General features: G+C 51.4%; 1 protein-coding gene across 2 annotated transcripts; it reads right to left on the reverse strand.

Annotated features, from left to right (window-relative positions):
* Positions 1–3,660: 3,660 nt before the first annotated feature.
* EFNA3 (ephrin A3) lies at positions 3,661–59,498 on the reverse strand. 2 transcript variants are annotated; one of them, XM_033174516.1, is made up of 5 exons: positions 59,030–59,493; positions 11,202–11,491; positions 7,288–7,353; positions 5,345–5,422; positions 3,663–4,049 (listed from the first exon to the last, which is right to left on the reverse strand). In XM_033174516.1, the coding sequence occupies exons 1-5, from the start codon at positions 59,452–59,454 to the stop codon at positions 3,928–3,930; spliced, it is 981 nt and encodes a 326-aa protein (XP_033030407.1). In that variant the 5' UTR covers positions 59,455–59,493; the 3' UTR covers positions 3,663–3,927. The 2 variants fall into 2 exon arrangements, with proteins under 2 accessions (XP_033030408.1, XP_033030407.1); XM_033174517.1 differs by lacking the exon at positions 5,345–5,422 and having other exon boundaries at positions 3,661–4,049; positions 59,030–59,498.
* Between the last annotated feature and the right edge of the window lie 1,450 nt (positions 59,499–60,948).

Consider the following 60,948-nt stretch of genomic DNA (forward strand, 5'->3'; position numbering starts at 1 on the left):
GCTCTGACTTGGCAGCGCCCCTGTGCATAACCCAACAGTGTCACCTGGCGAGGCAGAAAGAGAACACAATGGCGCAGCTTTGCAGCTTAAGTGCATGTGCGGCAAAGTCCCTGGTTCGAATCTCGGTCCTCCTGCGACCTCAAGGTGGGATAAAGCATTTAGTGTAGCATCCTGCAGTCAACAGTGGCCAGCAGGGCAAACAAGCAGGATTCGAACACAGCAGCAACTTCCCCTCTTGCAATTCCCAGAAAACTGGCACTCAAGAGGCGTACTGCCTCCAGCAGTGGAGGGAGAACTTAGCCATCGCGGCCGGCAGCCCTCTCCTTCATGTATTTGCCTAATTCTCAGCAGTGCTTCCGAATACCAGTTACAGGAGGAGAAAGGGCTATTGTGCTTATGTCCTGCTTGCAGGTTTCCCATAGGCATCTGGGTGGCCACTGTGAGAGCAGCATGCTGGACCAAATGGGCCTCTGGCCTGATCCAGCAAGCTCTGTTGTTCTTACGTATTGTTGTGTGTGCAGTCAAACCAGCACCCCACACACAGCGGTAGGGATTTAAGGAGCCAGACATTTCCATCACAGCCAGTCCTGCTTCTCTTCTGCCTCGGCCAAATCCTACGCTGTCCGTCTTGCTGCCTGTTGGGGCCAAAGCTGATGCAGTTAATTTTGTAGTGAGTTAATAAATTGACTTGGGTGCCTGGAAGGGAAACATCAAAAGCAACGCAGGCAGTAACACGATTATTTACGTAAGGTTTGCGTTGTAAAGAAGCAGCAGCAGCAATGGTAAGTGAATACTGGCTTATGCAGTTTCTGCTCCTGACCTCGGACGAATGTGTGGGTCACAGCAATTTCAATTCCTGTTTCTGATGGAGCTCTCCAACATCCCTGCTTGCAAGGGACCCCAAAGGTGGCAGAAATAGGAAGTCTTTATGTGGGGGGCGGGGGGGCGGGACAGGACAAAAAGCGTGTGGGATTGGGAATACACCCCAAATTTTCTATGAGGACTAAGTGTTCAGGGGAAAAAAAACATGGGTGCATGTGGATAATGGTTGGAGAGGGGGAACAGAACAAAGTGTCTGGAATCCTGAACACTGCAACATTTTGTTACAGCTCCGCTTCTAAGCATCTTTATGATATTTGCAAGGAACGAGCAGGATATGTCTCTGCCACAAGGAACTTACAATCTAGAAACTGCTTCAAAGTCAGACAGAATGGCTGGGGAGGGAGTGTGTGTTTGTAAAGATCAGAGACTGCGTTTAGGGGTGACTGGCGTATGGCTGCGGATGGTAACAGTTGCCATTGTTTGTGTGGGGGAGTGACTTCACCCCCTAAAGTCTGAGCGAGGATCGTGCAATTAGGTGATTCAAGATGGGCACCTGAGGACTTTCCAGGTTCTCCCCGGCTGTCTAGGCAGCCAGAATCCTTCCAGACTGTGACTCACTCAAGGGGAGGCGGACGGCTGAGGTGTCACTCTGCCCTTTGTCTCAAGCCTCCGAGGAGCAACACCCCGGCACCCTGACCTCCGGCTGAGTCCCAGAAGAAAAGAACTCAGTCCTCTCATGGGAGCAGCAGTGAGCTGTTGGAAGGAGAGAGCGCTGGGGGGGGTCCTCTGCAGCTGCGCAGGAGGCTTGGAGCAAGGAAGGGGGACCCCCTTTCTCTTCTGCGCCTCCTGCAGGGTGAAATCACGCAGGGTCCACGGAAAACTGGGAAAGTGGGCAGAGCTTGTCCGATCTCTGTCCCCCTCCTCTGCAGGGCCGCATGAAATCGGGGCGTATGGAATTATTCCAAGCAAAAAAGAATAATTCAGCCTGATTTGGGGGGGCATAATTTCTTGGGGTTGGAAGGGTACAGCATCATTACAAAGAAGGCTTTCTGTCTTCTTCTCTCCCGCCCCTCCCTGCCCTGCCTCCCAAACTTGGATGGCTTTAAGAGGATTATACAAATTTGTGGCAAAGGCTAACGATGGCTACTAGACAAGGGTGGCCAGGCTCCCCACTCTCAGAGGCATCGCACACCTCCAAATACCAGTTGCCGAGAACCAAAGGTCTCCAGCGAGTTGCTGGGGCGCTCAGGACCTGCCCAATGGAAGCCAGTGGGCTTTCTCGTTGCCCATTTCAATAAACTGCAGTGGATCGATGGCTACTAGCTAAAATAGCTATGCTTTACCTCTGCTACTGATCACCTCTTGCTGACAATCAAGAAAGAAGAGAGCCACTGCGGTGCTCAGGTCTTCCTGCTTTCAGGTTTCCTGCAGGCACCTGCAGGGCACTGAGAAAACAGGATTTTGGACTAGCCAGGCTGTTCTTACAGGATCAGACAAATTCATGGAGGACAGAGTTATATTCTGCCTTCTTGGTCAGAGGCAGTGATGCTTCTGAATACCAGTTGCTGGAAGCCACAGGAACGGGGAGGTTCTGCTTGCAGGTTCCCCACCATCGTCTGGTTGGGAGAACAAGACGCTGAGCTAGAGGGGCCACTGGCCTGATCCAGCTGGGCTTTTATGTTCAATGGGTCTCCTCTGAATAGGAGCGGGAGTAACAGCCCTTGCAAACCACCGCAAGGTGACGGCGCAGGGAAAAGACAACTATCTTTATATGTTTGGTTTTTTTTTCTCCACCTTTTATTTAATTTTTTTTAATAGACTAAGAGCAAGTATATGAAAATCACCAGCCAAAGCTCTCGTGGGGTGGGGGAGGAAGGGGGCACCAAAAAAAAAAGGAAGGAGAACCCCCCCACCTCGCCACCCCCCAAAGTTCCTTTGCTTGTTTTTTTCTGTCTGTGTAGTTGGTTGGTTGGTTGTTTTTTTTGCCCCCGGGAACGAAAAAAAGTGTCCGTGCATTTTGCATAGGTTCGGTCTTCACAGAAGACAAAGGGAAGAATCGCGCCCCCACCCCACCCACAAAAAACTAAAAAAACAAAACCCCAAAAGACTCTGGCTTAGACAGGCGGGCCGGTGCCCGCCCCGTGCCCACCCCACTACATGATCAGTTTTTTATATATATAATCTATAGACACAGATAATAGAGCCTCTCTCTCTGTACAGGACACATAAAGAGATATGTACAGGAACCCCCCCCCTCGGGTTGAGGGCTAGGCGATCACGTCCCCCCCACCCTACACGCACCCTCCAGCTTGAGAGTCACCAGGAAGACAGAGTATTTCGCTGCCGCCGCCACCTATCTCTGGGGTGGGCATTCCTGGGGCACGGTGCCCTTCCCCACTACGCAGGGCGCACAACTCTCCTTCGCAAAAGTTTTCTCAGGCTGTGCAAAACACTCGCCGTGTCCTGACCTGAGCCATTTTTTAAAAGTTCCTGAAGGTGGTTCTGTCTCTCCAGGTGCCTTTTTCTTTTTTCTTTTTTTTGCCCTTCTTTTTTTTTTTGCAGTGGGGCATTGGAAAAGGCGGGCAGGTTGCCTATTGCTGCGGTCTTCAAAAGAGACTGGGAGCCCGGCAGGAGGAGGGAAATGCCATATTCTGTTTTTCTTCTTCTCCGGGACACCAAAACAAAACCCCGGCCGCCCCTCCGAAGTCCGCAGGAGATGGAGGGCCTGGTCTGAAATACCCGCCATTCCCCTCACACACATGAGCAGCCCCAGCGAGCGGCAGATGGGGGGAAAGAGAAAAATCGGAAGCGGAGGAAACTCCCCCCCCCCCAAAGCTGGCGGGGAGGAGCAGCAGCAGCAGGAAGAAGGAGCAGCACAGCCAGGAAGGTCAGTCGTCCTCCATCTTGGGGCCTTTCCTCCTCACTCTGCATCACCTCAAGCTGCCTCCCTTTGGAATTGTATTTCTTTTGATATATAGATTTTAAAAAGGTCTGGTGTTTTCTCTGTTTTTCTTGTCCTCAGAAGCAAACCGGGGAGGGCCACTGGCACAGGCTGGGTCGGTGAGCTTGAGTCGGGGCCCCTCTCCTGCGGCGACTCGCGGGCGGCTAGGAGGCCAGCAGGGTCATGAGGAAGAGGGCAGCAGCCACCGCCAAGGGTAAGTGTTCCCGCTTCGGACTCGTCCCGCTGATGCTTTTCTCCAGCTTAGGCATCTCGGGGTTAAAATTATCTGCAAGGGGGGAGAAAAAGAGAGAGAAAGAGAAAAGGGGAAGATTGGACTCTAGCAAGGAGTTGGGCACCCTCTCCCCTCCCCTGGCAAGTGCCTCCTGCTCAAAGCGCCTTCAAGATGGCGGGCAGCAAAGGATTCTGGGTATCAGGGAGGAAGACGGCTGCTACCCTACAGCTCAAGGGTCAGGGACCCTCTTCCTGCAGCAAGTGTCTCCTGCTCAAAGCGCCTTCAAGATGGCGGGCAGCAAAGGATTCTGGGTACCAGGGAGGAAGATGGCTGCTACCCCACAGCTCAAGGGTCAGGGACCCTCTTCCTGCAGCACGTGCCTCCTGCTCAAAGCGCCTTCAAGATGGCGGGCAGCAAAGGATTCTGGGTATCAGGGGGGAAGATGGCTGCTACCCCACAGCTCAAGGGTCAGGGACCCTCTTCCTGCAGCAAGTGTCTCCTGCTCAAAGCGCCTTCAAGATGGCGGGCAGCAAAGGATTCTGGGTATCAGGGAGGAAGACGGCTGCTACCCCACAGCTCAAGGGTCAGGGACCCTCTTCCTGCAGCAAGTGTCTCCTGCTCAAAGCGCCTTCAAGATGGCGGGCAGCAAAGGATTCTGGGTATCAGGGAGGAAGACGGCTGCTACCCCACAGCTCAAGGGTCAGGGACCCTCTTCCTGCAGCAAGTGTCTCCTGCTCAAAGCGCCTTCAAGATGGCGGGCAGCAAAGGATTCTGGGTACCAGGGAGGAAGATGGCTGCTACCCCACAGCTCAAGGGTCAGGGACCCTCTTCCTGCAGCAAGTGTCTCCTGCTCAAAGCTCCTTCAAGATGGCGGGCAGCAAAGGATTCTGGGTATCAGGGAGGAAGACGGCTGCTACCCCAGCAGCTCAAGGGTCAGGGACCCTCCTCCTGCAGCAAGTGTCTCCTGCTCAAAGCTCCTTCAAGATGGCGGGCAGCAAAGGATTCTGGGTATCAGGGAGGAAGACGGCTGCTACCCCAGCAGCTCAAGGGTCAGGGACCCTCCTCCTGCAGCAAGTGTCTCCTGCTCAAAGCTCCTTCAAGATGGCGGGCAGCAAAGGATTCTGGGTGTATTGGGGAAGGGGACGGCACCTACGCCACAGCTAGAGGGCTTTATTACCCAGTCCAGGACAGGCAGAATTCTGGAGAAGTTCTTGCCCTCTTTCCAGCAAGTGGACGGGGGCACTGCCAATAGGGAGGGGCTGGTGTTTTGCTGAGTCTCCAGGAGAAAAACCAGCGCCCCCTGCCGCCCCCCACCCCAGCAGAGAGAGAGCACTGTGGGCATCACTCACCCAAGTCCTCGATCTTCACCTCGGGCCCTATAGTGAACTGCGGGAGGGTCGGAACCGCTTTCTCCCCAGAATGCGACGCTGTGGGCAGGAGAGGGTGGGGGGGAAGAGGGTTATGCCCAGGGGGGAGAGAGGACGGTGACCAGGTCCCAAACCCCACCGCCCCTAACAGCCCTCCGTTGTGGTTTTCACCAACCCCACCCCAATGAAGCTTGCTGCCCCCCCCAACCCTGGGTGCCCCTTGTATGGTTTTTTTTTTGGAGGGGGGGTTTGAGATGCCAGTGGGTCACGTGACACACAACGTAGGTTTTTTCTGGGAGAAAGTGGTGCATGCACCAGGAGGGCTGTGGGTGCGTCAGAAATGATGAACAGCACCTTATAGGGGGCGGAGTATTATGGGGTGCACGCAGAGCACAAATCTTTCACTGCATTTCTTTATACTAAGCCTTAGTGTGGGTTATCGTTAGCGGGCTGTTTAGCCTTAGTGTCCTTTCCAAATCGACGCCATCAGAACATAGGCAGCGGCCCTATTGAGAGTCAGACCAATTGGTCCACCTGGCTCAATACAGTCTACACTGGCTGGCAGCAGCTCTGCAGCATTTCAGACGGGGCATTGCCAGCCCTTCCTGGAGATGCTGGATCATCTGCATGCAAAGCAGGTGGTTTACTGCTGACCTTCTCTTAAATATAATAGAATTGTTCTAGTCCTCATGGTTTTGACAAAGAAGCTGCTGTAGGAATGTAAAGCACTGCCTTATTCCAATTCTGGGTCCCTCTAGCTCAGGGATCTCTGCACTGACTGGGGCTGATGGGAGTTGCAGTCCAAAAATAGCTGGAAGGCCCCAGATTATGGGATGGAGACACAGAGGCACGGCTGGTGCTGAGTGCCCTCTGTTGCTCACTGCGCCTCTTCCCCCCCCCCCCACGGAAATTCTTCATGCTGCTCTGTGTCGGAAACGCTTTGGGTATTTTGATAGATAAGCCAGTTTGGAAATACGTAATACGGCAACCGTATCATTGCACAGAAGTATTGGGTAAATGGCACAGGCTGTGTAGAACGTGATTAATAAATTAACGGCGGCGGTAAATGTTGTGAAATATTCAGCGGATTTATGCACTTATATAAACAGCCGGAGGTCAGTCTCACAGGGCACAGGCGAGGAGGGGCTGTTTGTCACTGGAAAGTGAAGAGAAAAACTGCCTTCGGGGTTTGTCTGCTCTCTCTGAATGCGCCCCGTGCGCCGAATGAAAGAAACGTAAACATTACGAAATCCCCTTTTCATGTGGGAATGCCGGAGACCTTTCCTTCTGTTGCACCTCCATTTCACCACACAGAGGCGCATTAGAGAGAGAGCTAACCATGAGGACTAGCACCTTGCTTTTGAAGGAGGGAAAAAGCAGGAGGTAAAATTTCTAAGAAGTATCTACACAGCACCCTGTCCATGAGGGCTCACAATTCGCTTTGGAAAATAAAAACAGCGCAATGATAATGAAGATTGTCAGCATGCTTTGCTTAGCACCAGAGTCTGTGGCGCAATTGCAGAAAGCATGGAAACAGAAACAGAGAAAGGATGCCTGCAGAGAGAGAACAAAAAGCCGGCTGCTTAGAACCTCTGTGGGCTTTTGCACCCCAGATAATCCTTGCTCCCTTTGGTCAGGCACAGATATCTAGAGCAGGACAGAAGAAGAAAAATGAGGGGCTTGTATCCACCTCTCAGAGTAGACCCATTAACTTGAATGAGCATGACCATTTTCCCTAACAGGTCTACACTGAGTCGAACTTAGCTGGATGCAACGCAGCGTGTGTTTGCGTGGGATGAACGTGCTCAGAGCGCTTGGGACAAGGGATGTGTCTCGCGCACACCGGGGGTGACGGGTGTGCCCCAGGGAGGTGGGGGGGGGGTGCCAGGTGGGGGTTCAAAAGAGAAAAGGAGCCAGGCACTCACGGGAGGCGCAGCAGACAAAGACCTTCATTCGGAGGCAGGCCCGGCGGTGGTTGTGCGTCGGAGTCGCTGGAAAGGAACAGAAAGCAACGTCAGAAGAGGCTGCTGGATCAGGCCAAAGGCCCATCCAGTCGAGGATCCTGTTCTCCCATTGGCCAGCTGGATGCCCCAATGGGAAGCCTGCAATCTACTGTTCAGTGGTAGACTGCCGTAGGACATGCAGGTTCTGCTCTGAACTGCTGTGGCCATTGACATCAGAAGAGCCCTGCTGGATCAGGCCCAGTGGTCCATCCAGTCAGCATCCTATTCCCCTGGTGGCCAGTCAGTTGGCGGGGGGGGGGTTTCTACCTGCTTTCTTAAGAAAGAAAGGAAGAGGTATATTTGCAGAATAGGCACCCACACACCCCAAAAATTCATAGGGCGGGAGTTCCATTAGCTAAGGCCAAAGGAACCTCCTTGGGCAAAGGCAGTCTATCTGAGCCATATGCTAAGTTCCTCCCCAGCACCTGGGATCCCCTGAGCTGCAAATGCCAATGATTGCACCTGGGGGCCCTTTTGCACCGAAGGTGCTATGTTTCAGCAGCAGGAGACCGACCCTGCAGGCAGAAATCTCCATGCCCCTGTCCAGGGCAGACAATACCGAGCTGGACAGGCCAACAGTCCAACAGCTTGGTGTAGAAGGCCCTTCGTCCAGAATCTTGAGGACTAGCACCTCGCTTTTATTTCAAGGGGAAGGGCACACAGCTCAGCGACAGAGCCCTTGCTTTGCATCCAGAAGGTGGGATCCCCAATGGCATCTCCAGTAGGGCTGGAGAGACACTGCAAGACAACGACTGAACTTAGCTGGAGCAATGTTTTGACTCTGTGTCAGCCGGCAGCTCCATGCTGCCCCCACCCCTTGGGGGGCCTCGGCTGTTGCCCAACAGCCTGGATTTCTGGCGCTGGTCCCAGAAACGCACCTTCCACCTGCTGGCATCCTGCAGATGAGAATCAGGGCAGCCAGCCTTGTTTACTTGATCCCTATCTGTTTGCACCCCGGAAGGATCACGGCCTGAACTAACCAACCCCCACCTTTGCCCGTTCCTCAAGGCTCCCCCCCCCCCACACCAGCTCCTCAGCCGCCTTCGGGATCCGGGCCCTTGGCAAGGGACTCCCCTGCCTTTCAATGCAAGGAGGAAGCATTAGCAAATTGATCAACACGGTCCTCCATCTCTCCTTCCCTTTAAAGAAGGCAAGGAGCGTAATCTCTAGTAAAAGGTTTAATCTCGCACTCGGATCTGGCTGTACTCATTATAGACGTGTTCAGCAACATTTGCTGGCTGGAGAGGCGGGGGGATTTTTTGAGGGGTGGGGTGGGAGGAGAAGGGAAAGAGCCACTGGCAAACTTGGGTCTTCTAAATGGCCCACTGGCTACAGCTACAAACGCCAGTGTGTCGTAGAGGATGAGTAAAACGATTGCACATGTGCACGTTGTACACATATAAACTGGGATGGCTCTGCTGGTAGAGCACGAGACTCAATGTCAGAGTTGCAGGTTCGAGCCCCACGGTGGGCAAACGATTCCTGCATTGCAGGCGTTGGATCCTTGTGGTCCCGTCCAGCTCTACAATTCTAATGATTCTTGCCTTTTTCCATTTCATCCTCATTTCCATTTCAACTCTCTGCGGTAGGTTAGCCCAAGAGAGAGAGAGGGAGTGACTGGCCCCAAGTCACCCAGTGGGCTTCATAGCTGAGTGGGGATTTGAACCCTGGTCTCTCAGGTCCTATTCCAGCACTCTAACCGGTACTGTTGGCTTCCAGCTCCCAGCAGCCAGCCCAACCAATCATCAGGGATAATGGGAGTTATAGCCCACAGCATTCCCATCTCTGTACCAGACACACATCCCAACCAATCAGGGATCACTTATTTAATGAACTTAAGAGAGGTGTAACACAGGGGTGGGGAACCTTTGGCCCTCCAGATGCGGCTGGACTCCAATGCCCATCAACCCCAGTCAATGTGCCCAATGGTCAGGGACGATGGGAGCTGTCGCTCAACAATGTTCTTGGGCTCCAGCTCCCATTAGCCAGCTAACAGATCCTTCCCTCCACCCATTCACGCTGGAGTCACCCTGTCCCGTATCATGTGATTCTTCCCAAGGTGTAGATTGGGCCTGAGCAAAGCTGCACCAAATTTTAACCAGGGCTGCCCCCTGGTGGACCCTAGAAGTACAGCCCTGCCAGGTGAAACAAGGAGTAGAGGTGTGGAGGGCAGAGGAAATGTGTGCGCACGCATCTGAAAGGAAGAATTTCCTTTAAAAATTGGTCAGGCGGGGCTGAATCAGCACCCTTAACTAGCTGGACCTTTCTGCAGCCTTAATGGGAGATAGAGGCTTCATCCGCCCCACACATTTATAGCACTATGATGCCACTTTAGATAGTCATGGCTTCCTTCAAGGACTCCTGGGAACCAAACCTTATTCAAGGTGCTAAGAGTCCTTAGGAGTGCTTTAATTTTAAGGTAAGCATTTAAGATTGTTGGATGAGGACTGAGGAGACCCAGGTTTAAATCTCCACTCAGCCACCGAGCTCATTGGGTGACCTTGGGCCAGCCACTCTCTCTCAGTCTCAATCCTAACATCCCTTGCTGGTTACAGGTAGGTAGCCGTGTTGGTCTGCCATAGTAAAAAAAAAAAAAAAATCCTTCCAGTAGCACCGTAGAGACCAACTGAGTTTGTTCTTGGTATGAGCTTTCGTGTGCATGCACACTTCTTGTTGTGAGGCTGGGGAAAAAAATGCAGGGTTGGAAAACTCTGTGCGTCCTCAAGTTCCTCAGAGGAATGGTGAGATATAAACACAAATCAGTCAATCAGAACTCTACTGTCTACTCAAATCAGGAGCGGGAGATTGGACCCAAGACCTTCTTTCATGCAAAGCAGGTGCTCTGCTACCAAATTTTCCTTTGAGTAAGATTCTAGTCCCCATCGTTCTGGATAAAAGTTTCACTTAAACAGGGACATAGGAAGCTGCCTCATCCTGAGTCGGACCACTGGTGCAATCTAGCTCAGAAGACGAAGGGGATTGAACCCAAATCCTTTACCATTGAGTTTATGGGCCCTTTTCCAAAGACTTCCCCTGAGCTCACAACATGTTTCCCTCTACTGAATAAGCCCGCTGCACCATCAAGCTCATTCCTGTCTAATAATAATAATAATAATAATAATAATAATATTTATTATTTGTACCCCACCCATCTGGCTGGATTTCCCCGGCCACTCTGGGCGGCCTCCAACAAAAATCAAATACATTAAAATATCACACATTAAAAGCTTCCCTAAACAGGGCTGCCTTCAGATGTCCTCTAAATGTCTGGTAGTTGTCTATCTCTTTGACATCTGAAGGGAGGGCGTTCCACAGGGCGGGCGCCACTACCGAGAAGGCCCTCTGCCTGGTTCCCTGTAGCTTTGCTTCTCGCAGTGAGGGAACCGCCAGAAGGCCCTCGGTGCTGGACCTCAGTGTCCGGGCTGAATGATGGGGGTGGAGACGCTCCTTCAGGTATACAGGACCGAGGCCGTTTAGGGCTTTAAAGGTCAGCACCAACACTTTGAATTGTGCTCAGAAACTACTCTAGTCTTCCTGAACCTTGGGCCCCCTGGCCGATGTTTTGGACCTCAGCTGGCACTGGTGGGAGTTGCAATCCAAAACCTCAGCCAGGCCCCAGTGCAAGAAGACTACTTTGGTTTTGACTAGCTGGGAGCTCTCCCAAATCCTTCAAGCCTCAGAAACGGGGGTCCTTCCAATCACTTGCTAACAGAGACCCCTTTCTCAACTCAACGGATGGTGTCAGGGATGGAAATCAGCCCCACACCTGCACCCCGGGAGCTACAAACACCGCTTGCGTTTAAGGAATACCGGACGGTTGTGTCTCAGAGACTCACAGATGTAGTAATACTCGTGCCCAGCGTGGAACTCGTATCCCAGCGAGAAGGCGCTGTAGCGCTGGAACTTCTCCGAGAACTTGATGGGGCTGTGGGGAGCGTGGGGCCGGTTGCACTCCCAGCGCTTGAAGCCCTGGCTGATGTTGCACGTTCGGTAGCCCTCGTGGTTCACCATGTAGAGGATGTACTGCTCCATGCGCCCCTCGGGGACAGAGGCATTGTAGTGCGGGCAGTAGATGTCCAGGTAGTCGTTGACGTTCACCTGGACCGTGTAGCCCTCGCGGCGCAAGCTGGGAAGGAGAAGGAGAAAGGGGGGGGGAGAGTCAGGATTGGTCCCAAGCAAGCAAGCAAACAAACTGCAACTCCCCAGTTTGCGGAAAGGAGCATTCATGCACATGTGTCATTTTCAGAACTTGCACACAGGCGGAAATATTATTATTATTATTATTATTATTATTATTATTATTATTATTATTATTATTACTACTACTACTACTACTACCCCAAAATGCAGATATCCAGCAAAATGCAGCCATATTAGAATTACAGAATTGTAGAGTTGGGAGGGTCCCCGGGGGTCATCTAGTCCAACCCCCTGCAATGCAGGAATCTTTTGCCCCAACATGGGGCTCAAACCCACAACTCTGAGATTAAGTCTCACAGCACTACCTACTGAGCTGTCTTGAATAGATGTGGCTAATTTAGATTTGTTAATTTTGACAGGTCTACGCTGAGTAGTTGGATACAACCCATGGTTATTATTATTATTGGCAATAATAACCTATTAATTATTATTAATAGTTAATAATGTTAATTTTTCCATTACCTCTCGAGACAGACGCCAACAACACAAACAGTGACTAATTATTTATTCAATTTATCTCCTCCTTCCACCCAAAGGAGCCCAGCCCTTGGATAGCTCAGTTGCTACAGTATGAGACTCTTAGTCTCAGGGTTGCAGGTTCAAACCCCACATTGGGCGAAAGATTCCTGCATTTGCAGGGGGTTGGACTGGATGACCCTCATGGTCCCTTCCAACTCTACAATTCTACGATACATTAAACGACAAAGCAGCAAATAAACCCAATTTAAAATAAGCACACCCTACAAAAACATGTAAAAATGATTAGGGGGGGATGGAAGAACATCAGATTTGGTTTGCGCTTTTTTGTGGGGGGAGGTGGAGAGGAGAGAGAAAACGCAAGGCTGCTACATGCAAGTTGTGGCTCCCTCCTGAAAGGTAACTGCTGTCTTGGATAACAAAGCACAGTCACAGCCCAAGTTTAAATGAATATAAAAACTGATCAATGTATTAAAAGTATTAATAGATTTGCACAGAGAGTCTGCCTCAATACCTTTGTATGTAAAAGCAAGGAAATGGGGATAAATGCCAGTATTTGACAACCACACCCCCAGCCCAGAGGACCCCCCATCAACAACAAGGAGTTTGGGGTTCTCCCAACGCCCAAGCTTGTCAAAGCCCCATTAGTCGGATGAAGTTCCAAGAGGCGACCACTAGAGGCCGCAGAACGCAACCTGGCACCTCCACCACCAGTCCACTAAATGCACTCTGTTCGGGATGAGCTTGCCATTCATTTCAATGAAATGGGTCCGCTGGGCCCTCCCAATGCAAACAGCACCCCCAGAATCAGGGCTGTGTCTGCCCCAAGTCCCTGCAGGAGCAGAGAATACAGTACTGGGGGTGGAGTACTCTGAAACCCCTCAACATGTTTGAGGTTGGAAGGAAGAAGGAGAAGAAGAGGAGGGGTTTGGATTTGATATCCCGCTTTATCACTACCCGAAGGAGTCTCAAAGCGGCTCACGTTCTCCTTCCCCTTCCTCCCCCACAACAAACTCTCTGTGAGGTGAGTGGGGCTGAGAGACTTCAGAGAAGTGGGACTAGCCCATGGTCACCCAGCAGCTGCATGTGGAGGAGCGGGGAAGCGAACCCGGTTCACCAGATTACGAGTCCGCCGCTCTTAACCACTACACCACACTGGCTCCTCCCAGCCCTGTCTAGTCCACCCCTCTGCACTGCAGGGACCACAGCTAAGGAATCCCTGACCCACGGCCACCCAACCTCTGGCTATGAAGGAGCACTTTCCGAGGGAGTCCAGTGTTATATAGTCCCACTCAGACCCGCTGCAATTAATCCGTGTGATGAACCTGGGCCCCTCGGTTGCAACAGGTCTACTCTTAAATAGTTGCACGTCACCTTGAATGCCCTCAATTATTTCCCACCTCTCTTCCATCACGGAACCAAAGGCGGCATTTAGATGGTCTGCAAATGAATAGTAGCCAGACCAGAGGGGTGGAATCTCAAGCCCAGAGCTGGAATGTGGCCCCCAGGCCTCTCTGTGTGTCCCTTGAATGAGGGGAGTGGAGACGCTCCTTCAGGTATACTGGGCCAGGCCGTTTAGGCGCAGGCAAAGGCAAACTCCGGCCCTCCAGATGTTTGGGACTACAATTCCCACCATCCCTAGCTAACAGGACCAGTGGTCAGGGATGATGGGAATTGTAGTCCCAAACATCTGGAGGGCTGGAGTTTGCATATGCCTGGTTTAGGGCTTTAAAGGTCAGCACCAACACTTTGAATTGTGCTCAGAAACGTACTGGGAGCCAATGCAAGTCTTGAAGGACTGGTGTTACGTGGTCTCAATGGCCGCTCCCAGTCACCAGTCTAGCTGCCGCTTTCTGGATTAGTTGTAGTTTCTGGGTCACCTTCAAAGGCAGCCCCAAGTAGAGTGCATTGCAGTAGTCCAAGTGGGAGATAACTAGAGCATGCACCACTCTGGTGAGACAGTTTGTGGGCAGGAAGGGTCTCAGCCTGTGTACCAGATGGAGCTGGTAGACAGCTGCCCTGGACACAGAATTGACCTCCCTGGACAGCTGTAAGTCCAAAATGAACCCTAGACTGAACACCTGGGAGGTAACAACAGCAGCAGCAAGCCATTGGAGGTAAAATTGAAATCTGTTGCTCCACCCGCTTTTCCCTCTGTCTCTGCCCAACACCGGCATGTGGCCCTCAGGTGAATGTGGCCCTCAGGAAGGAAAAGGCCTCCTTTGCTTTCAGACCCTCAGTACTAAAGAGTGTGTGGACGTCACCTGACAAAACACCCTGTGCGCTTGCAGGGTGGAGATTTCTCTCCCGCACAGCTGGCAAAACCAGAATAAAGAATAATGCAACGGTAGGAATTATGTAAATGCACTCTCATTTGCATGACTGATACAGGTGAAAGAATTCAGTGCTGTCCTGCTGGGGGAGGGGGGGCGAGGAAAGACCTGGGTTCAAATCACCACTCAGGTGGGTTTTCCTTCTAGCATTTGCTCTCTCTCTCTCTCTCTCTCTCTCTCAGCCTGTCCTACCTCGGAGCGTTATTGGGAAGCCGGAAAGTGAGAAGGGTTGGGAGACAGAATCATAGAACCATAGAGATGGAAGGGATCCAAGGGTCATCTAGTCCAACCCCCTGCTATGCAGGAATGAAGTTATGTCGCCCTAGCTTCTCGTTTCAAACCGTTACCAGAATAAAAATAAAAGTTTTCACACCCACACCGTAGAATGCAAAGCACCATTTATACACTTTAAACAGTCACAACTCCTCCCCTGAATCATGGGAACTGTAGTTTGCACCCTCACAGAGTTGCAGCCCCCTTAACAAACAGCGCTTCCCACGATTCCTGGGGAAAGCCCTGTGTGCTTTAAATGAGTGGTGCAAACAGCAGAGTGGCATCAGGGATGCTTTCCGCTGCGAGTTCTGCATTTCAGGGGGTTGGACCAGATGACCCTTGGGGGTCCCTTCCAACTCTAGGATGCTACAAATGCGGCCTTAGTTGGACGCTAACTGAACTGAAAGTCTTCCAAATTTTGCTTGAGGCCAAGGGGATGAGCAGTGCTGGGCGGTCATCTTGCAGGATGGCTTTGTATCCGTTTTATAATGGATATATTTTTTAATCAAGCCAGACCTTGCACCTACCATCCGACCCCCTCCCCGTCCCCCACTCCGCCCGCTCCTAGCTCTGCAGGTTGCCTGTGTATAAATGACAGGAGTCAGCCTAACGCTATCGGGCGTCTGGGGCCGCGTTGATTGACACCTTGCGAGATCGGTCTGGACAGCAACAGTCATCTCGATGCGCCCGGAACGGACACGACCTGCGGATGCTGGGCTGGGAAGATTCTGGTGGCCGTATCTGAGCCACGAGGTCGTCCGTGTCCCCCCCTCCACCCCTCTGCTTCCCCCAGACCCTTCCAATCCTCTCGCTCGAACCCGTGCAAGGCACCCTCCCCATGCTCTCCTTTTCCAAGCTCGTGTCAAACGGAGGACGCTGAACATCAATTGGCCACAGACACACATGCTGTGCAGATGCGCTCTGCAAATTATTTATGTATTTCTAATTTGCAAAACGCAACTTATGTCAAGACTCCTGATGTGGTGCTGGAGGCGCTAGGGGACTGAGGATGGAGGGCCGGTAGGGTGTAGTGTTGGAATAGAACCTGGGAGAGAGCTGGGTTCGAATCCCCATGCAAAAGTGAAGCATGCTGAGTGACAGCTGCTTGGGCTGGAAGTCCAGATTTTAGGGCAGGAGCCAGTAAACTGAACTGCCGCTTTCATTTAGAAAGAAAGCAAAACTTCTCGTCTATATGAATTGGCATGTTTGTGGCCTCAGGCCAGTCACTGTCTCTTAGCCTAGCCTACCTGACAAGGTTGTTGTGGGGAAGGAGGAACCATGTATGCCACCTTGAGTTCCTTAGGGTGGGGTGGGGGGGGAAGGGGGTGCAATAAATGCAATAAATGCAATATAAATAAAAATGGAGAGCAATGCAATTTTCTTGGCTCACCAAACACATTGGGGGAAATGTTTTCCTGCAATGTAGGGGGTTCAACTAGAAGACCCTTGTGGTCCCTTCCAACTCTATGATTCGATGTGTGCAAAGACGTTGTGCATACAATGATAATAAAAAGCTGCTTGGAAAAACGCATTAGCCAAAACTGCATGCATAAATGTGTTTATCAGGAGAAAGTTGCGCAAGAGAAATGAATTGCCGAAAAGAAAAGAAAAATCATTTATTTTGCAGAAAAATAAATGAATTGCAAATTGCTGTGGAGAACTGCATTTAAGATTGGGAAAATTAAGAAAACGAAGCTAAACTGAAATGGACAGATTCATCCATCCCGCTGGGGGAAGGACTCTCTTTATTTTGCCACCAGTAAAAATGGTGCCAACATATCCACATATAGTCAGTCAATGTGGACCACAGCTCCCATTATCCCTGCCCATTGGAGATGCTGGCTGAGGCTCATGGGAGGTGTAGTCTGAGAACGTTGCTGTTTGTTGTTGTTGTTGTTGATTCAATTTATATACTGCCCTTTATCCAAAGATCTCAGGGCGGTGTACACAAGTGTTAGAAACTCCCATTGTTCTAGGCGCATTTTGCAACAGGGAACTTCATTAGCGGGATGAGTTTTTGAGCTCTGGGCGCAGTACTGCGCCTAATATTTCAGATTAAAACTGCAAAGTGGAAGGAAAAGAGGACCTTTTTCTGCCTCCCCCACTTCCAGCCACTCTCTGAAGACTGGAGAAAAGACCCTCTTAAGAATATTAGGGGCGGGCAGGGGAAGGACTAGACCATGTGAAAGTTCATTCATTTTCAGCTTTGTACAGTATTCTTGTTATTTTAAAAGACGCGTCTAGAGATTCTGTTGTGGTGCCCATAACCTGGGTTTGTGGTGCCATCTAACACTGCGTGTACACCATTAAGAACGTAATATACACTGCATTGTTGAACTACAACTCCCATCATCCCTGCTTTACACCTCTGCAGGTGCATTTAATATGTGTTCCCTGATTGGTTGGGACATGTGTCAAGTACAGTCGTGAGGAACCTGCAGGCCTCTGGGTGTTGCTGGACTACAACTGCCATCGCCCGTGGCCACAGGCCACACTAGCTGGGGCCGACGGGGGCAGGAACCCAACAACACCCTGTCTTTCAGGGTTATCACAGGCTGGTTTCTTGGGGCCACTGAGTGAAGAGAACATGGGGGGAACCGCATGTCCAGGACCACCTTTTGTGTTGTGATGGTGCACAAAACCAGACTGAAGTATGAACCAGGCCACCCGCTAAAAATCAGCTACTGGGGATCCTTCTGTGTGTCCCATCCCTCCTTCAGGAGGAGGGTGGCAATCAAGTACGGGGCCTTTGTGGTGGTGACCCCCCCAAAACCCCTCTGCTGCATCCCCTCCAGAAAGAGTCACTCATTTCCCCCTTTCCAATCCCCTTGTGCTATTTAAATGCTGCCGAGTGTTCTGTTTATAGCCCCGTGTGTGTGATTTTAAAGATGGGTTTTATTTTTAATTTTTTTAAAAAATCCCGTATCTAAATTTTACCACAAATTCTATAAGTTGTGCAGCTGCCTGAAAGCCTCGCAAAACAGGAGGAGGAAAGTGGGATGTGGGGTGGTATTTGGTGGATTCATTATTTACATAAAACGCACTGCCGACTCTTGTGATTTGAAGGCAATCCCAGGAAATTTTTTTTTAAGGGGAAAAAAACACACCCACACACTTTCTGCCGAAAGAGAAAATTCCAGCAGCCAGAAGGAAGATGTGCCAAAAAGAAAGAAGTGGGGGGGGGGGGAGAGAGAGTTATAAAGAACTTGAAAAGAGATGTTGAGGAGCAGGGAGGGGAAAAGCCCTATAAGCAGCTCTCCAAGCTGTTGAAAGAGACAGAGGGAACGGTTGCAGTCTAGCTCTCAGAAAGCTTTCTTGCAGTGATAATGGTACTACCCACCCAGAGGGCTAGACTGCTGATGGGGACAGACTAACTGCAAGCAGCTCACTCTGTTGCAGGATGAATCCCAAGCTCAGCTGGTAGAGCACGAGTCTCTTAATCTCATGGTTGTGGGTTCGAGCCCCACGTAGGGTAAAATATTCCTGCACTGCAGGGGGTTGGACTAGATGACCCTCGGGGGTCCCTTCCAACTCTACGGTTCTGTGAAGCTTGGTTCAAACACTCTAAAGCAGGGCTCAGCAAACTTTTTCAGCAGGGGGCCGGACCACTGTCCCTCAGACCTTGTGGGGGGCCGGACTATATTTTGGAAAAAAAAAATGAACGAATTCCTATGCCCCACAAATAACCCAGAGATGCATTTTAAATAAAAGCACACATTCTACTCATGTAAAAACACCAGGAAAGGCCCCACAAATAACCCAGAGGTGCATTTTAAATAAAAGGACACATTCTACTCATGTAAAAACACGCTGATTCCTGGACCATCCATGGGCCGGATTGAGAAGGCGATTGGGCCGCATCCAGCCCCCAGGCCTTAGTTTGGGGACCCCTGATCTAAAGTGTGGTTAGGGGCTCTTCCGAGGGAGAAGAAAGGCCATCTCTCCCAGCTCACAAGCGCCACTTAAGGTAGCCCCAGAAAGGCTGGAAGGAGAACCTTAATACATTTGTGTGGAAAGAGGAATTATTATGCTCAAGACAATCCATCTTCTACACAATTATTAAGCTTAATAGGTAATTTTATTTATTAGATTGAGGCTTCCTCCAAAGGAAGGAGTTGTATCCATGCTAACACAATTAAAACATATCAATCCTGATTCAATTAAAATGTCCAAAAGGCAGTTTAGAACCATGTTCAAAACTTCTAAGAGCGATCACCTAGGCTGCATTCGTGTCATACCTGTACATTTAAAGTGCTGCGATACCACTTTAAACAGCCATGGCTTCCCCCAAAGAATCCTGGGAGCTGTAGTTTGTGCAGAGTTGCTAGGAGACACCCCCCCCCCCCATTCCTCTCACAGAGCTACAACCTCCAGAGTGGTTTAACAATTGATTCCTCCTCCCAGGGGGAACCTGAGAATTATGGCACTGTTGTGCTATAGGGGCCTCCTAACGACTCTAACACCCATAGCAAACTACAGTTCCCAGAATTCTTTGGTAGGGGGAGCCATGTTGGTTTAAAGTGGTATCGTGGTGCTTTCGAGGTACGATGTGAATGTCGCCTCGCTCTCCAGCGAAGAATTTCAGGACTGGCAGGGACAGGATGTTCAGTCATCAAACGCCTTGGCAAACAGGAATGTTTTTGCATTTCTCCTCAAAGAAAACAGCGAGGGAGACTGACGCACCTCACCAGGGCAGGTGTTCGTTCCACAAACGGGGCACGGCCACCGAGGAGGCCCTGTCATGGGTCACTGCCAACCGGGACAAATCCTTTCAATAGCAAACTCATGTGTAAAGTGTCAGTTTGCCTGGAAGCTAAAGGGGGCCGGGGGGGGGGGAGTAGGTCCCATCATGTTTAGGGGGTCCCCAAGATTTGCAGAATCATAGAATTGTAGAGTTGGAAGGGACCACGAGTGTCATCTTGTCCAACCTCCTGCAATGCAGGAATAAGCAGATGTCCCATACGGGGATTGATCCTGCAACCTCAGCGTGACCAGCACCAAGCTCTAACTCACTGAGCTATCCAGGCTGACCAAGTACAATTAAAAATAAATAAATCCAAGGGGAAAATCCTCCCCTAGGGAAGAAAAAAACCACAATGAGAACTGACAGCTGTGGGCTGTTGCAAAAATTTCCCCATATGCAAAACTGGGGCAGAGTAGGGATGTAATGGAGTACCCTGGCGGAAGGGCATGGCTGGCACCCTTAGGAGCAGAGATCGGGCCTCCCCTCTGCTTGATCTTGTTTATTGTCCAGGGCAGGAGTTGCAACTTCCAGCCTGGTTGCGAACCCAGCCGTTTGCTCAATTTGTAAAGCCGCAGTTGACAAGGGGAAGGCCCAGGAATGCCGGCAGTGGCCCATCGTCTGCCCCCCCCCCGAAATAAATAAATAAATCCCGGCAGCTTGTTTTGCCAGAGCTGGCTGGCAAGGGGGCAGCCGAGTCTCCCCGCACGAGCCTCCTCCTGCCAGTGCCCAAATCTCAGGGGATCGTGTCGGAGAACGCTCTGCTTCAATTCCCCCCCCCCCAATCTGTTTTCCCCCTCCTGGGTACCAGCTCCTAACAGGGCAAGAGGGATTTCAGCCTTTGGGCGGGCGCCAGGGAGTGCCCAAGGGAGTTGTGCCGTGCCAACGCTTCCCATCAGGGGCTGCTGTTGCTGCTGCCACCCAACAAGGGGTGAGTGTGTGTGTGGGGGGGGGAACCTCACACAAGGGCCACTGATGCTAATTGCATCCCACTGAGCAATTAAGATAACTTTGCTGACGAGCAAGGGCAGGCAAGAGCAGAGGTGGAGGTGAAGGGTGGGGTCCCTTGCAAAGAGACAAGCAGGAAAGTGCTGCTCTACCCTCCTCCTCTCATTTTCCTCTATTGAGGTGTGCTGAGAGAAAGAGAGAGAGAGAGAAACACACACACACACATCTGTACAGAAAATGGCCACGTTAACACACACACACCATATATTGAAAGTACAGTATGTTTTCACCTACAAAGAATCCTGGGAGCTACAAATCCCAGCGTTCCCTGTGAAGAGGGACTGACTGTTAAACCAACTCTGGAAATTGCAGCCCTGTGAGGTTCTCTACCTCCAATAGCCAAGGCATCAAACCAGAGCAATATTTTAGTCACCCTGCCACCGTTGAGATGGTAATACCCAAAAACATTTGGGACACAGAAGGATAGAGAACACAATTGTGTTCAGGATCAGTCTAAGACTAAGTAACAGTGCAAGAAACTCAGATGTATGAGCTAATCACCAAATGGCCCCTTAAAACTCGGTTACCATGACCACAACAGAATGTTTTCTCAGTAAGATGTATTATTATTATTATTATTATTATTATTATTATTATTATTATTATTATCTGCATTTCTATACCCCGGATGCGGGTGGCGCTGTGGGTTAAACCACAGAGTCTAGGGCTTGCCGATCAGAAGGTCAGCGGTTCGAATCCCCGCGACGGGGTGAGCTCCCGTTGCTCGGTCCCAGCTCCTGCCAACCTAGCAGTTTGAAAGCGCGTCAAAGTGCAAGTAGATAAATAGGTACCACTCCAGCGGGAAGGTAAACGGCGTTTCCGTGCGCTGCTCTGGCTCGCCAGAAGCGGCTTAGTTATGCGGGCAACATGACCTGGAAGCTGTACGCCGGCTCCATTGGCCAGTAAAACAAGATGAGCACCGCAACCAGAGTCGTCCGCGACTGGACGTAATGGTCAGGGGTCCCTTTACCTTTACCACTTTACATTTTAAAGGCAGTTTAAAACATCAGATAAAACAATCCAGAATAAAACAAATGCAAACTTCCAGGAAAATATTTCAGATCTAAGGGACATTTTGCTTTCCCCATATTTATTTACCTCCTTAATTTATAGAGCTGCCCAATAGCAGAAGCACTCTAGGAAGGAAGTGTGGTGTAGTGGCTAGAGTGCCAAGGAGGGGGTGTGGCCTAGGGACTGCCTGCAGCGAGTTCAAATCCCCTCCGGTTTTTATGCATCTGGGGAGGCACAAACTCTGACCATTGCCTTCTCTGCCTCAAGGAAGCTGCCCAAAGATGGGGGCAACTTGCAGAACGTGCGTGTGCAAGAGAGAGCCTTCAAAAAAGGGGGGAAGCTTGTTTTCCGTGTGTAGAGTGCAGAGCAAAGGCAGCCAGATGCTCGGCAGAGGGAGGCAACCTGCCCGTGCCGCCCACCCCTTCTTCCCCACTTTCTCCACCGCTGCTGGCACTAATCCTGTTACCCGTTAATGCTCTAAAAGGGCGCCCCTGGGGAGCTTCCATTACGCTGATCCTGCACCGCAAGTCCCCTCTGATGTGCTCAGGGGAGGCCCCAGCACTGCCTAATCCTGCCTGATTGGGAGCCCGGCTTTGATAATCCTGACAGGCTGACACCAGCACGCATGCACGGCTCCGCCAATTAATTAGCCACGGTCTCCGCGCAGTACTGAACCGGCGGCACGGAGGGACGTAACCCTTTGCGCCACCAACAGGAGAGCGAGAAGCAAGGCGCCAAACACTGCTAAAGACCAGGCGCTGGGGACAGATTCATGAGACACACACACACCAATGTGTGTCTCATGCCATGGGGGAACTGGCTACGGGCTGCAATGGGGAAGCAGAACCTCCACATCCAGTGGCAGCATATCTTTGACGGTCAGGGGAAATGCAACATGGGAAAGGCTGTCGCCTCTGCAGGAGGGAGGCGTCCACCCGGCTGGCTGCCTTTGCATGAAAGAAGAGGCTGGATTAGAAGAAGCTCGTCTGGCCAACCCAGCAAAGCAATCCTTATAATGAGGGCCGAGATTCGAATTCATAAGCTGCTGAAAAGAGGTGTCTGCCGTGCATGCTGAGAATTGAGCTTCCTCGTGCAGTGGCAGTCTACCTCCAAATGCCAGCTGCCAAGGCTTGGCTGCTGTCTGTGTGCCTGTTTTGTGAAGTTCTTGAGCGCTGGAGGCCTGGGACCGGGAGTCCAAAAGAACAAGGCTCTTATATACTTCTGGCATGTCTCCTATTCCACATTCTCAGACCCCAAATCTGATGCTCTTATCATGCAATGTAGTTCTGCTCTTGAGAACTTGCACACTGTAGCGGTGAAGAGAGTAAGCAGTGAACCTGAAACTCAAGCGATCACATCTCTGCTCTGCTACTGCCTCAGATCAGCTCAGAGGCCAGGCCTCCTTACTAGGAACCCTTGGTATTAATAGCACTCAGAAAGGAGGAAAAGCACTCATCACATGCTCAGGGGGCTCTCCCTCTCTTCTTACTTAAGTAGCCGTGTTTGTCCACTGCCCTGCACCCCAGGAACTGAGACCGATGTAGAAGGCTGCTAATACCAACTGACCTTACAGCATCATTGTAAGGATTATCAAGATCGAGAACACAAAGCACAGTGGAAGCTCAAAATGACTGCAAGCTAAATATTAAGCTTGGTGGGATATTCTGCACTGTTGAACTACAACTCCCAACACCCCTGACCATTGGCCCTGCTGGGGTTTAGAGTCTATAGAGCCATGGGCTCTGGCGCCCCTTCTTCGCACCTCTGTGAGTTCATTTAATATGTGATCCCTGATAGGTTGGGACATGGGTCCAGTATGCAGTGTGGAGCCTTTGGCCCTCCAGGTATTGCTGGGCCCCCATCACCTCTAACCATTGACCATGCTGGCTGGGGGCTGATAGGAGTTGCAGCATCTGGAGGCCCACAGGCTGCTGTCTGACAACAATTGTTCTGCATGACGTTCGTACATGCACAGTTCACGTCACCATTCTTTACCCATGCTAGGAAGCTATGGGCAAGTTCACACACACACAAACACACACACACACCCTCCAGCAACTCCCTGCTGGCCCATCGCTTTGCCACTGTCATCTCCTCCAGATTTCCAGCCCAACGAGCAAAAGCGCCTTGTGTGCACATCTTGAAATCGGAGGCCTTGACGAGAGTGACAGGCAGCCTCTCTCTCCACCTTCCTTTGATGCACAAGGAGGGACCGCCATGCTGTGGCTGCAGGTGCTGCCATCCTCGCCTCTCCAACAAGTCCAGTGCCCAGGAGCAGGACAGCAAAGGACCCTCTTCTGCTGTTTAGAGGAACAGGGGTTTGCAGCCGATGCAAACTGCATCTCTTTTCAGCTGTTCAAAAACGGTCCTCCACAAGCTTCGAAAGCAGCTCCTTTGGCCAGGGATGTGAAGTCCCTGGGGCCCTTCAGATGTGCTCAGACTCCATCTCCCATCAGCCCCCAGCCAGCATGGCCCATGGTCGGGGATGATGGGAGCTGGAGTCCAACAACAACAGCTGGCGAGCTATCCCTGAGCTGAGGAGCCTGAAAAGTCCCAGGTTCAAATTTTGCCTCTGTCACAACCTCTCTGGCTGAATAAGCCACTGTCCGACACACACTCTGTCACACACACTATTAACACCTGGAGAACTGCAGGTTCCTCAGCCCTGCTCCAAGAAGCAGCATGGCTCAGTCGGTAGAGCGTGAGACTCTTAATCTCAGGGCCATGGGTTCGAGCCCCACGTTTGGCAAAAGATTCCTGCATTGCAGGGGGTTGGACTAGATGCCCCTTGGGGTCCCTTCTAGCTCTAAAATTCTGTGATTCTGTGCTGCACAGGAGAGGTGCAAGAATGCCTCTCTTTGGAAGAGGCATTCGCCTGCGAGATAGGTGGATACCTCTTAAGGGCTGAGAAGGGAGACCTGCAGCTCTCTGGAAGTGCTGGACTCAAACTTCCAGCAGAGCTAATGGTCACGGGTGCTGGAAACTGTAGTCCAGCGACATTTGGAGGGCTGCAAGTTTCCCCACACCTGTCCCTGGCACACCTCCCAACCAGTCAGGGATCACACATTCAGCTGCACCTACAGAGGTATAAAGCAACCATGTCTTAAGACTGCCAGGGTACTTGTACAGAATTCTTTTAAAAGCACACAGTTCCAGCACATTTTCAACAGGCCCCAGATTCAGGAGGCACCTAATGTTTTCGCCAGGGTACAGAGAATCCGCAACAATAATATACATGTTCAATATGCATCTCCCCCTCTTTCCTGGTTGCCCCCCCCCCCAGGAACCTGCAACGCGGCTTCCATGTTAAGATTCGTTTAAATAATACAGAACGGTGCCCACACAGCTCCCTCTTAAAATTTGGCAACGGGAGCTTTTTTCAATCAATGGCCTATTCTGTAGGCGTTTAAAAATCGATGGACGCTTACCCCCAAAACCCAAGAGGTAGAAGAGGATGAAGGGGAGGCAGAAGAGGGTTTGCATCTGGAACAAATCCAGCCTCGCAAGTCCATTTGCACAGGCTGGAGAAACACCGGCGATCGGGGTGCAAGTGGGGCTGCTTAGAGCGGCAGGTCTTCAACCTGTACAGAACCTTCAGCCCAGATGTGCACAGAATCATAGAACTGTAGAGTCGGAAGGGACCCCCGAGGGTCATCTAGCCCAACCCCCGGCAGTGCAGGAATCTCAGCCAGATCATCCCTGACAGATGGCCACCCAACCCCTGCTTAAAAACCTCCAAGGAAGTTCTCTCGCACTCTGTGCTTCTCCCCCCACCGTCACTTTCAGCTCCCCAGATTTCCCCTGCATTAACGCAGACCTGATCAGTTGCAGAAGACCAGGCCTCATGCCATGCACGGCCCACAGCTTTCACTACCCCAGGCTCACAGCCTAGGAGAAAGGCACTCTGCTCGTGTTCAGAGGCACCATCCCTGGTTGCTAGGCCTGAGGTGGGGCAGCAAAGACGCAGCTTCCTTGGTCTGCCTGCCCTTTCTCAGGGCTGTGCCAGTTTGGCCCCTTGGGAGTGTGGGCAGCACCACACAGCAGGCAACGCGTTCTCTCCCCCCCCCCCACATCAAGGTGCAACGATCCGCCCCAGAGCAAAACGTTCAGCCTTCCATCACCGGCTGCCTTTGAAGTGGTGTGAAAGCGGCGTCTTGTGAAAAGGGAAGAGGCCAAGGTGGGTCGAGGGAGGGGTCAGAGGAGCAGAAAGCGGCTGGCAGAAGGCCGCAAATAAAGTCAGGCAACCCCGCCCCGGACTAGCCCCTCACCGCCACTGCCGCACCCGACCAAGCGAAATTCCTAAGCCAGCACCTCAAAGGGCAGTGCCCGGATTTCGGCAAAAAGCCTTGGCCGGGCTTCCAGACCTGCCTGCGGCGCACGGCCGGGAATAATCCCAGGCATTCAAGATCCCTGACAGGTCGGGACCTGCCTGTGTTCGTCAGAGAAGCGTACGAAGGTGCTGTCTGTTGGGTCCGGCAGCTCGCCCTGTCAAGGCCAGCGTTGTCTTGTCTGGGCTGGCAGGGACTCCCCAGCTTCTCCAGCAGAGGGCAGGCTTTCCCTTCACCTCCTGCCCAAGTTCCCACATCAGGGGCAGGGACACTCTGGTCCGCAGGCCTCGCTCTCTGGCCCGCAGAATTTCCCCATCAGGCCCCGCCCCTTGCTGGCCAGTGCCCCGCCCCCTGCTTAGAACCATAGGAAGCTGCCTTTTGCCACCAGTGGTCATTGAGCTCAGTGCTGTTTGCACTGGCTGGCAGCACCCAGTGAGGCAGGTTAGGCTGAGAGGCCCAGTGAGAGGGGGAATTTGCACCTGGGTCTCCTCAAAGAAAGTACCAGGCATATGATGCAGAAGGCCCAGCTTGGCTGCAGTCAGTGTGGGAAAAGGACCCGGGTACTTCCTTGAAACTTGGATTTAGTTTTATTTTGGATTGCTTTATTTGATCTTTTTAAAGGTCCGTATAGTTAAAGCTATGGTTTTCTACTAACATGAGTTTGGCCAAACTGCGGGAGGCAGTGAAGGATAGGCGTGCCTGGCGTGCTCTGGTCCATGGGGTCACGAAGAGTCGGACACGACTGAACGACTGAACAACAACAATGGTTTTCCCAGTAGTAATGTATGGAAGTGAGAGCTGGACCATAAAGAAGGCCGATCACCGAAGAATTGATGCTTTTGAGTTATGGTGCTGGAGGAGACTCTTGAGAGTCCCATGGACTGCAAAAAGTTCAAACCTATCCATTCTCAAAGAAATCAGCCCTGAGTGCTCACTAGAAGGACAGATCCTGAAGTTGAGGCTCCAGTACTTTGGCCACCTCATGAGAAGAGAAGACTCCCTAGAAAAGACCCTGATGTTGGGAAAGATGGAGGGCACAAGGAGAAGGGGACGACAGAGGATGAGATGGTTGGACAGTGTTCTCGAAGCTACTAACATGAGTTTGGCCAAACTGCGAGAGGCAGTGAAGGATAGGCGTGCCTGGCGTGCTCCGGTCCATGGGGTCACGAAGAGTCGGACACGACTGAACGACTGAACAACAACAATGTGTTGTAAACTGCTTTGAGTTTTTTTTTCCTTTAGGATATAAAGCGGTATAGAAATGAAATCAACAACAACAACAGATTTCGGGGAGGGAGGGGATGGCACCTAGACATTCTGTTGTGGCAAACGTAACCTAGGCTAAAGGTGCCATTTGGCGATTAGCTTATATACCTGAGTATCTAACACTGCTTGGGCTATGCACCCTTTGCTGGGAATAAAGTCTCACTGAGCTCCCTTCTGGATAGGCATGCACAGGATTGCACTTTGTAGCTGATCCAAAGCTGAACGTAAGACTGTGTTTGGAGAGGGGGGGGGGACAGCATCCCTTGTGCTCGATGGAAATTATATTGTGTGAGCTCAGATCACTGCTCTCTATCCTCTCGCCAGGGAAAGATCCTGTGCCTTTTTGCGCAGGGAAGACGCAGGCAGTAACTCAAGCTCAAACACTGCCTTCCTTACAAAAAAGGGAGCTGCAGGCAAAATTCAACAGGGACAGCAACCTTCCCTGAGTGACGGAAAACATCCCCTGTTGAACTTCTGCCTGCATTCTTACCCCGGTAAGCAAGTGGGTTCCGACCCAGCCGCAAACTTCTACTTAGATGCAAAACAACAGTCCCAACCCTCGCCTCTCCCCATGGTTCAGGAGAAAGAGAGAGAGAGAGAGAGAGTGCCGCTGAGAGTGCAAAGCGCCCCCCCCCCACAGGGATTGCTTCCTGCAGTGGGACCTATTAGAACTATCGGCAGCCCTGGTAAACAGTCTCAGGAATAAACTGAAGGGCTGGAGAGGAGACGAATTTTTTTCTCATGGTTAAAAATCGGAGGCTGAGCAGTGATTTGTCTAAACCAAGGGTGGAGGGGAAACCTGCGGCCCTCTGGATGTTGTTGGCACTCCAGATCCCATCGTTCCCAGCCTGCATGGCTGGCGGTCAGGGATGATGGGAGTTGTAGTCCAGCAAAAATATCGGCAGGTCCCACACCACGCTTCACCCCATTTCCAGAATTTAAAGGAATCCAAATAGTGCCAAACCGGGGGGGGGGGGGATCCAATGGTTTATGTAAATGAGTCCATTCACACCCATGTGGACTAGAAACTGCCCTTTTCTGTTTTTGAGTGAAAGCTGCAGTTCGCCTGCACTTCCTGTTAGGGCGACTGCTGAGTAGGGGAATTGAACGCTGGGCTCCAAAGTCCTCAAGTCCACTATTCTACCACACTGAATATCCGTCTGTTGCCGTTCATTCTCCCCTTGCAATCTACCTCTGGGTAGTTGCTCTGCTCCACATGCCACCTCCAAGGGAGGTCCGGAAGGTGGAGAGCACCCCAAAAATACCCTAGTCAATGCTCTCCCCAGGAAGGCTCACCTGGCATCAACTTTCTCATCACTTCCGGACCACGCAATGGCGTTTTTATTTTCCCAAGCGTTCAGATAGCACGGATCGGTTGATGTTATAGTCCTGCGTTTTGAACATGCTAATGCACGTCAGGGGGAAGGGCTCAGGGGCAGAAAGCCCCGGGTTCAATCCCTCAGCATTGCCAGGGAGGGCTGCCTGAAACCCTGGAGAGCTGCTGCCAGTCAGTGCAGACCAGCGGTTCCCAAAAGGGGGTGGCCAGTGGCTATTAGCCATAACGTCTATGTTCTCCCTCCACGGTCGGGGTCAGTGATGTGCCTCCGTTGCTGGGAACAGTGAGTGGGGAGAGTTGCTCAGCTCCTCTTGCAGGGTGTTGGAGACGGACCTTTGGCCTGATCCAGCAGGCCTCTTAAGTTATTATGACTCCTCTACACACACACACTGCAGTGTGGTTCCTTGCGCTTCCAAAAGGACTTCGGAGATGCTGGAGCCACACCTCGACTTCTTCTCCAAAAGAGCGTGCAGCTGCAAACCACCAACCACCACCCCAGCACCCCCCTCGGGCCAAATCCCCGCCCAAGATGACTCTCGGCTCCTGCCCAGGCGAGTACAACGTGCTGCTGTGCCCAGCCACTTGGATGCTGTGCTGAAAAGGACACCCCTTCCTGCCATAACTCACTTGCGCCCGTGGCATCCCTTGGCTCCCTTCCCCGCATGGAGGGATCTCCACACACACACACACCTCCCAACTTTGCAGCAGAGCTGGGGAAGGGAAGAGCTCTGTGGGTAGGCGAGGGACAGGCTTAAGGCCTGGGACCTTCTCTGCACCATCCCTAGGGGTATGGGGGAAAGTCTTTTAAAAAGACAGAGAGAAAAGAGCTAGGGGCTGGCTACTACACACCGCACAGGCCTACCAGTTGCTGGGTGCTATATAGCAGGGTGTCGGGTGAGGAGGAGCTGCTGACAGGCAGAACCTCTATGTTCAGGCGCAGTCTACCCCCGAAAGCCAGTTCTCCCCGGATGCAGCTGCTGGGGACAGCAACTCCCCTCGTCCCTGACTACTGGTCACACTGCCCAGTTGAGGGAGGCTGCGGCAGCAGAGGGGCCGTTTCTTTTGTACCCTTCTCGGGGCAGATGGTTGGCTTCTTTCGGGACTAGGGGGGCCCTTCTGGACTCCTCCGAGGGCGATCCTAATAAGGCACAGAAATACCTCTTCAGCCCGATGCAGCGACAGTCAAGCATCCGTGTCCAGAGGCAGTCTACCATGGAATAACGGAGGACAAACAGCTGGGGAGGGGAGAACATCTGCTTTGTACACAGAAGGTCCAAACCCCAATGGCACCCCAGGTGGGAGACCCGCTCGAGAACCCTGGAGAGCGGCTGCCAGTCAGAGCAGGCAGTACTGAGCTGGATCGACCAATAGTCTGACTTAATATAAAGCAAGCACCTATGTAACTCCTGCGATTTCACGCCCTGCCTGTGGGTTTCCTGGGAGGCGTCTGGAGAGCCCCACCTGGACCAAAGATGCTGGAACCAGGACCCCCCCCCCCCCGCCATCGCCCCCTTTGAACTACTCAGCAGCAGTTTTCTGTTAGTTTCGGCACCATCTGGAGGTCTCCCTGCCCCTTCTGCTGGCGCGTAGAGGGTTAAGGCACCGCGGCGGAACAGGAGCGACATCGCTTCTGCACGGCTGGGTTTTTAGAACAAGCGCTTTCAGGGCAGAGGCACCTTCCATCATCCTGTCGGAGCCGGGCAGATGGATTTCCCCTGGCAGAACCGCCAGCGACGAGCGCTGCCCAGGCACGGCGTCCGGCAGCCCAGGAACCCGCCAGCGCCCCCCAAGATCGCTGGCAAGTGGCAGAGGGTGGGGTGGGGGGGTGGAAGGAGAGGTGCCAGGGGTAGCCCATCTGCCAGGCTAAAAGAGGGGCTGGTGGGGCAATGCTGTGGGGGCGGCCTGGTGTCCGCTGCAGCGATGGCAGAGTGTGGCCACGTGGCAGCAGAGAAACGGCTGGGCTAGGGGAAGCAGTTGGTGGATGGGAGAGGGAGGATTTTGTACCCAAAATGACACATCGGGGATAACTGGGCTCTTGGAACAGGCCAAGAAACCTCCCTCCTCGATGCATTCCTGCTCAATGCTGCAGCGGCCAATGAAAACGCCTCAGGGAGGGTCACCAGCAGGGCATGATGGGAATATCCTTCCCTTCTTATTAGGCCTCAGCATCTGGCAAGTCAGAAGGAGAACGTGGCAGAGCATCCGCTTTGCACACAGAAGGTCACAGGTTTGATCTCGGGTGCAGTAGGACTAGGAGAGACTGCTGCCCGGACCCTTGGCGAGCCCCTGCCAGTCAGTGTAGGCAGCACTGGGCTGGATGAGCCCATAGTGTGACTCAGTAAGAGGGTGGTTCCGTTTTGGGGAAAGGAACATCTGCTTCACATGCAGAAGGTGCCAAGTTCAAACCCCGGAGGTATCTCCGTATAGGAGGACAAGGAGAGACTCCCTCTCCGAAACCAAGGACAGCTGCTGCCAGTCAGTGGAGATAGTACTGGGCAAGGCAGACCAAAGTTGCAAATAGATAAATAAACCCAGTGGCGGTAAGTTCCATAGGCTAAGTGTGCATGAAGAAGGACCTCAGTGTTCCATTTGCCCCTTAAGATATGGCAGGTGGCTCAAACGCAGGTGAACGCCAAGCAGGCAAGCACAGCTCTGGCGTTTAGGCCCTTGCTTAAGATTCTGCTCATCCCAGACCTTCCCTGAGGCGTGATCCAGCTATGCTGCTGTATTAAATCTGACCTACTGATTTTGTGAAGTTGTTTTGTACTGGTTTTATGAATGTAATTCTATGGTTGATTTTATGCTGTTTATCACCGTGCGCTCTCTCTCTCTCTCTCTCTCTCTCTATCTTTTCTCACCAGGTCTGTGACCGCACAATAAAATTTGCTCTTGGGTCTGTGACTGGAGAAAAAAATTTGTTGATGTTGCTAGATTTGTTGTTGTTGTTGTTGTGGGGTGTGTGTGCGCGCGCGTATATACACACACACTCCAAAGGGGCTGTGCCTTTGCTTGCTCCACTCACCGACCCCCTGCCATTCGCCCCCCCCCACTAAACCCCTATAAAACCTGCCACCCTAACGTCCTGCAAATCTAGGATTGTGATGTGGTGCTGCAAATCCTCTCAAAAGGGGTGCGTGATGACCGCCTTACATTTTTATATCTATAGGAAGATATACTTATGTATACTTATGTATTCTTAACGTCATTGAAAATTTTGCAGAATAAACAAGCACACCATCTGAAACCTTTCCGAGTACAGATCCCTCCCACACCCAGCCTTTTACCTCTTTTGAAAAACTTTCAGACCATTTGTGCCTTTTAAGCTTTGCAAAGGGGGAAGGGGGGAGACGCAAACAAACACACACACACCTGTTGGCCTTCTAGCAGCGAGACATCGCAAAGAGCCAGTCCGCATGCGGTTATGCCAGAGACACACCGCCGTTCCGTACGACACTGGCTCAGAGGAGACCTCCACCCCTGCGGTGCGGGCGGCCACTCGGGCCTATGCTCCAGCTTTGCCTTTGTGCGTCGGGAGGTGGGGGTGGGGAGGAGGGTATTGATCGGCTAAGAGCAACACAGCTCATTGATTTTACACTTTCTTTCCCCGACAGAGTACACAGCAGCACAGACTTTGCCGGGGGGGGGGGGCCGAGAGTGGGCAGGAGAGAAGAGGGGAACCTAGTTTATTGGAGATGGGTGAAGGGTGGCCCACTTTCATGTCAAAAAAACAACAACAGAGAGAGACGGGGTCGCAGGTTGCCCTGCTGAGCTCAACTAGCCAACAGAAACATTGAACTAGAAATGAGGGACTTCAAGCCTGGAGACTAATTGTGACCCGCCCCCTCCCCCAGGCATCTCCATCAGGCCCACTGTAAGACCCCCAGAACACATCCTTCACTAGGCTCTGCTTTGTACCCTCCTTAATGTTTTTTGCCCTGCTGGAATATGTCCGCCGTGAACTCTCATAATGTTTCTTGCATGCCTGGAAGGAGGAGAGACAGAGAGGGTGGGTGGGTGGGTGAGAGAGAAACTAGTCTTTTGTATAAAGGGTGAAATTTACATTTGCTGCTCCACCCACACTCTGGCCCCGCCCACCACCTGCATGTGGCCCCTAGAAGGGAATGCGGCCCTCAGGCAGGAAAAAAAAAATACTCCCACCCCAACATTAAAACCTAGGCTACAAAAGGACATTAGAAGAGAGCCCTGCCGGATCAGGCCTCATAAACAACCCCCTAGTTCACCATGTGCAGGGGGTGTTCGGAGAGAGGTGGCACTTTTGGGGACCCACACATTGTGCTCCTTCTGGGCTACTTTGTTCACTTTTGGTCCCCACCCTGTGCTCAGCTCTCACCTGTGGCTCTTAGAAGCTGGCAGCATGCGACACCCAGGGAACGGCTTCGACTGGCTGACTCATGGGTCTCAAACCCTTGGTGAGTTAGGGACTTTGGTGCTGCTAACACAGCGGTTTGACTTGACCCCCGCAGGCACACTCCATTGTCCAGCATCCTGTTAAACCAGTGGAGCACCAAGATGCCTCGATGGGGAGCCTGCAAGCCGGACATGAGAGAACGCAGCTACCCTCCCCACTTGTGGTTCCCACCCATTCGCCTTCAGAAGAACCTCTGCCTCTGCCAGCGAAGCCTGCCTGCTCTCCCCCCCCCCCCCCGGCATCCCATTTACTGGGGAAGAGCCGATTAAAAGCTTCCTTGCCTGCCCCTACCAATTTGAACAGGCGACCAAGCGCGCTATTTACTACAAGCCGAAGTCGGATTTATTGCAAATAAATTAATTGATCTGGTTGATTTCTATTTAGCGAGGAAGAAAGCAGAGGCCTGCAGGGCGCAGGGAGAGGGCCTGTCTTCTCATTTGTCTGCTCAGGCCTTTGTGTCTCCCGTAGGAACGCAGGAAGATGCCCTATACAGAGTCAGGCCACTGGGTCCCTCTAGCTCAGTAGTGTCTACACTGATTGGCAGCAGCCCTCCAGGGGTTCAGAAAGGGGACGTTCCCAGTCCCTCTGGAGATGGTGGGAGATTGAACCTGGGACATTCAGCATGCAAAGGTGCTACCTTAATCTTTTGTTGGAAGCTGCCCAGAGTGCCTGGGGAAATCCAGCCAGATGGGCGGGGTATAAATAAATTATTATTATTATTACTACTACTACTACTACTACTACTACTACTACTACTACCATTGAGCTACAGCTAGATGACTCAAGTATGTGACACAGGTATGGTGTTAACACAGGAATAGCCAATGCACAGTCCTCCAGATGGACTACAATTCCTATCATTCCCAGCTTGCATGGTCAATGGTTAGGGATGATGGGAGTTGCCGTCCAGGAGGGCACCAACCCTTGGTGTAGCACAAAGGTGATGAACACCTGTGGCCCTACAGATGTTGTCAGGATCAGATTTCCATCAGCCCCAGCCGGCAGGGCCGATCGCCAGGGATGATGGGAATTGTAGTCCGTCACCATGTGTGTGTGTGTGTGGGGTGCCCTACAGGTTCTCCATCCCTGGAGATTGTCAAGATCAGGGGCCGGTGGAGAACCAGGCTCAGCCATACAGCCTTGGGCACTGAGTCATTCCACCTCGCAGGCTTGTTGTGGGAAGCAAACAAATCTTTCGAGAGGAAAATGTTAGGGGCAGAATGTTTGAAGAGCCAGAGGGAAAGGTTGAGATGTTTGCATCAGGAATGACTTCACTCCTCAAGCAAATACACCTCAAGTTTTGTGCTTTGGGGAGGGGGAAACAGAAAGCAACATCAGCCTGGCAAGTGAAGCAAACTAGAAACACTTTCTTCTATTTCCTCCCTCTCGCCATCGTCAGCCCGACAACGGCCACGCGGGTAAATCCCCAGTAAATCTAGAGCCTGCCCGCTTTGGCTAACAAGATCAATGGGATTTTTAATTGAGTTTTAATTAAGCGATCAATCTGCAGCTGGCAACTCAATTAAGGGGTCCGTGTGGCACCAGGGAGAGCGCGGCCCACCCCCGGCGGTGCTCAGGTTGCCTGCCGCAGGTCGGGAACGCCTGTCTGGACACCCCGGCCACCTGCGCTCAGGGACCCCAACACCCCAGTACTGCCCTCCCCCCCCCCAGTTAAGCGCTGCAGCCCTATCTCTCCCCCAGCACACGTCTCCTTTGCAGGAACAGCTATTCACACTCGGCAAGGCACAAGGCACCCGATGCCGCACTGGAAGCCATTTGCACAATCGCTAACTTAAAAGCGGCCCTGTTGGATCACGCCAAAGGGCCCATCTACTTCAGCAACCTCCCAGCAGCCAAGTTGGTTCTTCCCCAAGTAGGGGAATGGGAAGTTGCTTTTTACAGAGGTCAGACGACTGTGTTAGAAATGCGGATATATAAGCTAGGTGCCGAATGGCTCCTTAAGCCAAGGTTGCAGTCGCCATAACGAAACGTCTAGTTGCCATTTTTGGGCGAGACGGCTCTCAAGTCTTTTATTTTTCAAATGACGGACTGACTGCGATTGATTCTCGGTTAAACATCTGGCTAGTTGAGATGACAACCTGAACATTTATATTGGCTTGTTCTTACCTCTTTGATTGTGCGGATAAGATATAACTGATAGAATTCTACAGGATGTGTTGCTAGTATGTGAAAGCAGTCCAGACCCAAGGATCCCCAGGCACGCACCTCCATCCTGGTGCCCAGGCTTCTTCACTTGATCACAAGTGGTCAAAAGCCAGGTGAAAAATGTGCCCGGGATCTGGCTGATTTCAAACATTGTCCACATTAGTTCAGTATTGTCTACACTGACTGGCAGCTCTCTAGGATTTCAGGCCAGGTTCTCTCCCAGCCCTGCCAGGAGATGTCAGGTATGGTGGAAACGTTTCTCACCCAAATACTGGCACTCCTGTCAGGCCCTGGGGCTCTGTCCTCGTTCACACGGGCATAAGCACGGACTCCTCCTAACTCCATTCGTTGACGTTTTTTCCACCTTGCTCTGCAAAGACACCCAGTTACCAGAAGCCAAGTCCTGCTTGCTTGACACCCATGAGTCATGAGCGAAGTTTTGGGGAGCTGCCTTGTCCTCGGGGACCTAGTTCCACCTTCACCTGCTGAGAAAAGGAAGAAAGCGCCACAAAACTGGGCGCAACAACCGGTCGACACCTTTGCTGATGAAAGGCATTTCGTTTTGAAGGACGGGAAAAATGCTGCGGAACAAACCCTGCCCAAAGTTAACACCCTCCTGCTTCTGAAATTCCCCTCCTTCCTCCCATGTGCAGGAGCTGGAAGAGTAGAAAGGAAAAGCATTTTGCACATGCTCAGGAAGCACATGGTTTAACTAAAGGTTGTTCACTGCTCCTGCTCAGGCCGCACAGAAAAAAGCATTTTGGTTCCAGAATCTCTTTCCGATTGTGCAGATAAAATATAATCGATAGAATTCTACAGGATGGGGCCTTAGTGTGTGGAAAGAGTCCAGATCCAAGGATCCCCAGATGATGGAGATGTCAGGCAGGGCCTTCCTGGTGCCCAGGCATCTTCACTTGGTCGCAAGTGGTTGAAGCCACGTGCAAAATGTGCCTGGCACCTGGCTGATTTCAAATACTGGCAGTGGCTCTCCAGGGTATCAGACAGGGGACATTCCCAACCATACTTGAAGATGCCAGAGATTGAACCCGGACCCTCTGCTTGCAAGGCAGATGCTTACCAACTGAACTATGGCCCTTCCTTGGCTTCACCTTTACCCCCCAGAGACACAGATCCAAGCCTGGAGGCTTCGCTTTCTGCCTGCAATCCCCCCTCATCCATGGCCCCTGCCTGCCTGCCTGCCTGCCCCCTCCATAGATGGGGATTAAGGCCCCGGGCTTTTGACCTCTCTCTGCCCAGCATCAGTGGCAGCTGCGAGGCCATGGCTCTCACCTGCCCAGAGAGTGAGCAGCCAGCCAGCCAGCCGTTTAGGGCGCACAAAGGAGTCTGAGGCAGCGGCCCCCGCAGGAGCTGAGAGGCTGCCGCTTTGAAGGGTTCTCCATCTCAACAGCTTGCGGCCTCCGAACACACGGCTGCTGTGGAGCTCGAGCAGATAAGAGGCGCCTTGAAGTGGAAACGCCGGCCGCTGCTGCAGGCGGACTGGTCTCCAGTCACCAGGCGCGGCAGCAGAAGGGACCACAGGGCGGGCGCTTAAACGCTCTGGCGCAGGGGCATCTCAAGAGGGAAGATGCTGGGCGGAGGGTGTGTGGAGGGGGCAAGGTGAGTTGAACCATATGGAAGTGAGAGTTGGACCATAAAGAAGGCTGATCACCGAAGAATTGATGCTTTTGAATGATGGTGCTGGAGGAGACTCTTGAGAGTCCCATGGACTGCAAGAAGATCAAACCTATCCATTCTGAAGGAAATCAGCCCTGAGTGCTCACTGGAAGGACAGATCCTGAAGCTGAGGCTCCAATATTTTGGCCACCTCATGAGAAGAGAAGACTTCCTGGAAAAGACTCTGATGCTGGGAAAGATGGAGGGCACAAGGAGCTTTTGTGTACATGCACACGAAAGCTCATGCCAAGAACAAACTTAGTTGGTCTCTAAGGTGCTACTTGAAGGAATTTTTTTTATTTTGTTTTGACTATGGCAGACCAACACGGCTACCTACCTGTAACTCTCCTTACCGGAGACCTCGGATATTCAGAGGTTTGCTGTCTCCAAAAGTTGGAGGTAAATCTGCAGCCATCGTGATTAGCAGCCACTGATAGGCAGTGCAGGGGTCGGCAAAGTTTACCTCGCCTGGGCCGGTTCACTCCAGTGGAGATCCCTCCGTGGGCCGGATTGTGTGCACGCATGAGCGCGTGCGCCCGTGATTTCCGGCGTCTGTGTCTGTACAGACATGATTTCCGGTGCCACGGAAGCGAGTCCCCGCGCCATGCTGCTTTAGCGCAGTGCACAGGGACTCGCCGAGCGGGCAGCTCCGGGCGGCTCATGGGCCGGTTAAACGAACCCCCCATGGGCCGCTTGTGGCCCATGGGCCTTAGGTTGCTTACTCCTTGTCTAGCACATCAAAAGACAAACAGCTCAAGTAAGCTAAGCTATTCACTCAAGAACATAAAAGCCAGGGCAGTGGGCAGTATGAGAAATTCAGGTATAGAAGCTGATCCCCAAATGGCACCTTAAACCTGGGCTGCGGTCGCCACAACAGACTGTCTAGGTGCCATTCCCTTCCCCTGATGGCATTTATTATTATTATTATTATTATTATTATTATTATTATTATTATTATTATCATTATTATCATTATTATCATTATTATCATTATTATTATTATTTCCAATTTCTACACTACTTTATATTTTAAATAAAAAAAATCTCAAAGCAGTTGACAACACCTTAAAACATCAAATAAAACAACACAGAATAAAACAAATGCAAGCTTCAAGGAAACTATTTCAGATCTTTCGCTAAAGGACATTTGCCCTTTTCTCCGTATTGATTTACCTACTTAATTTGTAGTGCTGCCCCATAGCAGAAGTACTCTAGGCGGCCAGGTTGCTTTAGTGGTTATAGAGTGTCTGACTAGGACCTAAGAGATCAGGGTTCAAATCCCCACCCAGTCAGGAAGCCTGGCCTTCAGCTTCTTAACCTACCTCACAGGGTTGTTGTGGGGATGAGTGAGTTCTTGGGGGGGAAAGGTGGGGTGTAATTGCAATAAAGAGGCTCTTCTACTCACTGGCCTAAGAAAACTGGAAGGGCCAGCTAGATGGCGATGTCAAGTCACCAACCTGGCATCCAGAGATCTCCACGGGGTTGCAGTTGGACCCCTGCGCCAGTCGCAAAATGAGCCTGGCACCTGGCTAATTTCTAACACTGCACAGTGGCCCGTCTAGTCCTGTATCCTGTTCTCACACCATATGCCTCACTGTGAACCCCACAAGCAGGATTCGGCCACAAGAACACTCTCTCTTCCTGCAGTTTCCCGCAACTGGCATTCAGAAGTATTACTGTCTTCGACAGAGCCTAGCCGTTGCGGCTACCAGCCCCGGGAAGCCTGGTCCTCCGTGAATTCTCTTCACAGACGCGGCCATCACAGCTGAGCAGCAAAAACCTCCCATTACCAGTCCAGCCTGTTGGTAACCCTGGTTCTAGTGCCGCAGGTTTTACCCAGAACCCTCCTCTTCCCAGTCGCACCACCAGCCTTCGCTACCACCAGAAGCTGTTCCCTCTTACTGGACGGGGACCAATTCCTCTGAAAGACGCTTCATCGGCCTGACAAGGTAGATTTGAGTGTTGCTGACATAAACGCAAAGAGGCAAGGCTCTCTCCGCGGACGAGGCTGGCGCGCTCTCTGACCGCAATGAGCCAATGTCGTTTCGCTGCAAACGCTCACAGCGGGGTTGAACTCGTTCTTAACTGGAAGGGAAACGCTCCGCCGCCCGACCCGTCCCAGAAAAGAATCTCCTAAAAGGCTTGCAATTTCCACCCTCCCCGCAATTAACTTACATTGGTGTGTGTGTGTGTGTGTGTGCATGCGCGCTGGGGCTTTGGAATCTGAAGCTCGCGGGGTTGTCTCTCAGCCCAGCCTACCTCACAGGGTTGTTGTGAGGAGGATACTGGGAGAACCACATGCAACCACCGTCAGCTCCTTGCTTGGGTTAGGTACATAATGCCATTACAAAATATGTGCTAGGACGAATAATCTCTATTGCAACATCAGGGCTGGGGATCCTTTTTCAGACTGAGGGCCGCATGCCGTTCTGGGGGCCGCATGCTAGGGCTAGACCCCTCGCTAGGAAGGGGTGTGGCCTGAGGAGACTCCCAAGGGCCAGACAGAGAAGACCAAAGGGCCAAATGTGACTCTTGAGAATCAGGTTCTTCACACCTCCTCCCAAGTTGTAGTAATAATTTATATTTATTATATTATTGCTTCTTTCAGGACAAAAGAATTCAAATTAAATTTAAAAAGGGGGTGTGATTTTTGCAGAAATTGAATTTTGAAGGACGCAGCGTCTCACCTTGCTTTAGGGGCCAGTGCGAATTTGAACGCAGGGCCTGCTTGCTCTGAGACACTCTGGATGAGGGACCTGTGGCCCTCCAGATGTTGTTGAATTCTAACTCCCATCAGCCCCAGCCAGCAAGGCCGATGGTCCAGGATGATGAGAGGTGGAGTCCAGCAACATCTGAAGGGCCACAGGTTGCCAACCCCTGACCTTGACACACATCCCAACCAATCAGGGATCACATATTAAATGGACCTGCAGAGGTGTATAAAACAGCCCCTGCTAGCCTGGCCAATGGGCAGGGAGTTGTCGTTCAACAACGCTGCACATATTATGTTCTTAATGTTGTATGGAATCTTTGGATAAAGGGCTGAATATAAACTGAATAAACAACAACAAAACAACAATGTTCTTGGACTACAACTCCCATCAGCACAGCCAATGCCCAGGGATAATGAGAGTTGTAGTCCACATTGGCTGTCTGTACTGTGAGCTGTCTGGGGTCAATTCACCTTGGACCATAAGGAGCCTTCCTATGTGGAAGTACTGTGGCCAGAGCTCAAAAACTGATCCCGCTAATGAAATTCCCTGTTGCAAAATGCACCTAGAACAATGGGAGTTTCTAACGCTGTGTACACTGCCCTGAGATCTTTAGATAAAGGGCAGTATATAAATTGAATCAACAACAACAACAACAACAACAACAACAACAACATTATTCTCGGACTACAACTCCCCATCAGCCTCAGCCGGCATGGCCAATGAGCAGGGATAATGGGAGCTGTGGTCCACATTGACTGACTATATTTGGAGTTTCAGGTAGGTAGCCGTGTTGGTCTGCCATAGTCAAAACAAAATAAAATAAAAAATTCCTTCCAGTAGCACCTTAGAGACTAAGTTTGTTCTTGGTATGAGCTTTCGTGTGCATGCACACTTCTTCAGATACACTGAAACAGAAGTCACCAGACTCTTATATATAGTGAGAGAGTGAGGAGGGGTATTACTCAGAAGGGTGGTGGTATCTGAAGAAGTGTGCATGCACACGAAAGCTCATACCAAGAACAAACTTAGTTGGTCTCTAAGGCGCTACTGGAAGGAATTTTTTTATTTTATTTTGTTTTGACTATATTTGGATATGTTGGCATCATTTTTACAGGTGGAGGAATAAAGAGAGCCCCCACCCCACCCTGGGCAGATGGATGAATCAGTCCATTTCAGTTTCACTTTGTTTTCTTAATTCTTCCAATCTTAAATGCAGTTCTCCACATTTCCACAGCAATTTGCAATTCATTTATTTTTTTAAACTTTCACCCCCATGATGGCAGCTGGAGTCCATCTACATTTGGAGGGCCTCAGGTTACAGGACATGGGCAAGAGACTGTGGGGACTTTTGTGGGATACAGAGGGAACTTGCTGTCAAAGGAACTGGAGATGAGCCAAACCACAGGTGGCATCGGGGTGTGTGTCGAATCATAGAACCATAGAATTGTAGAGTTGGAAGGGACCCTGAGGATCATCTAGTCCAACCCCCTGCAATGTGGGAATAAGCAGCTGTCCCATACGGGGATCGAACCTGCAACCTTAGCATTATCAGCACCACGCTCTAACCAGCTGAGCTATCCAGGCAGGCCAGAACTCAAGTCTCCAGCTACTCCTCACAACTTGGTCCAAAAGAAACAGCTGGTCTCAAGGCATTATATAGAAAAGCAGACAGACAGACAGACAGCTATAAATAAAAAAAATATAGAAATCCCAGTTCCCAGAGATTTCTCTCCAAAAAATGCTAAGCTGGTAGTCCTCACTAATCACCCCTGTCAGTAATTGCAACTCAATGGAAACAGCCTGAAATCTTACACCAAACGCTTGTTATCACTCATTCTGGAACATAGCCATAATGGAGGAAATTGCACAAAATTTGAGATTTCAGCAAGGACTAGACCCTCCAGGCACTTTTCATACGATCTGACATCCCTTTATTACATACACAGCTGAACCATCATTTTCAAGGCACCCGTCGTCACAAGCCTGGCAAATCTGGAACTAAACTTGACAATCAAATAACACTAATATTCTTCCTTTCTTTTTCTTTGAGGACAACTTTTGTTCTTGTTTCTTCTTCTTCTTTGACTGGGTCTTTGTGCCTCATCCCATGTGAAACAGTACTCATTCCGCGTGAGTATTTTATGGTTCTGTTTTTCATGTTTTTGTTTTCAACTGCAGTTATAATTGTTCTATATTCATTAGAAAATGAGGGAGGGGGGAAATCTGCCCCAGAAGGGCAGAAAGCAGCAATTGATTTAGGTCAGGGGTGCTGACGCTCGGGGGCCCCAGGAATTGCTAGATATCAGCTCCTGCCATCACTCCTGACCACTGGCCAGGCTGGCTGATGGAGTCTAGCCCAGACACATGCCAAGCTGCTAGTCCTCACTACTCAAACCTGGCCCAGAAGGGCATAGAGGTGTGATTGATCTCTAGGCAGTGCTTGAAATTAGCCAGGCTCCAGGTGTGTTTTGCGACTGGCGCAGGTCCAATTGCGACCACGTGGAGATATCTGGATGCCATCTTGGCAAATGACATCTCCATCAGGCTGGCCCCTCCAGATTTCTTAAGCAGGTAAGCAGAAGAGCCTATTTATTGCATTTACAGCACACCTTTTTCTCCAAGGAGTACATGGTCGTCGTCCGCCCAGTTAATCCCCACAACGTCCCTGTGAGGTAGGTTAAGAGTCTGTGCTGTGACTGACTCCAAGGTCACCCGGTGAGCTTCCTGGTGGAGTGGGCACCAAGCCATTGTCCTGTGCCGACCATAACGTAGGTTTAAGGTGCCATTTGGCAATCAGCTTATATATCTGAGTTTCTGGATCTAGGTCTAGATGCAGAACCCCAGTCCCTCCAGTTCCAAGGCTGATGGGAGTCCAGTGTGCCTCCCCTGTCCCTGATCTGCGTTAACCGGTTAGGTACATGCCAAACTGGCTGCCTGAAATCAATTTGAATCACCCACGAGGGGCTGCGAGAAAGGGCGGCTGTCATTTCAAGCTCCTTTCTCGCCGATCAAACACAGGTAGCCGTGTCAAAACATTAAGGGGCATGGGGGAAAGCAGGAAAATGTTCACAAGGGCCGGCCGGGCAAGGAGTTCGAGAAGAAAACAGTTCCTTTGGTTACATCAAAGACATGCATTCAAAGCACCCTTACACCCCTTTCAGGGCTGTGGCAGATTTTCCCGGAAGACTGCTGGGAACTGTAGTCTCTTTGGGGTGCTGGGAATTGTAGCTCCGAGAGTGGAACCCCCCCCCAAAAAAAATATTCAGCCTACAGGTCCCAGGATTGGGGGGGGGGAGAGGAGCAGTTGGAGGCAGGGAGGGAGGGATCCTGCATTCGGGTCCTGCTTGCTGGGTTCCCACTGGGACATCTATCTGGCCACTGTGAGAACAGGATACTGGGACTAGATGGGCGACTGGCCTGATCCAGCGGGGCTCTTATGTTCTTAACCCAGGACCTTCTGCACACAATAATGCACCTACTCTATGCATTGAGCAACGAACTTCGGCCCTTCAATGTTAGACATGAGCAGGGATAGGCATGGAAAGGGGCAATTCCCGGGGCAATTCAGAAAGAAAACAGGTTGAAAATATCACTTTATATTGCACCCTGTTCAGGAAAGAACATTAGTCACATCAGAAATATATTGTGGAATCTGGTGACAGCCCTAACAAAAGTCTTTGATCTATTGTTCCGGGGTATCTTTTTTTATTAAAAAAAACAAGAACAACAACCCAAAATAACAATAATAAAAATTATTAAAACCGAAACAACTTCCAGGCCTTACTCCTACGTTGTGGCATCAAATTCGATCCCAGCCAGCATGGAGGCAGTCCTATGATATTTTAACAACGCTGCCTCTAACACACGCCCGGGAGAAGCTTATTTACTGTCTTTCTAAGAAAACTGTGCGATTCTTCTCGATCCTGGCTCAAGATTTCAGAGCCTGGCTGGGTCGGCTGTATGAAGAGAGAAAGAGAGATAGAGAGCGCGAAAGGAGAATTTGAAAAAAGGAGGAGGAGGAGGGGGAGGAGGAGGAGGAGAGGGGCTTTGCTTAACAGGATTAAGATGACTGTAAAAAAAAATACCCTTTAATCTCCACCCTGGGGTTAATCTGGATTAAGGTTCCGCACATGGCCCCCCCCCACTTGCCGATCCGGATCGAGTGCTGCTCTCTTCCTTGCTCGCTGCAACTGGCACTAGCTTGGCGTGTCAAAACCGCACCTCTCTGATCTCCCGCCAGCCACCACCATTTCCCCACACACAAAAAATAATAATGATGATGAGAGCCCCACCTTGGCTGCCCTCAAGTCGATTCCTCCCTGTTGTTAAAAAAAGGCCCGGCTCCTTGAACTGGTATTAAAACCGGGGATTTTCTGCTTCAGATGCGTAATCCCTCTTTAAACAGGTACAAATGGGTGGGATGGTGCTGTTTACACAGCGCTGGAGCTCTCAACCTCTCCTCCGTTTGTGTCCAGACGCAGCTGCTGCTTCCAGGTGACTCGGAGAGAGAAAAGACCCGTTCCCACCTGTAGCTTGGCGGGAGCACCTGCTTTGTATGCAGAAGGACCCAGGTTCCATCCCTGGCATCTCCGGGTAGGGCTGGGAATGAAGTCATAAATCAGCTCCAAATTAAAACCAGCCCATTTGTCCCATGAGGACCAGAACCTTAACTTTATTCCATGGCGACACATCTGCCTTGAATGCCAAAAAGTTCCAGGTTCAGTCCCTGGTGGCATCTCCAGGCAGGGAAACCATGGAAAGCTACTGCCAGTCAGTTTGTAGGAGACACCGATGGACCAGTTGGACTGACTCTGTATAAGGCAACCTTTTTCCTGCTGTCTGGAAGGGTCATAGATCAGCAGTGGAGCAAATTGGATTTAGCAATGCGACAACGTCAGCAAACATTGGAGGGGAAGGGCCGCACCTCAGCGGAAAAGAGTGCTGGTTTGATCCCTGGTGACACCAGGTAATGCTGGGGGTGCCCTCTGGCCTGAAATCCTGGTGGGTTAGATTCTGGCTCATTATAAGGCTGGTTCCCATGTTCCCCTGGCTTCTAACAATGATGGGGCAGCCCTTCCTCCAAATTTAACTCAGAAGCGTTTGGATATACAAACAGCCTGGCTGTTGGATCAGGCCAGGCCATCATCCTGCTCTCACAGTGGCCAAATGCGGATGCCCCAATGGGAAGCCCGCAAGCAGGACCTGAGTTCAAAAGCAACTCCCCTCACTCGTGATTCCCAGCAAACTGGTATTCAGATGCCCATCACTGCCTCCGACGTGGGAGGGAGAACATAGCCATAGGGGCCAGCAACTATCAATTTGGCGTTATCCTCCAAGAAGTTGTCTAACTGGGTGCAAAAGCAGTAAGAGGAGCCGATCCTGTGCCATGACAATTCCCTGCAAAGCAAGGGGGTGTGTATGTGTTGGAGGGATGATTTTAAGGATAAAACCCATCTGCCTATTTCAAGGGGAGCCAAAACCGTGCCCTCCGAACTCCCATCAATCCCAGCTAGCATGGCCAGTGTTCAGGGGTGATGGGAACTGGGAGTTCACCCATATCTGGAGAACAGCATGTTGGGTAACCCTTGGCTTATTTCCTTTCCATGTCGATTTCAGATTTGTTCATTCATAAGTCCGTTTTGTTCCATGCCTGCACGAAACATATACAATCTTTATTTTCAGTTTTTTAAAAATCCACAGAAAGATTAGCATTCAAATACAGTTTTGGGGTTGGAGTCAACATTAGTCATACTTGAGAGTAAATACATTGAAACTGACGGATGTGACTAAGGTCTATTCGTTTCAGTGGGTTGGCTCTGAAGTAGGACTAACCTGAGATAAAACCCAAATCCTTTTTTTTTTTTTGCATGCATTTCTAAACATGTTTTGTAATTTAAAACACCACTTTCTTAAACACATTTCTCTCTTTGTGATCCTACCCGGACCCTGGGATCACCTTCTGAGGCCCTTCTTTGTGTGCCTCCTCCTCAAGAGGTCTGGAGGGTGGCAACACGAGAACGGGGCCTTTTCTGTGCTGGCTCCCTGTCTGTGGAATGATCTCCCCAGGGAGGTTCGCCCAGTGCCTTCATTATACACCTTTAGGCGCCAGGGGAAAACGTTCCTCTTCAACCAGGCCTTTGGCTGATTGACATCCGTTGCCCTTTTAAAATGTGTTGTGGAAGAAGGGAAGATTGGGTTGTCTGTGTTTTTGTGTTTATTATGTATCTTATTATTTATATATTGTGATTTTATGTTGTGAACTGACCTGAGATCTATGGGTACATAACCTCCAACATTTCTCTGATGAAAATAGGGACACCCTATTCCCTAACAATAACATCAATAATATTTTTTTTTAATTTATACTACACCCATCTGACTGGGTTGCCCCAGCCACTCCGGGCAGCTTGCAACATATATGAAAACATAATAAAACATCAAACATTCTCTATACAGGGCTGCCTTCAGATGTCTTCTAAAAGTTTTTTTTTAAAAAAAAATATTTTTTATTAAGGATTTTCTTGTTTTACAAAGGTATATGCAATGTCTCTCTCGTATTTTTCCATGTAACATTTTTACACGTCAGTTTCGTTTGTCTTCTAAAAGTTGTGTAGTTACTTATCTCCTTGGCCTGGGGGTCGCATAACTACATACCTTCCAACATTTCTCAGATGAAAATAGGGACGTCCTAAGGAAAAGTGGGACATTCTGGGATCAAATCAGAAACTTGGGCAGCTTCTGTAAATCCGGGACTGTCCCTGGAAAATAGGGGCACTTGGAGGGTCTGCGGGTATGGGGTGGTATACAAATTTTAGGCTTTAAGGTTATGCTATGCTTTTAATAGGTTATGTTACACTCTGGATTATGTTATGTTTTAATAGATTATGTTTTAATAAGGATGAGAGTGTTGGAGATATGTGCAAATGTGTATGGTAAATCCGGTCTTTGGGTGTTTGATTTTCGTTGTTGTGTATACTGTGTATATACGGACAATGACAATAAATAAATCTAAATCTAAATCTAAATTTAATAAACAAACAAATAATAAATGGGGAATGAGGCAGCCTAGAACAGAGAATCATACAGAGACACAACAGGCAGGAGGGGTGCATGGGCTCACGAAAGCCACAATTTCTCTCCAGACCGCTCAGCGTTGGGGCACAAGCCGCTTGTGAGTTATTGAAGCAGAAGGCAGGTTGACAGGTTGGGACTTTGCACAGATTCCCATCAACTCACTTTCAATCATTTCTATGGCATGCGCCTTAGCAGAGAGAAAGCCAGGCAACTCTAAAAGATCCAACTGGCTGGTTTTTGCTCGGCATTCCGTGGCAGAGATGCCATTGCACAAAACAAAGGAACAAGATTGAATTTAAGATCGGTCACGAGCAGTTAGGTTACCGTAGCGGAACAGAGAGCGGAAACGCAGCGTGTTTGGGAAGGGTCAGGGGGCGCGAAACCCCTTCCACACAAACGGAGGGTAACCGTGCCGTCACCTCATGGTACGGACACCACAAAATTGCGCACCACAATAAAATGTGTTTATCTTTTTAAGACGCCGCCACACTCTCAGTGATTGCTTTTGCTACAGCCCAAAGCAATGATTTCCGAAGTGTGCGTTTGGGGCACATTAGCGCACTGCAAGCAACACACCAAAAAATTATTTAAAGGCTCCCATGAGCGCCAACGGACCTACCCCTAGAATAAGAGGCAGCTTCCTTCCAACTAGACTCCACTTTGGCTGCAAACAGGATGGCAAGCAGAAGGAAATGCCCTCAGGCGAGGCTGCCTGTTGCACCTCTGGAACAAGCCAGCCCAGAGCAGAGGCTCTTGCAGAGACACAAAAGGAGGGTAATTCTTCCCCATCTTTTTGCACTGGGTGAAATTAGGATCCAGTGGAGAATTACAAGCCCTGTAAGGAAGCTGAGACTGTCGCTTCCAGAATGCTGTCTACGGCACTCCAAGGAGGGTGACTGTTGATGAAGGGGCGTGTGTTCGGAAATGGAAGACCGGTTGACGGAGAGGATCTGGAAAGCAAATCCTATGAGGAATAGTTGGGAACAGCTAGGATACTGTGGGAAAGGTTCAGACAAGGGCAACCAAAATGAACCAGTGGATGGAACGACTCTTGTCTGAGGAAAGGCTGGTGCATTTGGGGAGATTTTTTTTTAAGTTTAGAGAAAAGGGGAGCAATAGGCCGCATGATTGCGGGTATCGGGAGTTGAGTGTTACGAGAGAGTGGGAGAAAAAAATCCAATCCTGCTTGCAGAATTCTGGACGAGATGGGCCTCTGGCCTTCACCACCTGCCATGGTCCTGCCGTGACACGGGTCAGGGTGGGTGGGAAGGCAGAAGAAAGAAGCATCTCTCCTTTCAGGAATGCTACCCACGCAGCCGCTGACAGATCAGCACACGCCCAGCCAGCCAGCTCTTCCTCACTCCCCACCCTGCTCTTGTGAAAGGTTTAGGAAGAGTCAGGCGCGCCCAGAGAAGAATCACAGGAGATGTTAAATAGGATGGTGAAAGCAGAGCAGGGATGTGCCAATAGAAAGGAAGTGTGTGTGTGTGTGTGCGTGCGTGTGTGAACAGAGACAGGCAGGGTTGTAATTAAGATCCCTGCAACACTGTGATGTGGATTTTACGGGGAGAAAATTAACCACAGACATTTTTCTGGAGAATTTTCTCATCCACGTTAGGCTAATTCCCATAAGGTCATTTCCACCAGAAGGTTTCGCATTGGGAAATTCAGCGATGCCCTTGTGATCTAATCTTGCAGGTTTATTTTATTTGTATTTAGCAAAGAAAAGCTGAAAACTTTTGAAACTGCCAGCCGCCATGTAATAGGGCATTGGCTATCATCGTTTGTTACTAATGATGTTATGAAAAAGGGGGGAAAATTCCGCAGGAAAAAAATTCCAGAAAAAATTAGCACAGGAAAATATATATATATATTTTTGGCAGTGGAGTGAAATCCCATTCGGGAAAGTTTTCTACCAGTCAAAGATTCCCATGGGATATACCCCTGACCACATTTTAATCCATGGTGTATGGATTGAGCCCAGAGCCAAAACATCACAGAAACCAATTAAACCTACACAGTTTTTCCAGAGGGTGAACCGTGTTATGAGGCAAACTCTAGCCCATGAAAACCAATGCCATAATAAATTTGCCTGGGTTTAAGGTGCTACAAGACTTCGTGTCAATGGTTTTTACACAAAGTTTCACTTCTTAAACTCGGGGTGTGGGTGTGTGTTAAGCCTCATAGCAAATGGGCCAGGAGGAAATTTATCAAAAGACCACTCTCCTTGGCAACTTCTATCCGCCATTGCTCCACACAACTGATGCCTTTCAACAATGTCATGCTTGTAGACCAAAGGTCATAAGTCGAACTCCAAGTGATCCCATGCTAATACCCTCTAACACTTTGAAGCCAAAATCTGGGACGCCATCTATCGGGCGCCATCTTCCTGTTTTTTTATTGCGGGAACACGGCAGCCATTTTGGTTGCTGTGATCTTGCGCAATTTCACATTGCAGCCCCCCCCAAAAATAGCGCTTCTGGGACTACAATTCCCATCATCCTTGACCACTGGTCCTGCTAGCTAGGGGAGGGGCAACAGCTTGGCTGCATCCCCTGCTCGGTTCCCTGGCTTCATCCTCAGCAAAAACAGGTGTGAGGCAACCAGTGCCCCCCAGATGTTGCTGAACTACAACTCCCAGCCGACTCTGCACGGTCAACAGCCAGGGGTGGTAGGAGTTATAGTGCAGCAGCATTCAGAGGACCATAGGTCCCCCACCACCCAAGTTGAAAGGATCAGGCAGAAGGGGCAGGGGAGATCCTTTGCTGCTTAGGATCCTGTAGAGCAGCATTCAGTCAGAGCTCACCAAACCAGGCTGGAGGAGTCAAAATCACTCAAGCCCAGGGCAGCTTCCTATTTCCCCTGTTTCATTACGGCACCCTCCTGTACATCAGCCCCCTGCCAATAATTCATGCACTGATGCCTGATATCGCTGATTCCACATGGAGCATTGACATGGTGAAAGCTTTTTAACAGCGCTGGAGAGAAGGCAATCATGTTTGAAAGTGGCCCTAAGAGCGATGGACGGGCGGGTGGAGGCGAGAGCAAGGAGCAAAACTCTCCTGGGTGTGGAACATCTTAGAAGGCGCAGCAGAAAGGGATTTTCTGAAAGATCCTTCATGGCAACCCTCCTCACCACCACAAAACCATCCTGGCCTGCAGTAGCCTGACAACCCCTTCTACCTCTGCCCCTAATGTTAGAATCAGCTCATCTGTTGAATCATCCCAAAATCGGGAGACCACATTCACAAGAAGCACGATCGGTTGGCTGGTTTTTTTTGGTTTTGTTTTGTTTTGAAGAAGCTTTTGCATTATACCAGGGATGGGGTGAACCCAGAATGCATGTGGAGATTTACCCGATGGAAATTATCCTCCATCAGAAACCATTCCCTTCACAGAGAAAGCTAGCTTCTCAAGGAGAAGCAAGGCTACAACCTGTCTCCCTAGTTTTCTACGTGCAGGGAATGTTTGTTTGTTGCGGCTGGCACAGAGCAGCATCCAGTCATGTGGACGCTCACCGGAGGTCTGGAAGCAGTACAGAGAAGGCACATGCTCATCACCTCAATGAGAACAAGACCTTAAAAAGAAAAAAGAAAAGCGTGTCCCTAGCAACAGGGAAAAGGATCATCTACACAAAATAAATAACCGCAATCCCATGGGACCAGCAGTCTGATTAAGACTGGCTTTTTCTGGCATTCTGTGTGTTACATCGCTGGATGCGCCGGTACATAGAAGAAGATGCTCTTAGGAGCAAATGTGCTTTAGCATTTAGCGAAGAGAGCTGTGCTGGGTTGGGCCACTGGCCCGCCAAGCCCAGCATCCCATTTCCCAGGATCCTGAGCAGCGATGCTGTCAGGGAAGGACTTGGGGCAGAAGCCACCCCCACACACCCTCAATGCAGCAGGGATGCTGGCTTAGTTCCTAGAGGACAGGGTTATCCATGGCTATGTTCCTACACCGACTGCCGGAGACAATGCGCCCCTGAATGCCAATTGCTAGGAATCGCAGGTGGGGAGAGTTGATGCTGCTGTGCTCAGGTTCAGCTGGGCGCTTCCTACTGGTGCATCTGGCTGGGCGCCTTTTAAGAACAGGAGTCCGGACTGGATTAATGGCTACGAGATACGAAGGCTGTGTCTGCTGTAGGCCTGGGCGATATATATCAATATATCACCCAGGACCGGTATGAGGAGCAGACCGTGATCTCGGCTTCACTCAGCAGTATACCGCTGGTGAAACGGCCACCGCTGCTAAGTCCCTCTGCTAGCGACTTCCTCCAGCGAGCGTTACTAGCAGAGGGACTCAGGAGTTGTAACAGAGGGACTCGGGAGCGATGGCGGTTTTACCAGTGATATACCGCTGAGTGAAACCGCCATCCCACTCTGCCCTCACAACTGTGCACAGGGAGAAAAATGCTACATCGGCGAGGCACCAGTACAGCTTGTTCCTCCTTCTGTATCTTTTAAATGCTCAGCTGAGGAGTGTGCGGTTGCCACTGCCCTTCGAACAGTTTAAAGGATCCCCCAGCCCAGCACTGGCACCCACCACGAGCAGAGGGGGCACCGGGGATGCTGAGAGCAGTGGCAATTTCACCTGGCCCCTTTCAGGCTGAGGCCAATGCAGCTTGTGTTTTCAACACCACGGTATATCGGCAGATGTTTGGCTGGTGATATACTGCAGTGTTGGAAAAACTGGTATCGCCCAGCCCTAGTCTGCTGTTGCAGAGAGCACTGGGGTGCTCAAAGTCCTGCTTGTAGGTTTCCCCATAACCATCTGGTTGGCAGTGTTAGAAATTCAGGTATATAAACTAAGCGCCAAATGGCACCTTAAACCCAGGTCAAAGTGGCCACAACAAAATGTCTAGATGCTGGGGTTTTTTTTTGCAATTGGACTTACTATTATTCTTATTCATTTCATTTCTACAGCTTTACATTTTAGAGAACAACTCTCATAAGTGGTTTACGACACATTAAAACATCAAATAAAACAATCCAGGATAAATCAAATTCAAGCTTCAAGGGAAACATTGCAGATCCTTCTTTTCTAAATGACATTTGGTTTTCCCTAGTCGCCAACCTGGCATCCAGAGATCTCCACGTGGTTGCAATTGGACCCACGCCAGCGGCAAAATGCGCCTGGCACCTGGCTAATTTCAAACACTGCAGCGGTCGTCTGCTATGGAAATAGGATGTTGGGCATGATAGGCCTTGATCTAAGCCAAAAAGGCCGAGAAGCAATCAGGGCGAAGATCTCAGGGTAGTTCACAACGATAAGAATACAGGATAAAAACCATAAAATATATAGTTAAAACAAAAACAAAACAATAACCCCCCATCCCACAAACACATTTAAAAGGCCATAGAATCAACCAAAGGCCTGGTAAAGAAGAACGTTTTCGCCTGGCACCTAAAGGTGTATAATGGAGGCACCAGACAAACCTTTCTGGGGAGAACATTCCACAAACGGGGAGCCACCACAGGAAAGGCCCGTTCTCGTGTTGCCGCCCTCCAGACCTCTCATGGAGGAGGCACATGAAGAAGGGCCTCAGAGGATGATCTCTGGGTCTGGGTTGGTTTATATGAGGAGAGGCGGTCCTGAGCCATTTTACAGAATCATAGAATTGTAGAATTGGAAGGGACCACGGGGGGGGGGGGGGTCATCTGGTCCAAACCCCTGCAATGCAGGAATCTTCTGCCCAAGATAAAGAGTCTCATGCTCTACCGACTGAGCTATCCCAGCATTGAGAAACCACGTTGCTGGACTCCAGCTCCCATTGTCCCTGGCTACTGGCCATTTTCCTTGAGCAATGGCCAGGCTAGCTGGGCCACAGCTTGCCCAACCTTGCTGCGGCGTGTTGAGTGCCATGATCGCATACACAGGCTTTGTAGGTTTGAGATATGCATCACATTTGAATCCTGCCCTTCCTCCGGGGAGCTCCTCCTCACGGTGTGCACATGGGGTTATAAGCCCAGCTTCACCAGCACGTCCACACAAGTTCCTAGTCCACAATATCTCCTTTCCTAGCTGGTCTGGCTGCCCAACTTTATGTAAAAATAATCGCGGGTCTGAAAGGGAGACAACCGGCTTTTGTGTAGCTTCTCTGCATCATCGCTTGGAAGGGATTCCAAGTTGCCACCAGGAAAATGGCCATGTATGAGCCTGCAGCTCAGAGAAGGGGAACATTTGGTCCTCCATATGTTGCTGAACTGCAACTCCCATCACCACTGGGCAAGCGCAACGTTTGGTGGGACGGGTGGGAGTTCGAGTCCAGCAACATACAGAGGGCCAAAGAGTTCCTACCCTGCTGGACTCAGTCCACCACAAGCCCATGAGATAGGCAAGGCTACTTGGAGACGCCACAGATTGAACTTGGGACCTTCCTCACTAAAGTAGGTACCCTGCCACTGAGCTATACAGCCCTCATCCACACAGTGCTAAAGTTCCCAGAGTGGTATAACAACCCATTTTTCTTCCCAGGGACCTGCGGGAATTGTAGCTCTGTGCCTCCTAACAACTCTCAGAGCCCTGAGACTACAGTTTGCACGATTCTCGGGGGGGGGGGGGGCGCAGGGGTATCAGAGTGCTTTAAATGGATGGGGTCTGAAATGCTCAACACACACCACACATTCACAAGCCATGTGAACCCACATGCGAGAATACAGCTTGCAACAATCCTTCCGCAGTTTATGTGTTGAGGAACCTGTGAATGTGACCTAGCAATATCCCTCCCCCCCAAAAAAATCCCTCTGCGCCAAAGTTGGGGAATCAGTGGCTTTCCAATTCCCATCAGCCCAGTCCAGCACAGCCAGTGGCTATGGATGATGGGAGTTGTAGTCCGAACACATCTGGTGGGGCACAGATTCCCCACCTTTGGCTCAACAGGGCTGCAAAACACAGATTTAACCACCACATAAAGAATCTTGGAGTATGTACACACACACACACACAATCTGACTCAGATGTCTATCCACTAAAATGTGGCAAAATTTAAGTTGGTATTCTTCTCCCTCCTGTTAAGATAATGCCGGTGTTCCAACCCACATGCTATTGATGTTTCTAACACTGTTCCCTGCTTGCAGAGCATGAGGACTAGAAACATTCCATGAATAACATGCCAGCCTGTCTTTTAAAAAGAAAATGGTAAGAAGTTTAAAGGTTTCCTAATTCAAGCTATTCCCCAACCGACCCCAGTTGGCTCTCTATTTTAAAAGGGGCAGGAAGACTGAGAGATAAGACTGAGAGATGTGTGGAGCTTTTGTACGCAGGACCCTCTAAAGAAGACCACCTCCCAACCTTTCCTCCGCCCATCCTGGACCAATCAGCAGCTCGGCAGCTCATCAGCACACCAGTCACATCTGCCCTTGTCCGGAAAAACACACACATGCAGATACACACCAGTGTGACACAGGGGCCTGCTTAAAAAGGAAGAGGGGCGTGGACCACAGAGATTTTTGGGGAGCGGAGGACACATATTCTGCAGGGAGTCTGAGGACAACAACAACAACAACAACAACCGCCACCATAATCTCGGAGCAGGCATGAAAGACTTAAAAATAAAAGGGATGGGAGACCAAACTCAGGCAGGTGGCATCAGTTTCATCTCTAATACAATATTTGGAGGAGAGGATCATGTAGTGTTGATGTCCGATCTGGGAACATCCCAGGCTGCAGTTCACCCAAGTGCCTAGAAAAATGTAAGAACCATGGCTCTTTTGGAACTCTGCAGCCATACATACATATATATATATATATATATATATATATATGAAACCTGCAAACTCCCAGAAATGCAAAGCGTTTCTCTGGCCTAGGGGTAATCCACTAAGGCCATGCCAGTTACTGAAAGGTGATGGGACAGGTGATGGAGCAAAGGCCTAGCGATGAAGCAATCTTGGAGCCCCAAAAACCAATAGCAAACCTCCATCTCGTTGTGGGTTTACAGGAAATGTGGTCCTGAGGAGAGTGGCACAGATAAGTCAAAGCAGGCAGAAATAGACCAGTGGGGCACATTCTCTCTCTCTCTCTGTGTGTGTGTGTGTGTGTGAGAGAGAGAGAGAGAGAGAGAGAGAGAGAGAGAGAGAGAGAGAGAGAGAGAGAGACGCCGCATTGATGAAATGGGTTTGGGGGTGGGGGACAGGGGCAGATGTCAAAAAACTCATTCCCTCTCAGATCCTGGATAAGAGCAACCTGCTTCAGCAGCAGTTGGAATGAGAGGAAAAGTGGATATTCATAAACACAAACAAGCTTTGTACGGAGGGGAAGACATGCTCCCTAATGTCTCTCCAGGGGAATGGGGGAAAGAAGGCAGCTTCCCAGAGGTGGAAGAAATGGGACATCATCTCGTCTCCATCCCAAGAAGGGCTACTGCGCTCGTTCTCATAGCCTAGCACCCTAAGGCCGCAGGAACAGCTTTCGATGCTGTCAGGTCAAAATGTCTCCGGAACAACCTCATCCCAATGACAGGTGTCTCACAGGGGTTTGTTTATGGCTTGTCTAAACACCCGGTGACCGGGGCCCCACCAGGACCAATTCCGCCGATAATTTATCCCCAAAATCCCGGCACGCAAGGCTATGTACCGCGCGTGCGGCTGCAGTGAAACCAACACTGCCGCACTGCTCCGCCATAAATATCCCCGACGCGCCGGCAACTCGGCTCTGCGGCAGGGACCCCCCGCCCCCCCCCAACAACACGCCTCGGCTCACCACAAAAGGTGGGGGTCTAGCACCCATGGCGCAGTTAGTGGGGAGGTAAAGTCAAGACCAAAGGGAAAGGGAGCCGAACCGAAGCCTTTCCCCGACACCCCGGCAAAGGCAACCACTGAATGGCTAGGCCACAAAAAGGAGTCCGCGGCACTGAGGGGGGGAAAGGTTTGGTTTGGGGTGCAGAGCTCTCGCGGGAAATAAGCCAAGCCAGGTGAGCTAGGCCCGTTGTGACCACTGCCATCACTGCTGCCAAGGCAGCCCCAGTGCATTGTGGGTCAGGCTCTGCAGAACAGATCTACCTGAGCTCTTGATACAGCTCCTTAGCAACCATCCTCTCTCTTCAACTGCCACCCCCACCCCTGCGCCGCACGCGCGCACACACACATACACACAACCACTAAAAGTCAGGCCAGGTTAGAAAGCTTTTTAGCCGTAGGAAAGAGGCTGGGTGTGTGGGGAGGTTCCCCCCCCCCCAGCAAAGGGCCCCGCGTCCACTGCTCCGCCATTGTGTGGCGCCCGCCAGCACCCAATTCAGAGGCGCAATTTATGGGGCCTGGGCTTCCGCCTCAGAACACATTCTCAAAGGAGACGGTCCTCCCTCGAGGCACACAGAAAAGAGGCGCGGGAGAGGGAACGGACGGAGGGCGTGAGACCCAGACGCACCAAGGACGGACGGATGGACAGACACTGGGGAGCAGGAGGGAGAGAAATTTGCAGACAGCCGGGCACACGTGGGCTCCAGGCTCGACCCGTCCTTCCCAGCGTCGGTTAACGGCCAAGTCCCAGAGAAAATGGAAGCCACAGACACAAAGCGGCACGGATATGCCACCGGGGTGTAGGAAGCAGGCGCTGGCCTGAGTGGGTCACCCTGTTCCCAAGCCACATCAGCACCCGTTTTTAGGGTCCTGTGCCTGGCGCCGCCCACTTACGCTGCCACCCTGGTCTCCCCATGGCGGCCATGTCCCTTCCTTCGCTTCACCCCATGGGCAGAGCATTAGAGATGCAACACACAGCCGCTGTTAACTCCCCCATTGATCTGGCCCCCTGTGGCTCTGTTCGGCGGCCATTACAATTTCCAGATTATTACTTAAAGCCCCCATTGATTTATTTTTTTATAATAAAAAAAGTGAAGGGGTGGAATCACGCAGAGAAACGGCGACTCTGCAAGGTGTCCCACCTTACAAAACAACACTTTTCCATTCACGGGGAAGTCTCTAGATCTGGGCCAGCAGCAGCCGCCAGTCAAGCCAAATGCCCGGTGGAGCATCCACAAAGCCACTTGGGAATCAACGCTGCGGCTCGTTGGAGGTTCAATCCCGAGGTTCAATCGGTAAAAAAGGGAGGGTAGGCGTCCTACACAAGCCGAGAACCATATCTTCCTCAGCCAAGGATTGCTGCCACACAGCAGGCCCTGCCTGGGCCCTGTAAAGAAATCAGGTGGCTTTGTTGGTTAATCAGCCTCCCGCCACATGAGGGGAGGGGGGGGGAACATTGCTAGCCACCAGGAATCCACCAGGAATTCGAGTGGACCACACATGAATGAATAAAGAGGGATAGGCCAAATTATATACTCCCCCCATCACACTTCAGCATCACTTCAAAATACAAGCGCCAGGCCCGTGGAAGCAGCTCTAACTGCGAGACTGACTCATATTAAGCAAACTTGGGGGGGGGGAGTGTGTGTACAATCCCCCTCTCACTTGCTATACACGGCGCCCAGTGGTCAATAGAGCCGGGCTAAATGATGCTCCTTCTGAAACAAAAGAGAATCAAGAGAAGGTGTGTGCGATAAATATCTTTCAGATCCCTCCCACTTGGGAAAACAAAAAAATATGGAGCAGGAATGCCTCCAGCTTTCAAACCGTGCATCTACCCACAGTCAGCCCCCCTTGGGCTGGGGATGCTGAGGGGATAAAGACATGGGGTTAACCCCCCCCCCACACACACACACTACACACTTTCTCACTGTGTGTGTTCCCAAACACTCACATACAGGCAAGCCCGTTTCCTTTGTGGTGTCCTGGCAAATTTACAAAGGAAGGGTCAGGCAGGTGAGCCCCTTTGGAAAGGGTGAAAAGGTGACACTGAAAGGCCTCAGCTGAGCAGGAGGAGCCTCTGTCCTTGCATGCAGGTGGTCCTAAGTTGGATCCCTGGCATCTCCTTGCCGGAAAGAGCTGCTGCCGGCCAGTGTAGACCGCACTGAGTTAGAAGCACCAAGTCTCTCTCTGACTCCAGAGAAGGCTACGCTAGGATGAACCTTGCCTGCCTCGGATGGTTTTAAAAGATGCATTTTTAAAAAAGGGGTGGTGGTGGTGGTGAGAAATGATTAGGAATCAATCAGGCAGCTTCCATCCCTGTATATACACACTCTCTCTCTCTCTCTCTCTCTCTCTCTCTCTCTCTCCAAATCCCTGCATGAATGTTCAAGAGAGACAGATTCTCCCTTGGCACTTTGCCTTTCTCTTTGCAATAAACACCCCACAGCCTTCCCTCTCTCTCGCTAAGCAGCAGCCAGTTAGAAGCAGGAGGAAGAAGGAGAAGAGGAGGGGGGGGACCTCGCCCAGTTCCCAGAGGAGCCCCGGCACTGCCTGGGCACGTGCCACGGGGTGCTCCGGGGATGCAAGGCGGGCAGGGCGCTCGTCGTCCCCCGCATCTGCCGTGCCTACAGATAGGTAGGCGTGTGTCTTCTCTGTCAGTCTCGCGGCTCAGCCCCACAAACAGCCGGGGAACCCGTGCCAGGGCTGGCGAGGGTTTGGCACACGGAGTCACACCTAGGCTCGGATATATAGGTCACGCCACACACACATGATCAAGGTTGGGCATCCTGTCTGTGGCGAGAGTCCTGGGGGTAGCAGCAGGCACGGGGAGATCTCGATCGGGAGGGTTATATTTTAAAACGGCCAGAGCGTGCCCCCCCCAAATAGTGTGTGCCACCCAAGTTTTGGGTGCTGCTGGTAGTGCCCACGGGGGTGCAAAGGGCACGTTGTCCACACACCACGTTCTTCTCTCTCTCTCTCTCTCTCTCTCTCTCTCTCTCTCTCACACACACACACACAGGGATCTGTTGCCCTTCAACCGCGGTCTGATCCAGGACCCCCCCCCCCCAACATCTGAATTAAGGATTGTCCTTTAAAAAAAACAACCGACGGTCAAGGAAATAAACAAATAAACTCGCTCGGAAAGGGCAGACAGCCCCACTCCCCCTCTAAACACACCTCACTATGGAGGGCACGGTGGCTGGATTTAGGGGGGTTTGGCGGGGGGGGGGTTAAGAAGCGGAGCAGAGCTGAAATTGCAAAAAACTAAAGGGGGGAAACAGACTGTGGGGGGACGGAGACGGGCGAGGAGAGACGGGGGTGCCGGTGAGTTGTGGGGTGGAAAGAGAGAGAGAAGAGAGACTGGGGTCCCAGTCCAGACAGCCGCCAGACTGGGGGAGGGGGCGATTAGGAAGGAAAGAGGGTGGAGAGAAGGGGGGGGGAGCAGAGGAAGCTTCATATTCTGCAGGATCTCTCCCGACGCACAGACAAAAAGCAGACAACCCTGCTCCCCCCCCCCCCAATGAAATCTCTGCTCCCCCATCCCCAGGTTCTGGCGACGCGCGGACCCCGATCCCCACCGCGCACGTGCCCTCGCCCCGTCCACGTGCACGCGCACCCCCTCCTTCCAGACACCCACTCCCCCCCCTTATGCAGTGCACGCGCGCCCTCTCCCACCTCACCCGCCGACCCCTCTGCCTAACACCCACCTTCGCCTCCCGCGCCGGTGCAAATTCCGTGGGTCCAGGGATATACAGGCGCAAACGGAGCCCGATCTCTTTTCTCCTTGAGCAACCCCCCTTTTTAAAAAAAAAACACACAAAAAACACCCCCCCATCCCTCTCTCCCTATCCCGCTACCCCACTCTCACCCCCCAAACCACAGGGTCCGGTACTCACTGCGGGTTGGAGCTGTTCCAATGCACCGCGTGCCGGTTGCCGAGGCTGCCGGCGGGGCCGTAGCACAGCAAGCAGAGCAGCGGGAGGAGCAGCAGGAGCGGCGGGGCAGGCGGCGGCGGCAGCAGGAGCGCGGCCATCCCGCCGGCCGGGGCAGCGCAGCGCCAGGCGCGACCGTGCACGACAGGCAAAGCCGCCGGAACGGAGAGCGAGGGCGAGAAAGAGATCCAAAGGCGATCGGAGCCGCCGCCGCCGTCCTCCTCCTCCTCCTCTTCGCCGGAGCCCCCAGCGCCGCCAAGGCTCCTCCTTCCCTCCTCCTTGCGCGCCTCCGGCCCCGGGACCGCCCCCCTCGCGCGCTCCCTGCACGCCGCGCGCGCCCGATCTTTCCCACGGGCTCCCCACGCTGCGCGCCCGACGCGTCTCTCCATCTATTGGGGGTCCCTTTCCTGGCGCGCCCTTTGCTTTCGATTACAGGCGGGGGAGGCGTGTCCGTGTCCGGCCACTACGCCCCGCCCCTTTTTAAAGAAAGGCGACGCTCTCTCGCAGAACATCTGGATAACCCCCCCTCCCTTTCAAACGCACACTTTTCCTTCCTTCCTCCTCCTCCCCCATATAAAATATTACATTTGTGCCAAGGCTGTTTTGAATTCTGTGCAGAGTCAAAAATCACAGGGACAGGCCCGTGGGCATGGGCAGAGTGCCTTAGCCTCAGCATTTCCCTGGGGCTTTGTCCTTGGGACTCACTTGTGAATGAGAGAGGGTGTGGCGTGAGGCTGATGTTAAAAACATCAATAATATTTTTAATTCTGTGGAAATAGGGGAAGTTGTATACCGGAGAGAAAGGCCCTCTGAGCGCACCTTATCTGCAAAGGTTTAAAAGCTGCCTTTGAATGCCACAACTTTGCAGCTCTCAGTATGTGGAGAAATCCAGCGGGGATGCAGCCTCTGAGCATGGGCAGAGGGCCATGCCATCAGCAGCCACTGGACATCTGGGAAGTGGAAGGAGAGTCAGGTTTACAGGGCAACAATTTCCAGGCTGGAGCGAGAAGGCCCCCCTCGGCCCCTGGCAAACTCTACAGTTTAGGAAATAATTGTTGCCAGGTGGTGAACATCTGGAATAAAGCTAGAGGTTGTCTTTTATCTCCCCACTCTCCATCCATTCCCCAAACAGAACTAGGAGCAGGCTTCATCCTGAAAGGTGGGGGGACAACCCACCCTACTCAGCAGCAGAACTGGTTTCTATGTCGGGGGGGGGGGGGGGAGGGATAATGAGAAGAGAAAAGTGCCTCTGAGGTGGTGCAGAGTGCTGTTTACCCTCCTTCCTCGCAGAATGGCAGCCAGCCTCCCTGCGTTCTGAGATCAGGAACCACAGCTTCCAGGGGAAAGGGTGCGGTTTGCTTGGCACCTATCCTGTTAAGCAACCAGCAAAGAATGTCCTGGAATGGACTCCGGAGTGTGGAATTGGCAGGGTCCTCAATGGCACAGGTTTGAAACTCCCACCACCACCTCCCTGGCTACTGTGTATGCACTGCGGTCTCATGCAGCAAACTGGGGAGAGGCCTCCCTGGGATCCCCCAAAAAAGCTGATCCAGAAAACCTGGGAGGCAGACAACACCTTCCCGCCCACCGGGGAGAAAATCAACGCCAGCCGGCAGGGCCCAGCCCTTGCCTGAACATGTCTGGGGCTGTGGCCACGGCTGCGGCTCAGGCGCGTCAGGAATGTCGCCCCAGGTCCTGGGCCAAGGTGCGAATGCTGGCCTGGGACTGAGAAAGGAACACTGTGCCAGGATGACGCCACCCTTCCCTCCTGCTTGGCAAAGCAACAAAGCGCAGGCCACTTCCCTGAAGCAGGGAAAAATCTGTGGCCCTCTGGATGCCCATCGTCCCTGACCAGTGGCTATGCTGCCTGGGGGTTGATGGGA

This window comes from Lacerta agilis, chromosome 17 (assembly GCF_009819535.1).
Source record: "Lacerta agilis isolate rLacAgi1 chromosome 17, rLacAgi1.pri, whole genome shotgun sequence".
NCBI lineage: Eukaryota > Metazoa > Chordata > Lepidosauria > Squamata > Lacertidae > Lacerta > Lacerta agilis.

Bases quoted from the DNA above. Each gene is read 5' to 3' on its own strand.
- EFNA3 (XM_033174516.1), bottom strand. From the start codon at position 59,454: ATGGAGAGACGCGTCGGGCGCGCAGCGTGGGGAGCCCGTGGGAAAGAT. The intron at 5,423-7,287 runs GTGAGTGCCTGG...TCCTGCCCACAG, and splicing joins CTTTGTCTGCTGCGCCTCCC to CGTCGCATTCTGGGGAGAAA. The intron at 4,050-5,344 runs GTGAGTGATGCC...CCCCCCTTGCAG, and splicing joins GGTGAAGATCGAGGACTTGG to ATAATTTTAACCCCGAGATG.